This window comes from Haliotis rufescens, unplaced genomic scaffold (genome assembly GCF_023055435.1).
Source record: "Haliotis rufescens isolate VD_foot unplaced genomic scaffold, xgHalRufe1.0.p SCAF_11, whole genome shotgun sequence".
Taxonomy (NCBI): Eukaryota; Metazoa; Mollusca; class Gastropoda; order Lepetellida; family Haliotidae; genus Haliotis; species Haliotis rufescens.
In genome coordinates, this window is record NW_025963791.1 from 11,170,928 (window position 1) to 11,243,016 (window position 72,089).

The 72,089-nt window shown below is 41.5% G+C and overlaps 1 protein-coding gene across 2 annotated transcripts; it reads right to left on the reverse strand.

The window, feature by feature from the left end:
- Window positions 1–1,191: 1,191 nt before the first annotated feature.
- On the reverse strand, window positions 1,192–53,976 carry LOC124141176 (sodium/calcium exchanger 3-like). 2 transcript variants are annotated; one of them, XM_048392222.1, is made up of 12 exons: window positions 53,640–53,976; window positions 41,333–42,388; window positions 39,249–39,269; window positions 24,577–24,629; window positions 23,942–24,112; window positions 17,173–17,360; window positions 15,513–15,754; window positions 10,634–10,866; window positions 9,718–9,820; window positions 8,614–8,792; window positions 6,516–6,845; window positions 1,192–5,467 (listed from the first exon to the last, which is right to left on the reverse strand). In XM_048392222.1, the coding sequence occupies exons 2-12, from the start codon at window positions 42,015–42,017 to the stop codon at window positions 5,228–5,230; spliced, it is 2,445 nt and encodes an 814-aa protein (XP_048248179.1). In that variant the 5' UTR covers window positions 42,018–42,388; window positions 53,640–53,976; the 3' UTR covers window positions 1,192–5,227. The 2 variants fall into 2 exon arrangements, with proteins under 2 accessions (XP_048248179.1, XP_046365065.1); XM_046509109.2 differs by lacking the exon at window positions 39,249–39,269.
- Window positions 53,977–72,089: the final 18,113 nt, after the last annotated feature.

Here is a 72,089-nt window from a genome sequence, read left to right on the forward strand (position 1 = left end):
ATTCGAACCCACGGAATGCCTAAGGGAAGCCCTATTTCACCTTGGATGACAAGAACATCCGCGTCTGGAGTCATGATGGATACTCCACGTGGATGAGCGTTACGGCAAAGTAAGGTGTGAGTCAGTTTGGTTTAACGTTGCGTCAAGAAAATTGCACTTACATAGCGACGTGCATGCACGTGTGTTTGTGACTGCTTGTATTAGTCCGGACTGATACCGATTTTATAGTGCTAACCACTAAGAATGATGCCGACCAGCCCAGCGAAAGGCAAGGTAACGATATCTACCGTGTCATTTGATATGACACGGCCAGGGATCGAACCACCGATCCCCCGGTCTGCGGGAAGACGCTCTATCCACTAGACCACGTAGACGACCACGTAGACGACCATGTAGTGAATGAGGGTGGGAGGGTGGGTGCATTTGGTGTGTATATATATTGTTGAACGGTTTAATGGTCATAACAAACCATTATCGAGCCCAGATTCGACCACTGGATGAATTGAACTTCTGCATTTATACAACAACAAACTGAACAGACAGGAATATTGTTTCCGCCTGCCTTCAAAACTGCGCAGAACTCATGCTGTCATTCATAATCAGTCTCTCATATAAGAGGGGACACTGATGGCCCAGTCGTCTCAGGCGCCGCGATTCGCTGTGCAGAGTTGCGTCTCCTGGGCACACCAGAAACCTATGATTGTGGGTTCGAATCCCGGTTTGCCCCGATTATGTTTCTAGGTTTGTCAGCACCATACCCGTGCTCGTGGGTTTCACCGAAGTGGTAAACGTCTGATACCTGCATCACTTCGGGATTTCCTCCCACATTAAACTGACACGCCGCGATATAACTGGAATAATGTAAAAAGCGGCGTTATACCAGACTCACTCACTAATATGACACGAAAGATATTCTTTAATCATTTGAAAACACGAACATTGCAAACGTTATATGCACACAGCCAAGTAATTGAGTGGTCTAACCTTTTATACGTAAAAACCTTCTAAAAACCCTCCTTGAGATTTAAATATAATATTACAATGGCTTTTGTCTATAATACGATGCGTATAACAGTTCTTAGAAGCAGCTATAAAAGTCTTTTATAAAATAAGTTACCCACAGTTGTCTCCCCTGGACCTTTGACACAAACAAGTTAACTTTCTCTTTTGACAGACCACACAACATTCTCCATGTGTTAATTAAATGTTTATTATTCATATTTCATAACATAAAGTGTGCACAAATTGTAATTTGAACAGAGTGTCTTCAGAAACAGCATTGTCTCTGGGTGTAAGTTAACAAGTGACACCACGTCACGAATAAGTAAAGAGAGAGTTCTTCCATTCAAGCTGGGATAATATATTGACCAAATAACAATTAATACGAAATAAAATCGTCAACTTATGAAGGTTTATTTCAATTTCTTAATTTCATAATCTATTTAAAGAGTGTTTTGTAAACATTATAAACTTTATTATCAAGGTACTGGAATGTAGAAATTGCGATAGTTTAATATTTTCTTTAAAAGTTACTCTTTTTTCCATGTGGAATACAGTGGACTTGCATACAGAGATACCCCGTCAGTACGGAAACCCTGCTTATCAGATAAACACGGTGGGAGACGTTTATTTATTACTCGCCCGTGAAGAGATCACCCGTTTGATAAACATACAGCTGTATTACACATTGTGTAATACCAAAGCGCGTGCTTATGTACTGCGGGAAAAATATTTCACGGACAAATATTGAAGGCTCCCAACATACCTATTTCAATGACATTGCGTGTAGATATGATTGATCGCTGAGAGGAGCTTAGGTACACACGATGACCCCAGCAACCCTGTTGCAAGGCTGACGTCACATGGCATTGTTTTGCCAGTGGATCTTGCAACAAAATTCCACAAATTACGTCATAGGGCATTGTGACCTTATCTAAACCTTGTGGTGCCGTTAACCGTTCCCGAAGGCAATCGTAGCGCAACGACAGTCGTAGGTCTATGTTAAAGTATGGGAGTTCCGACAACTTTGAATAGCGCTACGACAGCTTTGTGAAACGGACCCTGAATACTAAAAGTGGGCCGTTGTATGGTAATACTATAAAATTTATACGTGTCAGTTTTTGACGTGTTTGAAGTAGGATCGCGTACGTGTCTGCCCCATTCACAAAAATCATGAACGGGAAGTAATAAATAAAATACTAAACTCGCTCCCGTGTAATACCAACTTTATTAAACTCGTGAATAGTTCTCGTATCTGACTTGCTTTCGCTCGTCAGATGCCAGAACTATTCTCTCGTTTAATAAAATAGGTATTACACGGGAGCACGTTAAGTGTTCTCTGTGTACACTTGGAGCAAAATTAAGCACCGCTTTCCTTTGGTATCGTACATTATTTTTTTATAAATACATTTGTTTTGTTTACAAAATGAAATACTCCTTTTGAAATTCAGAAACTGAAACGATCTCTTCTGACTTATCTTGTAAATGTATCATGGCAATATGTTCTTGACAACCTTTATTGCTAACTCTGCTTATTTGAATCATATACTGACCCACAATGAAAACGCATCATCATGTTTTCAAGCATCAAACATGATGTGTTTTTTAAGTCCATCTCCAAACACATCGAATGAGATTCGAACCCGAACGAGAACAGTGTTGTGTTTAATTATATCATGCCTAAATACACAGAACACCTTAATTGTGTAGGCATTTTGCCAACTAAATTTATTATATTAATAATTCGAATATGTGTTTTCAAAGTGTTTCAGTATATGATCCCGAGGCAAGGGAGGTAACTGACTATAAGAGTCCAGTTTCCCAATCAGTTAGCTCCCTTGCCTCAGGAAGACGTATTTGATATGACTTCGTATTTGTGACCGTTTAGTGAAACTTTGTACTAACATTTCACTAGTTATAGGTGGTATCAAAGACATTTATCAAAATAAGTTCGACGTCAATCGTAGATATTTCCAAAAGATACATGAAGGTTCGGAATAAATGAAAGAAAAGGAGCGGTGCTTAACATTTGTCCTGGTGTATACACATATTATTACCTAACCATGATAAAATAATCTGAAAATTTGAAAACCCGAACAATTTCATTTTGAACGGTACTGTCCGGCCAAACGGGATTCCTCATAATACATAATTTATATAACATGGTATTTGGGGTTTTGCTAACTCTTGAGAAAGACAGTATCAAGGTGCGTTTTCGACTCTCATCCCGTTGCAATGATTAGCACGAACTGTGTACTGCGTAATGCTACAGGTAAAGCCATGCGTATTATTGCATGACTTACGTGCAAAACCCCCTTTTTACTGTCTTGAACCCCCAACGTACGTCTATGCTACCCCCATACATTGAAGGGGAATACCATTGGCAATGGCAACGAAGGCAATCTGAGTAAGACGCGAGTATTGTACCATTTCAACCAAACACTTCTGTTCAAAACAAACGTCCGCTCGCGAACAAGCAGTTTTGAGCAGTAGAAAACGTTCACTGACCTCAAATAAGACACACGCATTTCGCCCACGATTATAAGTGCGTTACTAGACTCCCATTCGTGCCCTGTTCGCGAAAGAGGGGATGTTTGGTTTGAACAGTACTGTACAACCCGTCAATATTTATATCACCAACCATCAATATTTTTTTTATTGAAGCATAAACGATATATGGCTCTATAAGCACAGTCGGACTTGTTAAATATACATAAGTATTGGTGCAAAAATATTTATCAAATACTGAATAATGAAATACAATTGCAAATGTGTCATAAAAATCCATAACTATTTCATACACTGTATGTGAATCCACTTTATATACAAATGTGAATTTACGCCTCCATATTTCATCAACATTATATTGCGTTCACTAAACAACTATATTGGAAGAGATCATAAGCTATCACAGATTATTTAACACCCAGGAGATTTCTCAAATGGGAGATAACTCGTACTGGCTCAACAATCAGCAGTTTGTAATGTAAATACGGATACGACCCCTGCCACGCCCAGCTGTGGAGTTTACACACAATAAGCATCGGGGCTTAAATAACATAAGCGTACACACAAGGATTTAAAAAGAGTGTCATTACACGTTACAAAAAAATCGTTTTCGCTATTATACAACTCAACTTTTGACAGGGATGATTTTATTTTTCAATGATATACAAAACTGATTCTCATTCGTCAAGTGTTTATTTAAATAGAATCATATGGCATTATCTAATTATCCATATCAAAAATTGAGTAGTATATTATAATAGGCTGACAAGACGCATTAATATGGCACTAAGTTTTCGATCTGTATAATTTCCAAGACATCACAGACGGATACAGTGCTACAAACTGTTTCTTGCCTGCATAATTAATGGTAATAATTTCCAAAACATTATTGTAAAACACCAATAAGGCGTATGTTGATTTAGAAAATAATCTTGATTCTTAAACACGCAATAACAGTTTGTAATGTCAGGGCAAAACAATGTAGACACTTAATACCGGATAAAGACGAGGAAATTGTCTCACTAGACTAACCACATCCTCGATAATCCAGGGTATTCGTTTAGGAAGTGACGTCTACGTCTCCACATCTCCTATCATTTTCTCTCGCTCGTGTGAGTAAATTGATTGGACGGCTATTTATAGCCTCGCGTGTTTCGAATCGGTCCAGGATTTTTTTAGGAAAATAGAATGAAGATCTTATACATTTACTTGTCGAGGACAAACAACCCACTCGTGTACAAATGTCAACATATCTGAATGTCGACAAGTATCTTTGAATGTCTAAGCGACGACACCTATGAATGTCGACACGACACCTCTAAATGTCCACACGACACATGACTGTCGACATGAAACGCCCGTGTGTTGACACGTGATGATCACGCGCCGATATCAGAATAAGAAGAATGTACAATGATACCCAAAATACTAGATCATCCCCGAATATAAAACAGAAGTGATATCCAATAAGGGGATTTGTGTGACTGGGTGCACTAGTTATGTCAGCCACGCATACCCGTAAAGGGAAATAACTCCAGGGAATACATGTTAAGTAGGGTTACATTACAATTTAGAACTTTCTGAAAATATAGCTTTGAGAAACGAGGCACATATACGAAAGATAGGAAAGTGCCCCCCGTTGAAGCTAGCTTAACACGTGAATCTTAATGAACTGGCTATATTGATATGTTATGACTTCCCGGTTCTACTTTGACGTTGTTCAGATGACGTTAATGATGTTCTGTGCCTGAAGGGATGACAGCACGATGTATAACACCCACATGAGGAACACGAATATGGCACTGCCTATCTTGCCCGCCTTGGGGCCACCAAGTTCAGCCTTGCCCATGGCGGGGAGGTTTCGCCGTAGGAGAAGCACAGCGATGGCGACGACAGATGAGATGGTGTAGAGGATGACCGAGAACACGAGGGATCCTTTTGCGACTTTGAATTGTACTCCCTGAGTATAGAAGATGGTACAGTTTATATTTGAACGCGTATTGCTTGAAATGCTCATGTTTACTTCAGGGTTATAATAAAGTGGCCTTCATACAGATATAGGAGGCACGGATGGCCAAGTCGTCTAAGGCGCCGCGATTCGCTGTGCAGAGTTGCGTCCCATGGGCACGCCAGAAACCCATGATTGTGGGTTCGAATCTCGGTTCGTCCCGATTATGTTTACAGGCCAGGTGTTTCAGCACCATACACGTGCTTTTACCGAAGTAGTGAACGTCTGAGACCTGCATCACTTCGGGCTTTCCTCCCACATTATGCTGACACGCCGTGATATAACTGGAATGATGTTAAAAGCGGCGTTAATCCCAACTCTCTCACTCACTCATATAGAAATGGTTTAATCGTTCCGTGAATTTGAACATCCGGATAAGAATTGGTCTTCAGCAACCCATTATTGTCGAAAGAGGCGACTGACGGGATCGGGTGGTCAGGCTCGCTGACTTGGTTGATACATGTCATCGTATCCAAATTGATAGATGACGTTCATGATGTCAATCACTGGATTGCCTGGTCCAGATTCGATTATTTACAGACCGCCATCATATGGCTGTAATATTACTGAGTTCGGCGTTAAACAACAAACAAACAAAACATGTGTTGATCCCGACGATTACGCTGGGAACGTTGAATTAAGACTAATGGCGTTGTACAATAAACACATTTAAAAATGTGTGTCCATATAATCAATCTGGAATATTTCTTTTGTCAGTGAATTTTGTTTGTTTGTTTGTTGTTTATCGCCGCACACAGCAATACCCCAGCTCTTTGACGGCGGTCTGTAAATAATCGAATCTGGAAAAGACAATCCAGTGGTTGACATCATGAGCATCGATCTACGCAAGTGGGATACGATGACATGCATCAACCAAATCAGCGAGCCTGAGCACCCGATACTGGTAGTCGCCTCTTACGACAAGCATGGGTTGGTGTAGACCTATTCTACCCCGGATCTTCACGGGTCTCTTTCTATTCAGTTAAATCAGAAACCATACCTTAATCTGCCAGTAGATTGTTGCGATGAGCCACGGGAAACCCAGTCCCAGAAACACGTTGACGGAGTTACTGCCGTTGATGTTGCCGATGGAACTGTCTGCGAATCTCTCCATCATTGCTGCCTGGCGACTAGCGAATGTGTCGGGCATGCTTGTGCCCAGTGCTACGAACGTAATGGCGGTGATGGTTGGGGACAGACCAATCAGACATCCGAATATAGATGCAAGGTCGCTTATGAGAGCTGTCAGTAAGCCAATCATCGCCAAGGACACAAGAAAGGTTAACCAGCCTCCGCCGATAGATGGAGGAGGCACGAAAGCAAATAGAACCTGAAAGATGAACATTAAATTACATAATGGTAGATCAGGGCAGGTCAACTGGCCATGTTGGATACCCTACGTCCAGGAGCGTCTGTGTTATGATGGACTGAGTGTTTGTTTGTTTGTTTGTTTGTTCTTTAACGCCGCACTCAGCAATATTCCAGCTTTATGAGGGGCGGTCGGGTAGCCTAGTGGTTAAAGCGTTCGCTCGTCACGCCCATTTCTGCTGTCCCCCGCCGTGATATTGCTGGAATATTGCTAAAAGCGGCGTAAAACCATACTCACTCACTCACTCCAGCTATATGACGGCGGTCTGTAAATAATAGAGTCTGGACTGGACAAACCAGCGATTGACATCATGAGCATTGAACCACACAATTGGGATACGATGGCATACATCAATCAAGTCAGCGAGCCTGACCATCCGATCCTGTTAGTCGCCTCTTACGACAAGCACATTCGCCTTTTACGGCAAGCATGGGTTGCTGAAGGCCTATTCTACCCCGGATCTTCACGGGACGATGAAGTGAGTAACGAGTTGGGTTTAACGCCACCTTTAACATTATTTCAGTGATATCACGGCGTGTCAGCTTGATGTGGCAGAAAACCCCACGGAGATGAAGGTCTAGTATAAAACGTTACCGCCAGGGAATAACCAGTCTTGATTACCCGGCAAAACATGTTCCATGGGGCGTAAAAGTGAAGATTTTATGAATGGATCACTTAATCTCAGTTACGGGGGCACAGGTGGCCCAATCGTCTAAGGCGCCGCGATTCGCCGTGCAGAGTTGCGTCCCTTGGGCACGCCAGAAACCTATGATTGTGGGTTCGAATCCCGGTTCGCCCCGATTATGTTTCTAGGTTTGTCAGCACCATACCCGTGCTCGTTGGTTTCACCGAAGTGGTAAACGTCTGATACCTGCATCACTTCGGGCTTTCCTCCCGCATTAAACTGACACGCCGTGATATAACTGGAATAATGTTAAAAGCGGCGTTAAACCCAACTCACTCACTCACTCACTAATCTCAGTTACGACATCAGGTGTCATCTGTGGTGAAATGAGCGAGGGTATGATGCTGACCATCCTAAAATCAAAATCAGGGCCAATCTGGGATTCGAGCCCACGGTTTCCGTAGCACGCATCGACGCAATTCTGTCGCTTTAGACGACTGGTCCACCAAGTCCTTTTAATACGTAAGCACGTAGAAATATTATAGTTCAAATAAACAAAGTCACATACTTACTGATAGTATATGTTATTTTTACTGCGATTAAACTCTGGTGTCTCTCGGTGAAGTGACACAATTTCATTCTAAAAACATAATTTACTTTTTTTGCCGTTCCCCCTTTTTTATTCTATAAGTATATACATGCCCAATGGACGTTTTATTTCACCCTGAACTCAGCAGAATCCCAGCTATGTCACGGCGGCCTATAAATATTCGAGTCTGGACCAGACACACCAGTGGTTGATATTATGAGCAACATCCCACGCCGTCGGGGCACGGTGACACACTGTCAACCTGGCCACCCGTATTCTGGTCACCCCCGGGGTACATGCTCAAGCAAGACCAAATGCCAGGGATCAATTCAAAACTGTTATTTTACTGGTAAGATATTCGTATGCCTGCTTCAGCATCCTGCGTTACGTGGTTGGACGTTACGCCCAAACTCAACAAGCATTTAGGAAGGATCGAATACATTACATTCATCTGTAGATCGCTGGCCAGATACCCTTGAAGCTTAAGGGACCTTTTTATTTCGAGTATAGCTCACCTTCCAAAAGAATGTGGTGAAGTGCATGATATAGGACAACGCGCTGGCGTTTTCGACGTCGCCGCCATTGACGTTCATGGCGTCATGGAACTGGTCTCCCCACGTGGCGGTGTCGATCTTTAACCCCTGTAGGTTATGCTCAGTCTTCTCCTGGATGCGAGACACCATGGCGCTGAACTCTGAAGGTCAATAGAATCATGGCTACAGTGGGGTTAACGGATGGTGTATGCTATCTTTACAGATTCCAGTTGCCCCGACTCACGAAGACAGTCATATTTACAGGTCGGGTAACTTCGACCATGACTGGTTCTTGACCGTAGTCCATTAATTTGAATGTGCATTCAGTACACTTTACGCCGCTTTGAGCAATATTCCAGCTTAATCACGACGAAAGATACCAAGAATGGGCTTCACACATGGTACCCATGTGGGGAATCGAACTCGCACCTTCGTAGTGACAAGCGCAAGCAATAACCCCATCATCCAAAAGTATAGTTTTTGAAGAAAATGGAAACAAAATCCTTCCACTAAGTTTCGAAACGTTATATTAACTAAAATTAATTGTTTTTGTTGTTCCTTCGGTACATCTCAATGATGATGATATCAGGATCACATTTCGCACCAGCCATAAGGCAGCCATAAGACTTAACAGGACAAAGTTTGGTTGTAAACCTCATGGTTAGTTGGACCAAATAGATTTGTTATCGCGGCAAGTAATTATCATTGTGTTCAAGTGAAATTTCAGTTTTTGTTTGTTCCGCGTCCTGACTCCAATACTCCTGCCTTTTCCATTAAACCCAAAACCAAAGACTAATAATTTCAAAGAATTTGGTTCAGAAGGGGCTCCATATATCAGTAACTTTAGCAAAAGGTGGGTAGTATGTTTCAGAACCGTTTCATGTAACGCAGTTAAAATAAAGACATTTTGACAACAATTGACCACCGCCACAGGATAGTCCAGGGCATCGTTCCACAAATTAAGGATCTTAACGCCGAGGCGATCGTGACTCCCATACTTTACTCCCACACAGACTTATGACAATCGTATCTATTAAAGTTCACTGTGTGGAACAGGGCCCTCGTCACAATGAGGTCTGGCCTTACCTTCGTCGTTGATGATGGTGACAATAGCCCGGGATATCTTCCCGACTTCAGCGCCCCCTGTCGGGGAGGACAAATCAACCTGGAAGTTAGGTTCATGGGAGTTCTGGAAGCAAATGTACAATGTCACTCATGGCATCAACCTCCAGAAGATCATACAGAGGTTGATATAAGGGTAAGTGTGATTTAGCACTATTCCTATAATATAACCACTTGCGAAACTAAGCAATAGCGATGTACTGTGTTGATACAAGACGACGATGCAGTCGGTTCTTTATAGAAGAAACTGTAGAGTGGAGGACACACCCATGTCAAAATGATGTCCAATACAATTCCCTAGTGTTCCCATTGTCCCATATGTTCCCGTGTTTGTTCATGTTAACAATTGACTTGCCTTTGCATGTGTTTGTGACGGGTGCCACGGGTGGGGCACCATTTCGCGAACACCTGGTATCATGACTATTTGATAGTGATTCATTAAAACATGCTGAAGTTAAAGTCGAATGAAATAGTTATTCTTAAGATTATTGAAAGGATTTGTCTTGTTTATTAATAACAATATCAACCTTATTCCCCAACCTAGGGGAAGGAACTCTACTCATTGTTAACTGAATATTATATCCAGACGTAAGAACAGTACTTATATTTCACATGAAGCATTGTAGAGAGTGACGTACGCGCTACGGTGATGTTACGTATTACTTCCTGATGATAAACAGTGAATGTGATGCTTGTTGTTACTTTAAGTGACCTCGACTTTAGAGAAGAAAAAATGAAAAAGAACTTTCCTGTCGCTCTGGGTCTAACTTGAATTTGTTTTGTTGACAGCAGTTAATAGCCTCGTCGGGAAGCAGAAAGATTTATCTTAAAATAAAAATATGTTCCCCCATTTCGGATTTTCTTTGCGGTGGTCACTTGCCTTTATTCCGAATATGTCGAGTGTGACGACCTTGCTGGTTTCGCCATGCTTGAAGCGGATCTTGTCCTCGCCGCCCTGATATTCCAGGCCGCTCTTGGCACTAAGGTCCTTGGTCTTCCACGTCACAGCCACTTCGCCATCAGCGCCGTTTACCCTCTTCACCACCACCTGGGCTTGGCCGCATCCCTCCTTCACAATGTAACTCGGCTTAGAAAACTCAAACTTCCCAGGCTCTGTAAAAATAATAATAATAATGATAATGATAATGATAATGATAATAATAATAATAACGTTGATGATGATGATGATGATGATGATGATGATGATGATGATGATGATGATGATGATGATGATGACCCATTCGCTGCTGGGAGAACAAACCCATATTTAGAACAAATTCACTTCCCTAAGGCGAAACTACATAATATTATTTTATATCCTGTGTTTCATCTTGGGGCAGTCACCCATCCACCGACTCTTCGACACCAGTGTTGTTAAACTCATACTGAATCAGCAGGACTTGGGAGAGAAGGGAAGGAGGGAGGGGGAAGGATGCTAGCAATCACAGCAGCCAGGGCTTCATCAGCAAACGCTATGACGAAAAGGCTACCGACCATTAAGAGGCGTAGTACAGTTCGAATTGGACACTACACAAAAACTTATTCAACTATAAGAAAACTATATCTTAACTGCTTACAGAAATTGAAACCACTTGCTGATAACATTTTAATTATATTTAAAAACTATCATGATGAATATCTTTTGCCATATAGCCTGATCTAAAATGGTTATTGTCCATTTCGAGCTGTTTTATTTGTCAAAAAGGCGTACATGTATCATCCATTGTATATTAATTGTAACAGTCTTGGGAAATAAACAAAAAACAACAACAAAAATAAAATAGTTCTTCATTGTTTGCACTGTGCCTTTATATTATACATATCCAGTAGATGCACTTGTATTTTTACAGGATAATATCATAACCAGAGGTATTCTTTGCGAGCAATACTTAAGCCAGAACAGAACAGAACAGAACTTTATTACGCCCAAGGCTACAAAAAGTAGCATGTTGAGGTTTAACAGGAGATGTGACGTATAATAGTGATGGCAGCTATAATAGTTATTTAAATGTAGCCATTACTATTTTACAATACTTTGATAATTTTTTCAAGAAGATATTATTTTTACAATGAAACACATGTTGAAGTTTAAACATAGATGGATGTACAATAAGAGTCTTTGGTATGTATAATTGTCACACTTCTTTAAAATATTCACATTTAAAAATATAATGATATTCATCCGCAATGTCTTGGCTTTTACAAACAGTACACTTTCTATCTAATAAAGGGGTGTGATTCCATCTTCCACATTCAATCGGTAAATAATGGCAAGAAGTTCTGAAAAGTAGTAGAGGTATGTACACTCGTACATGTTTGGTATTATATCCAGGTGGGCGTGGCTAATCCGGATTATCATTAGTCAGAGCCGGATTATCGGTTTCGCTGGTTTATGCTGCATACAGAACTCAAAACAGGGAGATATGAATTACATATAGGTTAGTGTTTTGACCACAATACGCCATAGCGTTGTTACGTGATTGTTTAAAGAATAAACGTCTCTTGGGGTTCTATTTACGGAGGCAACGCTGGCCAGTATTCTAAGATATAGCTTCTCAAAACATACTTCGACTATTCTCAGAAGCACCAATGTTTGCGACATGTTTGCGACACAAACCACATCTTAGAATATAGTTACAGAGAATCACTATTTGTCTCCCTGTTGCTGCTTATCTGTAAGTAAATATTGCTTGAAACGTCAATATTCTACAAATTGTATGTAAATATGACTGTTTGAATACTTGTGGTTGCTAACCCTCCAGTTGTATTTACCTCGCTGTAACTGATCGGCACAGCGGAAACACTTTAGATCTCGATTTTCATGATAAATCGATGTTCAAGCTGAAAACGTTGGACAGACTTGATATTCACCTAAGCATTGAAAATGTGTTTTATCGATTTTGAAAAGTGGTTGTTTAAAGAGATAAAACCCATATGTACATTGCCATTAGACAAACATACACATATATAATATATGTTATAAAAAAAAACATTGTTGTTTCGCACGTGAAGCTCCTTTGCCTGGCAACTTTTAACAACGCGCGTCATTCATGTGTTTGTCAAGGTAGTTGAGTGAGTGAGTTGGTTTAACGCCGCTTTTAACACTATTACAGTTATATCACGGCGTGTCAGCTTAATGTGGGAGGAAAGCCCGAAGTGATGCAGGTCTCACACGTTTACCACTTTGGTGAAACCCACGAGCACGGGTATGGTGCTGACAAACCTAGAAACATAATCGGGGCGAACCGGGATTCGAACCCACAATCATAGGTTTCTGGCGAGCCCAAGGGACGCAACTCTGCACAGCGAATCGCGGCGCCTTAGACGACTGGGCCACCCGTGCCCCCGTTTGTCAAGGTAGGGGCCATTTACAGCACATACAGTGAATGTTTTTATCAGAACTTATTATTTGAGGATTATCGTACTTTGTCTTAACTATTCTGTGTTTGTTCAAGATTGAAGAAGTTTTCTGAATGATTTAAAAATTGATGGGGAAAGGCCATTTAAAAAATTAACTTGTGATGAGAAACTAAACATTTAGGCGTGACGCGAGAAGCAATACATTACCAATTGTATCGTATAAAGTTTATATGCTGATTTGAAAATAATTGGGTTTTTAACTGATATATGACTTTCCCTCTCAATATCATTTTCCAAATTACATCTGTTGTTTTGGTTTACGGAAATACAGAGCCCTCGTTACTTAGTAACCGCATCTGTCGTATGAACAGAAATTAAGACAGTATTAAGCAATCCATCCATTTGAGAGACAGTGTAACCAGAGACGCTGAGTGAAATTATTGATCATGTAAATATTTGAATCAAATAAAAAATCGAGGGAAAGTGTTCCCGGGATTCGATCCCATATTCCTGCTGAAAATCAGCGAACATGACATACCACTCAAATCCACTCATACAGTCATTAGCCTTGTTCGTGATTATACAGAAGCATTATATAACGCATTCAACTGCTTCCATGTATGTAAAGAGGACTGACTATCTACTTGGAATGGCGACGCCCGTATTGATATATTCTAATTGACACTTTATCCTCCATCGATTAAATGCTTGTGATAGTTGTGGGTCGCAACGTCTTGTTCTTCTGTGGGGCGGTGGGGTAGCCTCGTGGTTAAAGCGTTCGCTCGTCACGCCGAGGACCCGGGTTTTTTTCCCACATGGGTACAATGTGTAAAGCCCATTTCTGGTGTCCCCCGCCGTGATATTGCTGGAATATTGCTAAAAGCGGCGTAAAACCATACACACTCACTCACTATTGTTTTTGTGTGCTATGAATGTTGGTTAAAGCAGATCAGCGCGCCATTTCAAAATTGAGTAATAACCAGTGACTGATTGCATGAGCACATGGGTGACACGATTAGTCGAACTAACGATGCATCGCAGATGTCGATGTCCATATGCTAATTCATCGATGATCAATTATATTACGCACAACACTATCGACGGTTGATATACTTGTAAAAATGTAAGAATGAGCTAGTGAATGAGTAAGTGAGTTGAGGTTAATTGCCGCACACGCCGCACTGAACAGTATTCCAGTTATATCACGGCGTGTCAGGTTAATGTGGAGGAAAGCCCGAAGTGATGAAGGTCTCAGACGTTTGTAACTTTGGGGAAATTCACGAGCACGATCGCAGCTTCCGGGGGTGCTTAAGGGGCGCAACTCTGCACAACGCATGTGTGCGTGTGTGTGTTGTTGTTATTATTGTTTGTATCCGGCTGTTTGTATCGCCTTCAAGCCTTCAATTATTATCATATTACGTCATTAAGTATGACGCCGACCTTCCGCTCTCCGGATACCATCCCGAGGCAAGTGTGTCCACTAGTCTATATCAAAGTAGGCTCGTGTTTTCTGACACTTAAAGTAGGCTTTGATATAGGATTTGGATACTTGTCTCGGGCATTTGCTCTGCGGGCAAACGCTCTACCCGCTGCAACACGGAAGCAATCTGCCTCGTGATAAACAAGAATATCAATACAGAAAAAGAAGCTGAAAGTAAATTAGAGAGTTGGATAGTTGCGGTTGCTGACCCTTCACTTGTACTTATCTCGCTATTCCTTGACGGGAAAGCGGAAACATTCAAGGACTGACTGCTCAATGTCTAAAAGACACGTGAAGATCCGGGTCTTAAATAATTAAATGGCAATATATGCTTCCTGTTGAATATATATGAAACTTTTATATAGAGGGTTGCACTATCGAAGATCTATATTTTTTCTGATTCTTTGAAATATAAAAACATGTCGTGTAACGGCCATACAACCACTTTTGCATAATGTTTACAAAATGCGTATAAAGATTTATTTAAGTCAAAAGCATAAAGGAAAAGAAAATTAACAGGTGATCATCAAAGTGTTCACAACCAGTTCCTCAAGTTTGTCCTACAGGTGAAGATCCGGGGTAGAATAAGTCTTCAGCAACCCATGCTTGCTGGAAAAGTTAACTATGCTTGTCGTAAGAGGCGACTAACGGGATCGGGTGGGCAGGCTTTTAGCGGGTGGTGGACCGCCGTCATATAGCGGGATTACTATATAGCGTTAAACAACAAACAAACAAACAAACAAACAAACCAAGACCAAGTTTGTCTTAGCATAAAAAATACAGTTTTGATTGAATCTTATTTTAAGCCGCTGCAAACATTAGTTCACCTGTATCAGGGCGGTCTGTAAATAATCTAGCCAGACCTATGCAAATTAGTTTTTGATGGCCACTGCGTCAGTATCTATGATCATTCACCTACCGTCATCGTTGACGATGGTGACCTGGTTGATGGAGACCTTCCCCAAGATGACCTCGTCACCTTTGACCTGCTCGGGTTCAAGGAAAAGCTTGACAAAGAAGAACTCGTCCGGTTCCCAGACATCGTCATCCACAATCTCCACATACACGTCCTTGAGACACTCCTTGGGCCCAAAGGTCAGTTTCTGTTTGATTGGCTTGTAGTCGCTTCCCGCCTCCGCCGACCCGTCTATTGTCTCCACGCTGTGGAAGTAATGCAACGCCACATCAACAAGATCACCTTGCTACAATTATCCGTCAAAACAAATGAAATTGACATGGTGCCTATAAATACTTCAGTGCAACTGTTTCGATTTCGCTCTTTGTCAGCCTGTCTTGATGTCAAGTGATTAAGGGAGATTATTGCAGCTTTCTTCCAGCATTATCACGACATTGGACTCGAAGAATGATTCTCTCCCTTTCTCTCGTCTCATCTCTCTTCTTCTTGAATCAAGTTGATATCACGTGATGTAGGTTATAACAGCTTTAAAGGGCGGTGGGGTAGCCTAGTGGTTAAAGCGTTCGCCGAAGATCCGGGTTCGATTTCCAACACGGGTACAATGTTGAAGCTCATTTCTGGTGTCCTTCGCCGTGATATTGCTGGAATATTGCTAAAAGCGGCGTAAAACCACACTCACTCACTCTAACAGCTTTTAGCAATATCCAAGTATTGCCACGGCATTGGACAATAGGTGAGGTGAGGTGAAATTGGGTTTAACGTCGCGTCCAAGATTATTGCACTAATATAGCGACGTGCATGTACGTGTGTGTGTTTGTGTGGCTGCTTGTATTAGTCCGGACTGATGCCGATTTATAGTGCTAGCTCACTGAGATACCATGCCGCAGTTTAACATGAACACCCCACTCAGACACAATATACTGACTCCGAGCCGACCAGTCCTTGTTTTAGCCCCTTAATGCCGAGCGCCAGACAGGGTAACAACAAGTACCATCTTTTAACGTCTTTTGGTATGACGCGGTCGGGGATCGAACCCCGGGCGGACGCTCTACCACTAGACCACGGAGGCTGTTCATTGGACAATAAGAATGTTCTTCACATATAGTACCTACAATGTAAGTAGGTTATTCGATAAACGTTTTAAACACGAGGCTTTTCGTCACAGTCGAGTAATTAATGATATCAATATTAAGCCAATAATTACTTCCTGTAAGCGAATCGCTTTATGGGTCGAACATATGTCATCTGATTATTACAGCGAGGAACTGGACAATGTGTAGTCCGTACAGCCAAGTGGTATTGACGTGCAGACGCCAAGTGTCGTGTCATATATCCACTCCGACAACTGCCGATTCCCCCGGAGAGTTTCGCGTGTCCTCGACACATTCAACGCCTGCTATTTCTACTTCTCCTGCAGCAAATACAACAGCTACTACACCTGCTGCAACTGTAAACCTGCGCCACCTTCTACACCTACTGCACCCAGACAAACTACATCTTCAACGCCTACCACACATGCGACACCTACTCCGCCTGCTGCAAATTCGACACCAAGTGCACCTGCTGCAACTAATATACCTACTGCATATACGACAACTACTACATTTGCTGCAGTCACTACAGCTGCGACACATGCTCCACCTGCTGCAGCTACGACACCTACCCGACTGTGATGGAGCTCTCCACGTCTCCAGACCGCCTCACGCCGAGCCTGACATGACCTTCGTTCTCAAGGACGGCACAGCTCGCGGCCGTGAACTCAATCACGGCCTTTTTCCCAGACTCAGAAATATCAAGGCTGCTTTTCCGGATCCCGGCGTTTCCGTTCTCGTAAACAACGTTTTCGTATAACTGGAATAAATCATTTAAGAATACAGAATGGATAGATACATGTAAATGTTTAATGTGTTTCACTTAATTATTAGAATGCCTAAAGGTTTTAGCCATTAGACTAAATATTATTAAGTAATTGAAAATGGTTTTACATCACAGTAGACTATTATTATGCCAGGATTAGAAGCCGAGAAAATTAAAAAAATGACATTATAGATTTTCGGTTTTGCTTAATCCTATCCTCCTGTGTGTTTGAAAACTAAACATCCAAATTTTGGAATTCGTTATCATAACATAAATGGGCAGATTTTTCAATTTGTAAAATAACTCAAATATTATAGAGTTTTGTAAATTGCCTAAATGAAAATTTCAGTCATTTTCCACACTTATTGTAATATATATAATAATACATACATTTATACAATTAAACAAAAAACGTCATCTATGCAGCTTCATAAAACAGACGTGATTTGTCACCTGTATAATTCTCCCTCAGTTAAAATACCCTAATTTCATTAATTCCGGAGATCGAACAATATCATACATGCATGCATGCACACAAATACATTCTTTGAGGCATATTCTCATCAACACGAACATCGCACCAGAGGGGTCAATGGTGGTAATATGCACATGCATGAACTAATCACGGATACAATGAAGCGTTAATATGATGCTACATGATGAATCATACGTGGTGGGAATATAGAGCATCTAGTCAGTTTATAGATGAAGGGCATATCAAATCAGTATTGACATATTGCAATGCCACGTTGCAGTCGGACAACAGCATAAAGTGCAGGTGTAACACAGTTGACAGGTTTCATGTCCAATAAATGATAGTTTTATTGTTGAATAGCGTGCTCATGTAGAATTTCTTGTCAGAAAACGTGTTGTCTAATGGGCCAACAGTGTACCGAAAAGTGCTACAAGGTACTTGGAAGAACTGACAATACAAAGCAATCGCTGGGTTTGTATTGCAAATATAATAAAATCTGAATATTTGTGTGGTTTGTTTGTGTTTTTTTTCTAAAAGATTTGTTATTGAAAAGATGAGATGAGGTGGGGTGAATTGGGGTTTAAGGTCGGTTTAGGATTATTGTAATTATATTGAGTGATGTGCATGCACTTATGTGTGTGTTGCTGCTTGTTCTAGTCCGGTTTAATAGTGTCAGCCCACTGAGATACCATGCTGCAGTTTAACATGGATACCCGACTTAGACACAGTATACTGACTCAGAGCCGACCAGTCCTTGATTTAGCCACTTAATGCCGAGCGCCAGCAGGGTAACAACAAGTACCATCTTATAACGTCTTTCGGTACGACGCGGTCCGGGGTCGAACCCCAGACCTTCGCTTTCCGCGCGGACGTTTTATCCACTACACCTCATAGGCGGTCTACATGAGAAGAAATGGGTATCAGAAAAGAAAACGAAACTGAAAGTAAATAAGGGAGGTGGATACTTGCGGCTGCTGACCCTTCAGTTGTATTTACCTCTCTACACATGGACGGGAAAGCGGAAACATTCAAGGACTCTGTTTTCAGACTAATCAATGTCGAACCTCGACAGACAGACAGACGCTGTATCCACTTGGCCTTGAATGCGGTCCTATTGTATTGTGATGGTATTTGTCCTTTGATCGCCGTCGATGTATTGATACAACTAATAATGATTCGTGAGAATATCTGGGCCTAAAGGATTTGCCATTGATGTCATTGTGAGACTTGTCTCCCGTGAACAGGTGCTGCTTGAGTTCCCACAAGGGAGATTGGGATACCTTGGGTGGCCCAGTAGTCCAAGGCCCATCATTAGATATGCCGATGTTCAGGCTAACCGGAATCCTTTGGTCGTTGGTTCGAATCCCAGATTTTATCTGGTTATGATTCTTGGTTTTTCAGCACCATACCCGTGCTGGTTGGTTTTGCCAATGTTGTAATTATAAACCGCTACACCACTGTGGACTTTCTACCCCTGACACACCCTGATATTTCGGAAATTCTGTTCAGAAAGCAGCGTTAAACCAAACTGATTTACTCTGAAAAAAACATTCCTTCTTAAACTCACCATATTAAAGTTGCAACATCAAATATTGCATGGGTTTCATTTAGTATATGGCTCATGTTCATCTACTAAAGTCTTATGTTCATAAATGCTTGCCAGTGTTCGCAGATGAAGTATACCCTTCAACTAGTGACTTGTTCTCGGCTGTCCATGCGCTGCTAGACCTTTACGATAGTAATGATAGATTCCTGTAACGACTGTTTTAGTCGACACTCGTCATTCATATGTCCTCTATTGTCCTCAAATGTATATATTGGTATTTGCTTTCTGACGTGGAAACAGATTAAATTGTCATATGTATAATTAAACTCCATTAAAACCTTACTTTTCCTATCTTTAACGTGGGCGTGGGTGTTATCAGATGTGGGAAACATATATCATATAACGTTTCAGTATTGGCCCTAATGTATACCACTCAAACTAAGTAAAATAACACCCGATTGTTTCATGACTATGAATGATCAATGAACATATTGGATCTTACTCTTCCCTTGAGTAGTATATAAATATGCTTTAATCATTAATCAGTTTTCAGTTTGAACTGTTTCGTACGAAATTGAAGAACAGTCTGTCCTTTCAACAGACGCCTGAGACTGCCCATTAGATATTATTAGATATTTTGGAGAAAACAAAATAATTTGTTCCAGAAAATATTGAACAAAAGTTACATCAACAAAAACATGATTCCTGTGAATGCTGGATGTCATGAAATGTTTGCTGTGAATAAAAATAAACATCTCCCTTCAATTAAAACAATTGTATGTATTGAAGAAGCGATCGAAAAAATAAACGTCGGTCCTTCCACGAGTTTTGTTTTCACAGACTTGGAAACCTGGCATCCTCCGTCGCCCACCGCGGCCTGTGCGATGTCATGTACGGACAAGACTGTGTGTTAAGTACAGTCAGTATTGTTCTATTGTAGCAGCGTGTCAGTTCGTGCCATCATTAGGATATATGATTTTTCATACTGTCATACATTCGTTGGCCCTATTGTTACCCGTACCACACAAAGTCATTTCTGCAATACAGCGTCTCTATCCATTATGTATGCATTACGTCAAGCTCTGAATGACATTGATATTGTGTTTGTTAGGTGTTGCTGCAGAAAGTCACTTATTGTAGACATTTAATTCCACATTGAAAATCAATCCACAGTGTTGTTGAAATCGATACGTGATGCGTTCGGCGTGGGGGAGTGAAGAAGTATTACTATGTTAAAAAGTTGACAACGTGTGGAACACAAATGCGTGGCACGTCTGATAAAGTGGATCTAAAGAAATACGCATCCGGCTTTTCTCTTTCATCCAAAGGGTTTGTAATCACTATGGTAACATAGTCCTTCGTAAGAAGGTACGCCTATTTGTTTAATATAAACCTATATTGGTATTATACATTCTTATATTTACTGTTAAGTCACAAGGTGGATGGTTACGACGGGAAATATCAATATCCAAGACAATGAACCTTCTTTTAGCGGAGATGGACAAAGGGCGGTGACGCAAGGGCGTGAGTCCTTCTTGGAATGCTTTTCTTGGAGTGCTTTGTTCATACCAAATGAATATTCCAGTACGTGATAGAGAAACTACAAGACTCACAACAAAGGATAGTAATGGGCCGTTCTGGTTAGCGATTGAGACCCCTAACATTAAAACGTCAACGCCATAAATAACCAGTCTCGATTATCTGCCGAAGCAGATTCCATTGGGGTTAAAATGCCAAATAGTGGTGAAATATTTTTGGTGAAAAACACGTTTGGGTGTCTCTGGGCATGTTTTTTTGGGGTTTTTTCAGTCACATTCGATTTCAATTTCTTCGGCTGAAGGAGCCAATGAATTTCTTTTGGTCTCACAACATCGTATTGTACAGAACATCTAGCACCTCGAGCTCTAACGAACAACTTCATTATTTTTGCAAACCCTGAGTCAAATTCATGTTTTTCAGTACTCTCAGGTACAGATGATTTTTTTTCAAACAAATTCCTGCTGATTTAAATGAAAGAAAATCATTGGGCAACTTCGTAAAAACATGATTCGAGTTAGAAACATCTAATCATATTAGACTGAGGTTCGACCGTCATTTGCTTCGAGATCACAGGCTTCGACACAGGCGGATTAAGGTAAACATTTTAAATGCTGCTTCTACCTTTTTATTGACTTTGATAGTAAAGGGTTCGTCATTGATTGATTACGGATTAAAAATTTAACTCAATTTAATTTAAATTTGGATAGGTTAAACAAATTAACAAATTAACTTAATTTAAATTTAGATAGGTGAAAGAAGAAACAGTACACTTAGAACTCGAACTAGGGACTTAGATGTTTCGTCCTCAGAGACAAAGTAGTGTTGGAAGGAGTGAGGAACAACATGAACAATATGAATAATTTTCGATGCAAAAATAAGAGAAAAGGCAAACTGTACTGACGGATATGGCAAATTGAATAACAGTTTACACTGTTGAGGCCAGTCCATCATATATACACATGCACAAAAGTTAAGCGCCACCCACCATATTTGTGAGCTGTTACTTTTGGCACTTAATGATGACTATTATAACGAGATGTACGATTGTTATGAGCCGTATATGTAAACCTCATGTGATGCAAAAGCTGTCCCAAAGCAAGTTTATCTTGTGTTCCAAAAGAATATGAGCAGAAAGGAATTTTACCGAAGACCAGAAATTGAAGGATTAGAAAACATTGAAAAACTTTTTTGTCATGTAACTGTCATGATATCATCAGACCATATCAGGTGTCACAAAGACACCCTAGGAAGTGCAGAGTCTATTGCAAGACAGAAATGTCAGTAACGTGTGTATGATCCACGGACATTGAGCACAGCTTCAACCCTAAGCCTCATACTCATTACAAGTCGTTGAATGCTTCTCTGAGGCAAACGGATCCATTCTTCATGAAGTGCGGCTTCAAGTCCATCGAGATTTTGAACTGGGGGATCACGATGTCTGATTTTCCGGCCAAGAATGTCCGAGAGATGCTCAATCGGATTAAGATATGGACTACAGGCCGGCCAAGGAAGAGTGGCAATAGCTTCTTGACGCAAATAAGCCAAAACTGCCCGAGATCTGTGTGGTCTAGCATTGTCGTCCATGTAAACAGGTCTTGTCTGAAGAGGAAGGTTGTCAAAATGAGGGACTACCACTGGACGAAGAACGGCATCTTGGTATTGTTGGCCATTCAGGTTTCCACGAATTGTCACCAGCGGAAGTTTGCAGCCGAAGGAAACACAACCCCATATCATGACGGACCCCCCGCCACATGCTAAGGTCTTCTGGATGTTCCTTGGTGCAAAACGAGTGTTACGTTGCCTCCAAACACGTATTCGACCATCAACAGTTCGTAGCAGCATTCGACACTCGTCAAACCAATGGATCCTTCTCCAGTTGGCCAAGTTCCATCGACTACGGGCACGACACCATATCAGACGATTTCGCATGTGCCTCTCAGTCAGTTGAGGACGTTTTACTGGTCTTCTGGCGTTATAACCAGCGACGCCTTACGGTCATCGTCGAGAGTCTCTGATGGGTAATCCACTGCAGTCTTAAACCTGTTGAAGTGGCAAATGGATTTCGTCTGACTATCCTGAAAAGACGTCTATCCTCTCTGTTAGAGGTTGTTTCTTGGCCTACCAGACCTATGCCTGTCATTGACATCATTGGTTTGACCATGTTTGACAATCAAACGAGTGATAACACTGTGATGACGACCCATTTGTCTTGCAATGGCCCTGCATGACATGCCAGCATTTTTCATGCATATCACTTGCCATCTTTCAGCGTTCGTTAACTTTCTCCTCACCATGGCTGATTTTCAACCTCTATTGGAAGGGTAATCTCACACAGGAGCAAAATGCAACCACGTGTCTGAAACTTGAATTTCACTATTTATAGGGTAGGGGAACTGCAGCAACACGTAAAGCACGCTTTCCTTGTGGTATCTGGACAAATTTGGGTTCATGAAACTATGGAAGCCTAATTCAGTCATACATCATCATATTTCGTATTTCTGATTCCCACACGTGAAATCAAGAGACTATGAATATGGTGGCGCTTAACTTTTGTGCATGTGTATATTTCCGTCTTTAAACATCTCTTCAAGGTCAATAATAGAAAAAAATTCTTTCGCTGTAGGTTTTTTTAAAACAGTTCTTCACTGGGCATGTTGGTGTTCTGTCTTGTGTAAAACAATGTTCTGCCCCTCCTCTCAGAGAAAAAAACACTGCATGTCACGAAGCAGTAAAAGAAATATGTTCTGTCTCAGCAGTGAAGACTGACTTTCGGCTATAGCTTGTATTGTTGGGGTTGACGTTATGGGTGACGTTGTCTACAAGGCCACTAGCCTGGTATTTGGCACAATCGTTTAGCTTTGGTGCCAGTGTCCCCACGACTTGGGGTGTAAGGTTCCGACAATATACTCACATCTTTGATGGATTTGTTGACTGGGGGCGTGAGGTTGTAGCAATATACGCACACCTTTGATGGCCTTGTTGACTGGGGGTGTGAGGTTGTGACAATATACTCACATCTTTGATGGCCTTGTTGACTGGGGGTGTAAGTTTGTGACCGCCGGTGATGACTCGGGTGGCGTTCACTCTGTACCACGCCGAATTGTGAGTCTGGCGTTCAGCAATCCTTGCTGCTGCGATCTGAGCAGCCGCATCCAGCGACATCTTCCTGTCACCTCGTCCGCACTCCTTAAGGGACAGAACATGTGCCATCAACCCATCACTCAGAACACTGTTGAGACTACAAATTTACAATCACCTACGTTCCTGTTAATGTATGTTCATATATATTTTTGAACGTTTATGAATGTTCATGAATGTTCATAAAATTTATTTTCATCTATCTTCTGTATCTTCATCTAAACTGCCGGGCAAAAGATACAATTGAAAACTGGATTCGACCAAAATGTTACAAACATTATCAAATCAGTACTGGGCTGAAAACGGTTCGAAACAATACTATGATCCATCATCGGATAACCATTTTTTGTTTGTTTCATTTTAGCAACCACCAAACATGGTTGTATACTTTCTTTTGTGCGGATTATGATCTTTAATGTTCATAAATGTTCTTGTATATTCGTCAATGATCCCTTGTGTTTCTAAATGTTTCATTTCCTGTTTCCGCTCGAGCAGAGAAAACGAAGACCTACCCTGGCGACTTCAATGATGTCCGCCGTTCCATCTTGCTGCTGTCCGCTCAGATCTAAAACAATCATCCAAGACATGAAATAAATGAATATAAATGAAATATATGTACTCATTAAACAACATGTTCAGGTCAGGTGAAATATTTTGTCAAACAAACACTGACATCTTGTCCCAAGATCTGTATACAAGACGTGAAATGTCCCAGAGGTATTCATACTCATAACTTTTTACTTGAATAAAGAGAGTGAAAACTACACGAGGGCGGCAAATTGTAAGACTTAGTAATTATTATTAGGCACACATTATGACATGGAATTAAGACTGTGGAGAAACTTGATATTATTCGGTACTTGTTCCTACAAGAGATGTCGTTTAAGAATAGTTTCAATCAATACATCCGGGCGACAGGGATTTATCCCTATTCAAGCCAGGATTCAGGTATAATTCAGCGGGAGTCGCGGCATGAACATGGGGGGTGGGGGGGGGGGGGGGGGGGGGGGGCATACTGGCACAAACTGAGACGCTTCACTTGACGTCAAATGATATGATATTAACGACGTCATATCATTGCACATTCACAGAAGCATGACACTTGACATGACATTGACACTTTGAATTTTGCCAGTAATGTTAACATGTAATCTACAATTTTCATTAGGTTTAATGATGGAAACAGCATTCGTTGTTGTATAAAAATATTTGCGATCAGTCACATGCAAGAGTGCAATGATGTGTTGTAATATCGTGTATTGGGATCCGCCAACCACTTCTATGAATAATGCATTGCGGATAATGTCAATTTATCTGTTGGTACTTAATGATTCAGAATGATGGCAGTGTCAATAATCAACACTCGGTAATGGCGATTAGCAAGTGACGGTGTTTGTGTTGATGTACAACGTCACGCCACGCCACGCCACGCCACGCCACGCCACGCCACGACACGACACGCCACGTCATGCCAAACATATCCCTCCCTGGCACTTGGGATTAAGGTGATAACTGGTCGGTGTGGAGTCGGTATACTGTGTCTGATTTGGGCATCCATGTAAAAATGCGGCCACACACAGAGAGGTGAGGTGAGGTGAAATTGGGTTTAACGCCGCGTCCAAGATTATTGCACTTATACAGCGATGTGCATGTACGTGTTTGTGTTTGTGTGGCTGCTTGTATTAGTCCAGACTGACGCCGATTTATAGTGCTAGCTCACTGAGATACCATGCCGCAGTTTAACATGACTACCCCACTCAGACACAGTACACTGACTCCGAGCCGACAAGTCCTTGTTTTAGCCCCTTAATGCCGAGCGCCAGACAGGGTAACAACAAGTACCATCTTTCAACGTCTTTTGGTATGACGCGGCCGGGGATCAAACCCCGAACCTTCCGCTCTCCGGGCGGACGTTCTACCACTAGTTCAAGGAGGCGGTCCACACAGAGAGACGTGGCAGAGTACAATAATGTTGAACGCGACGTTAAACTCCATTTCACCTTATCTCATCTTCGATCATGGGTAGATATAAACCCCGAGGACAACAGGAAGTATATGTTATATAAGTTTGTAAGTGACTGACACAAAATCCAGACTTGAAACCCTTCTTGTCTCGGACCACATGGGTGAATAATCCAATAGGTATTCATATATTTGTCTCCCGTGAAGATCCGGGTTACAAATAGTCTTTAGCAACCCATGCTTGCCATAAGAGGAAACAAACGTAATTGGTTGAGGCATGTCATCGTATCCCAATTGCCTAGATCGATGCTCATGTCCATCACTGAGATATATAGTCCAGACCGACATCAGAAAGCTGGTATATTGCTGAGTGCGGCATTAAACAACAAACAACAAACATCATTCCATCATGAGTCGCTTTACCTGAGGTCGATTATTACACATTTTCAATCATACGATGCGGTTTTTGACAAAAGAATGTTTTGTCAAGTGGAGCTGTTTTTGAAATTTGAGAAAATAGGGAAGCGATGTTCATTAGAGAACCTTCACGAACCTTCTCGACGATTCTTATTCATGAACAGACAATAACCGGTATATTCTCCTAAGTTCATTTCAACTCTTGGCTTGGATTAACACGGCACTACATTATACACGAGGCTTAAATATGTTGAAAAGTCTGATTTAGAAGTAAATTTGTAATATTTGAACGTGAACATGTATCTAATCCAAGCTAAATTTCGTAGATGTAGATTACGTCAGTACAGTAAACATATGGTAAAATTCACTTGGGTCAAAGATTGCGGAGTTCTGATTTTCTCTTGAGGTTGGTAAACCGTCCAAGAAAGAAACCATTGGAAAAGATCTGATAATTCCCGTACCAATATATCAAAACTTTTAACTTGAACATTTGACATTTATTCGATGACATACCTATATTTTCATCCTTGTTGCAATTTCAATAACTGTAAACCTTTCCTTTCCTGAAACGGTTGTCGTAAATTCCTCTTCGGTTGAAACTATTGAGGTTTAATATGGAACCTGGTGGAAAGACATTTTTCTTATGGGACAATGACGTGGCTATATCTGTCATTACATCTTTGTATCTTTGTACAAATATGGATCGTGTTTCATCTGATTAGCTTTCATAACATTAATATATAATGCAAGCTCTTGCACACGCTGAAAGTAAATGTCTTGGTACGGTTACATTATGTGCTGTCATACAAATTCAATCAATTCACTCATGTTACAGCTTATGCATTACTTGACCCTAGTAATGAGGTTTTTTTAAAGATAAAGCAGATATGTGGTAAAACCATCCAAGAACAATATAAAACAATATTTGAAGCTATTAATGAGGGACAAATTGTAACAAATAGATCAAACGTTCCCTATTCATCCATTGAATCAAGTCATTGTGGCTTCAATCAACACGTTTGTCAAAGGGTATATCACACCAAATTGAGAACACATATTAAGATACTGTGATTAATGGGCGGTGCATGGTAAATTTATCCCCGCAGATAAATATCCGGCTACTGATTACATAATCGCGTACAAAATGATTGAATTGTGTTTGATTACACAGGTCATATTTCCGCTTGATAATCCAGATATTTAATCATATCGTATTGAAAGAGATGTGGATTTTGTATAATGATTTCATCACAATTAATTCTTGTGGCGTCTATTATCTCTTTGCAAACTACTGTAATCCCCGGGCTATTATATCAGGCAACACCGGTTCCCTGGTATCGATCACCTGTCAAACGTCAAAGCTTGGTCAAATATCACCTGATTCCTGGGGCATATGTCAACTACGTCAAAGGCATGGTGGTGTGTGTGGGTGGGTGTGGGGGGGGGGGGGGGGGGGGGGGGGGGGGGTGGGGGGTATTCTACCCAGAGGCAAGTAGGAGTATTTTACCTACACTATTAAAAAACGGTCAGATTGGTTTGCCTTGTGAGGTAAGGAGGGTAGTTGACTGGTGGCGTATAAAGAAAGATGGCCGCTAACGTGTTATACCAGGTGTGTGATTTCTGACCTTCAACTTCATCGGCGGCCTTGACTTACTCCCGTTAATGATTACAAGTGATCTAGAACAATGGCTTGCCTTATTCCACACTCTATTAAGAGGGGGTCATGCCGGTCTTTTGCTCAATGAGTTTAGTGAGTGAGTGAGTTTGGTTTAACGCCGCTTTTAACAGTATTCCAGTTATATCACGGCGTGTCAGCTTAATGTGGGAGGAAAGCCCGAAGTGATGCGAGTCTCAGACGTTTACCACTTCGGTGAAACCCACGGGCACGGGTATGGTGCTGACAAACCTAGAAACATAATCGGGGCGAACCGGGATTCGAACCCACAATCATAGGTTTCTGGCGTGCCCAAGGGGACGCAAACTCTGCACAGCGAATCGCGGCGCCTTAGACGACTGGGCCACCCGTGCCCCCTCAATGAGTTTAGATTTACACGCTGTAATTATTACCCTAATCAGACACAGACTTTGTCTCGCACTAATATCGCAAGAACAGTAACTATACATCACTGAATTGAGTTGGCAGACTCATATTTTTTTATTGCCAGATCACCCTGAGCCTTGTTTCCATTTAACAATGTGATGGCGACGCCCATTTCTGGGGTTCCCCGCCGGAATATTGCAGGAATATTGCTAAAATTGGCGTAAAACCCCAACTCACTCACTCCCATGAGGTGAGGTTAGGGGAAATGGGGTTTAACGTCGCGTCCAAGATAATTGCACTTATATAGCAACATGTGGCTGCTTGTACTAGTCCGGACTGATGCCGATTAATAGTGCTAGGGCCACTGACAGCCATGCCGCAGTTTAACATAAATACTCCACTCAGACACAGTAAACTCGGAGCTGACCAGTCCTTGTTTTAGCCCATTAATGTCGAGCGCCAGACAGGGTAACAACAAGTACCATCTTTAAAAGTATTTTGGTATGACGCGGCCGGGAATCGAACCACGGACCTTTCACCCTCCTGGCGGACCCTCTCTCATTAGACCACAGAGGCGGTCTTAACAAAAGAGAAACATGACCATCGAAAAGTGTACATTTCAACATGACGTACAGTCAATTAACTTAAGTCAAATTAAGATAATATTCTAGAGATTATTTGCTCCACGTGATCTTGAGATTATGGTGTGTTCTGCTATACTAAACAGGCTCTGTTTCAATGAATGCTCGGAATGTCTCTCGCCGTACCCGAGATAAGCGCTGCCTTGTCAAACCCACCCAGAACTTTTCGGAGAATGTGAAGAGGGTTTGCGTGATCTTGGCACAGTCAGGCTGGTTAGGCTCATCATCAGCGCGGGGGCCCTTGCCCCCTCTACGCTCAGCCCAGACAGCGAATGGGACTTCTCCCAGGAAGCGCTGCCTAGTCGGAACCCACCCAGAACTTTTCGAGAAAGTAAAGACTGTTAGAAGGGCTGTATTCCTCGTTGCAAACCCCGGGTACTCTCACAATGTGAGTCAACAGATTGGGAGGTACCAAACCTAAGGCACCGAGAACAATGGGAAGTCGGAACTTGGCACTTTGGATGTAAGCGTGACATTTCGAACGCGAGGTCTGCATATTTGCCATGTTTTTCCTGAATTTCGTCAATCAGATTGGTGTCATAAGGGACAGAAAATTCAATTATATTAATGATTTCATTGGCTTTATCAAAAAGGACATGATCAGGTTTGTTGGCCTGGATACGTCTGAGGCTGTATACGGGCCTATTCAAAAGGATTTTGTATTATCATTTCCATGACTGCCCTCTACATATTCCGGGTCGTACCAATGGATGGACCTGTGTCAAAACCACAAGCATGACGAAGACGGTAATAAAATGATCGAGTCACTCCATTATGTCGCTTAAGATACTGTGTTTGTGCTAAAACTGGGTATCAACTGACAATGTGTTGGTCAGTCTTATTAAATTCATTACATAATCTACATTTCATATTTACATTTTGATGCAAAATCACACATTGACGGTTCCGAGTTGGAAGTGACTGGTCCTGAGCAGCAAACAGAAAGCTTCTGTTTCACTTTTCAGGCCAGGCGACCTCATCCAAGCGAAGGACTCTGGAGGGTTGCTGACCTTCTCAACACACTGCACATAAACTCGATGCAGTGGTCGTTCAGATAGCCTCTCCTTGAAAGCCTGGGCCGATTTGGCATGGCACTTCGCTTGGGTTGATACTCATTTATGTACCGTCCAGCAGTATAGAACCATCAACATAATCAACACTGACAATGAGATTATGTCCCACATCCTTGCTCGTTTACGAAAACTGTGGAATGCCTTGTTTTCATCATGAGTCTTGACATGCTTCACAAGAGGATCATCAGACAAATAAATGTATGCAAAAGTGCACAAAACAATTCTATCATGAAGAGCCCCAACGTTAATCAAACCACGCCCTCCCATAATGATTGGTAAATATAAGCGATTGAGGGAAGAGCGAGGGTGGTGGGATCTATTGTCTGCCATGATTCTTCATGTGAGGGTGTCAATGCCCTAAATCTTTTGTTTCGTCCAATCAACAACACCAAAAGAATATGAAAGGACGGACACAGCATAAGTATTTGTGGCTTTGACTTTATTGCGAGCGTTCGGCTCTGAACTCCAGCTTTTCTTATGTCTACATTTGTACTCTGCCCGAAGTTTTTCCTTGATATGGGCATTCTGGAGTTTGTCCCTAATCTGCAACCCTAAGTACGTGTAGACCAGACCTTCCACGAGATGGCCAATAACTCCAAGTAAACTGACTGATCCTCCCTCTTCTACCTTGCCACGTTTCAGATGAAAATTGTTGCATTTATCGAGTCATTTATCTATTATTAGAAAAGGATTCGACAAGGGGGATCTGTTTTTTTAGTGTAGATCCTCCACTGGCAATTAGTTCAAGGTCATCCATGTAAAGGAGGTGAGTAAGGGGTGTTGGTGATCTGTGCTTAGGAGGTCCCGGGTGATAACCTTCCTTTTTGCTGAGCAAAAAGCTTAAAGGATTTATTATTATTATTATTTATTTATTTTTTATTTATTTTTTTAAATTATTTTTTTTATTTATTTATTTTTTTAAATTATTATTACAGACATGCATCTTGATAAATAGCACTAATGGCGGCATATAGCACCATTAAGTCACTCGCTCAAATTGAATCTGATAATTGTTCAACCAGTGCCGATAATGACGCCTTGATTCATAGAAACAGAAACACAAACACTTTCACGCGAAGTAGGTGTCCAGTATGTTATCCAATGAGGGTCCGAGTAAGCAATGCAGGTAATGATAATACATATAGCTCGATAAATAAACGATTTGCTCGCCTTCCAAGCTCCCTGCTTCCATGATTGGAGAATAAGTGTGCAGTTATTGTCGATGCCCATGTGTATATGGAGGAGAGTGTCACTGGCGCTGGTTACCTTGTTTATCACGGTGGTTATGCCCCAGCTAATGGCCATACGATAGTTTAATATGATTACCAAGCAAAAGAGCTGATTGGAGACGCCGAAACCCGTATATCACTTAATGAATCACTGATTGTCATCCAGTCGATATCATGGTCTAGGATTTCCAGTCGCCGAACAAACAGTCAACAAATAATCAAGGAAATGGGATTACAAAGGCACACCTGAATTACCTGCCTGTATTGTCATATACTTAACAAACAAAGTTAGGGATCAGAACTATTTGTGGAGATATTTTTATGAAATTATGCAACGTCGTTTCTCGAGCAAACGTTAATTCTACCACAGTGTGTGTGGCAGTGGGAAACGTTTAATGGGCCTCCCTGGTCGGTTTCTTGTTGTTGCAAGAATGAAATATATTGATTTATGAACCGCAGCGACACAATCTGTAAACTTGCCCCGTCATATAACTTGAATAGTGCTGGGAACGTCGTTAAACAAGAAACAAAAAGTCTCCCTTGTCCAGTCACGCGTAACACTTGCCCTTGTGTATTTATGATATACGAGTAACCTTGAAAGAACATGTACGTAATACAATCAGGCCAGTTATCAGCAGAATTGTCTGACCACAGTGAGTGAGTTTGGTTTAACGCCGCTTTTAACGTTATGGCGCTGACGAACCTAGAAACATAATCGGGGCGAACCGGGTCGAACCCAAAATCACAGGTTTCTGGCGTGCCCAGGGGACGCAACTCTGCACAGCGAATCGCGGCGCCTTAGACGACTGGGCCACCCGTGCCCCCATCTGACCACAGCCTAGCCCAATGCTCGTACTACATCGGTGCCTTGGGGTATTGTAATTCTATGACAAATGGAACCACACTCACGAATCACTGTACAGTTACAATAATGACACCAGGTGTTCGCGAAACGAACAAGGGTTGACTGTCCTACACAAAAATGAAGGACACACATACGAATCACTGTGCAGTTTCAATGAGGACACCGGGTGCCCCGTCGTACCGGAAGCAGCCGTTGGAAGTCACTATTTCACTGTGACGTGAGCGTTAAACCCCTTTTCACCTCACCTCACCTCACCTTATCTCACCTCATCTCATCTCACCTCACCTGACCTCACCTTACCAGACACCACCTCACCTCACTTCACCTCACCACACCACACCACACCACACCACACCACACCACACCAAGCCAAGCCAAGCCAAGCCAAGCCAAGCCAAGACGTTAACTCGATACTCAATAGGCCACACAACAGTAACACACTATAACAATGGATCTCTAGTACCCCAACAGTAGGCTGTTTATGGGCCACAGGAAGCTTACACCGTCCGGAAACATTACTAGTGTAGGGTATATATGCGATTGTGCTGATCAGGTACTAAGCTCCACCGTAATAGAGCTGTGCCTGACAACTCCCGTTAGGTCTCTACATCTCCCAACTGTATTGATGGTGGAATGGTGTACATGTAGTCACGGCAGCCTGCCTCAAGTAGGTGTGATTGATGGTGTGAGAGTGTAAGAGTGTTGTAACATGCGGACTTGGGGTTACGGCATTATTGGCCCCGAATCAATAACCCAGTGACTCTGGCATGTCCCTGAACCTTGCACGAGTATCAATGGTGACATTATACTTCTCCTGGGTTACGCTGACTGTGTATTCCTGGTGGCATTGTGTCGTGATTGATCTAAATTGAATGGCAGATAACACACTACAGTGATATCTCGACAACCTTTACGTACTTAGAGAACAGAAAAGCTAATGGTTAATGGCTCCAAGAACGATCATACAGAGCGAAAAACACATAGAACTAGCACTGGGTGTCAGTATGACATTATTCGAAACACCAAAGACACAAGAATTGTAAAGTGTCCTCTTACTAAGACAAGTAACGGGTACTGGGGTGTATTATGATTCGACACACCCAAAAAGCCAAAAGGATGTGGAGACCGCATCTTCCTCGAATCCCCACATGGAGACAAGTAAGGGGTACTGGTGATGTATTATGATTCGACATACCCAAAGAGGCACACGAATCGGGTCTGGAGACTGCATCTTCCTCGAATCCCCACATGGAGACAAGTGTGAGATACTGGGTGCTTGATGTTGTTCCAAAACCCCAGGGGAAGACATACATGGGATATTGGGGTATTGGGTACGTAATTAATTGCCGGACATCAACAAAGGGAAACCAGTACTGGATGTCGGGAATCCTGTAACGCCCCAATCCCCTCAGAATAAAACAATAGAGAACACGGGACTTGCCGCGGAATCTCCACGGCTTACAGTCAATATCAAGTGTTAATGATCGATCTGTGTCTGGTTTGGGTTGGAACAAAGATTGCCAATGAAAAAGCAACAGCTACTTCTTTATTAAACAAATGTCAATTTGAAAATGGCATTGAATTAAGGAAACATAATATGCCTTCAACAAAATTCGAGAAAACTACTGATCATAACAACTGTCCTCCACTAGCAAGGCAACAGTCACAAGTGGCCATTACTGCGTTGAAATGTAATCTGACAAAGACGCCGTTATCCGGTAAATACAATACCTGGCTTCCTCAGACATATTATTATGATTGACGTCCGTCATTAACCCCCCCCCCCCCCCCCCCCCCCCATTCATTAAAGTGTTGTGTGGCGTTTAACGACTGGGTGAATTACAACAGTTCGTCGTAATGAGAAACACGTGCGTTGATGTTAAAACATTTTCAGCAAAATGAGAGTCATAAAGACGAAGAACAAGGTCTGGGAAAACACAGCTCGCTTGAGGTTAGGTCACACTGTGCTTCTGGAGGCGATGTAGTGATTTTCGTCTTCAATGAGTATTGTTGATGTGGGCCTTGTATAGAATATCAATTATCACTCGATGGACGTAACTCTCGTATAATTGAATCATGGCGAGGTCAACCAGGGGGAAACAGGGTTGATATCCCAGAAATATACAGTTAAACTCTATTAATAGGGTACAGTCTCCAGTGAAATTGTTCGGATTAAAAATCTCTGGTTTCAAGGAATATTTGTTTACAGAGTGATCATCAGGGATGTTCCTTTAATCCATTATCCCAAACCGGCTTCCATCGGGGATATGGCTTGTGTGAAATTCAATACCAATGCCATCTGAAAACGATCGGCTATTTCCGGTTACGGAAGGGGCGAGGTTTGCCGAAAGAATCGCAATGCTTTGCAGGCCATTGTCATCGGTAACCATGACGTCACAATCAAATGACATCACTAATCTCTCCTGTGCTTTTTCACTCAAAACACTGGTTATTACTGTTTACGAATTGAAAAAGTTGGAAGAATCATTTTGAAGAATCACTTGGATATTAAAATATAAACGTTCCGATAAACGTTCAAAACACCTCGGGAAGTCTTGGAATTTTAAACTTTTGTAGAACTGTTCATATATTTGCAATAGACACTCGGGTGAGATTCTCAGTATGATTACACATAACTAGCGGGGTCTGGATAAACGAGGTTTTACTTTTCGCAAATCTGAAAACAGATAATGTTTGACGACATATTAAACCATAAACGTTTTAGTAATTTTCGTATTCTCTCAGATATATAGTCATAGATATTCCAACAACCCAAGTAAAAGACACAGTATACCGAACCTGTACTCTTAGTAAAATACAATTATAGACTCTGTTTAAGAAATAAACGACGAATGGGGGTTGTTTATCGTACAATAAAACAATGCAGGGAGAATAAATCATCTCTTATATGCATCATTGTTTAAGCCCTTCTAAGAATGTCTATAAAATGTACAAGCTTCAATTACATATACCCGTATTAAATAATGATGACTCCCTGAATAGAATCCGACCTTGGAAATGTCGGACAAGTCCATTTTATGTACAGGGGTGTAAGTATGGTATTCTCACAAGTGCGTTCACCTGCGTTGCCCAGCTACATCTATGGGGGACAACTCACTAGACACTTCACTCTCCTAAAAAAATGACCCGTGAAGATCCGGGGTAGAATAGGTCTTCAGCAACCCATGCTTGCCGTAAAAGACGCCTATGCTTGCCGTAAGAGGCGACTAATGGGATCGGGTGGTCAGGCTCGCTGACTTGGTTGAAGCATGTCATCGATCCCAATTGCGTGGATCGATGCTCATGATATCAATTACTGGATTGTCTGGTCCAGACTCGACCGCCGTCATATCGCTGGAATATTGCTGAGTGCGGCGTTAAACAACAAACAATCAATCAAACACTCTAAAAAATAACGTCATCAATTTGCGACCGCACGTTCGAATCTCCAGAAACGACGTCATGATAGAAGAATGTTTTATCGTGAAATAAACCACGTTGCGTTCTTCATTGTCCTTTGCGATTAATCGCGGAGCTATCACATATATGAGGTTAATACCTGTTTTTATCTCCTCACAGGGAATGGCCCTAAGTCAATATTGTTTAACTGAGTCCATAAAAAACAGGTATTTACCTCATATAAAGTCTATAATTGCTTTATTATACAATAATGAGACAAAAGCAGATTTAACATATCCATATCCAAACGTTGGGAGGTTCCAATATACGGAGACATCTCACTGGCTTAGGTTTGTAGAATACCATTTTCGGGTAATCGGGTAATACCCATTCTATTTTAAGTAGCTCACGTCAGTACCATAAATTATCATACCTGACTTAGAGTCGAAAGACACGTGACCACTCCTTGGCTAATAAATATAGCGGAAAAGTTCCATACATGAACAAACATGTAGGTTTACATATACTTAAGTTACATTACAGGGAGGCTGAACTACCAAGCTGATGTCACAAAAAGCACAAATAGCTGTTAATATTTCATACAACAGTTTATAAGATATTAATTACAAAATGCATCATGTTATCATCAGAATGAGGTGAGGTGAAATTGGGTTTAACGTCGCGTCCAAGATTATTGCACTTATATAGCGACGTGCATGCACGTGTATGTGTGTGTGTGTGGCTGCTTGTACTAGTCCGGACTGATGCCGATTTATAGTGCTAGCTCACTGAGATACCATGCCGCAGTTTAACATGAATACCCCACTCAGACACAGTATACTGACTCCGAGCCGACCAGTCCTTGTTTTAGCCCCTTAATGCCGAGCGCCAGACAGGGTAACAACAAGTACAATCTTTTAACGTCTTTTTGTATGACGCGGCCCGGGATCGAACCCTGGACCTTCCGCTCTCTGGGCGGACGCTCTACCACTAGACCACGGAGGCGGTCTCATCAGAATGAAAACAACACGCAGCGTAAGCAACGTGGGGAATTGAAGAACGTGGGGTTTCTCTTGGGGAAGGAAAGAGACGGGCGGAGAGAGCGGTTGAGGGATGGTCAGAATAAAGTCGGGTTAGTAAGGGTGGAGGTCGAGGCATATTAAGGGTTGCGGGAAACACATGCATTCGGATCATGTTACAGCCTTGCGCAATGACTCCGGCAATAAAAATGAAATATTCTGCGGAATTCGCTTAAAAGTATTTAAATACAGTTTTTCCCTTGTTCTGATTTAGCGTCATCTGGTCATATTATTGTATTGATAAATGTTAACAAGTTCGAAATTCAGACATTTGATATTTGGCATTTATGAATTGTTAATATTTTTCTCTGTATGGTTATAAGAAGATATAGTCAGATTTTAATATGCACTGCCGGGCAAAAGAAAGTATGCACTTGAAAACTCACGCTTGACTCATTATTGTGCACTGTGAGAGGGTGAGTATTGCTTTACGCCGCTTTTAGCATTATTCCAGCATTAACACAGCGGGGGACCAAAAATGGGCTTCACACATTATACCCATGTGGGGAATCGAACCCGGGTCTTTAGCGTGACGAGCGAACACTTTAACCACCAGGCTACACCAACGCCCCCGTGCACTGTGAACTGGCAAGCCCCGTGTTCTTTGTGACGTCATGTGCACGTCATCTGTTGTGAGCGACATATTGATAGGACGCATGTTATATTGCCCATGAGTGAGTGAGTGAGTGAGTGAGTTTGGTTTTACGCCGCTTTTAGCAATATTCCAGCAATATCACGGCGGGGGACACCAGAAATGGGCTTCACACATTGTACCCATGTCGGGATTCGAACCCGGGTCTTCGGCGTGACGAGCGAACGCTTTAACCACTAGGCTACCCGACCGCCCCATATTGCCCATGATACCCGTATCAAATATATCTCAATCGAAAAACAATATCTTGTTTGATTCATGTTCAGCTACCATCAAGCATGAATGTATGTATACCTTCTATTGCCCGGCAGTTTATATAAAACGTCAACGCCAGAGAATAACCATTATCAGCCGGACCATATTACATAGCGGTGACAATTATATGAATGGATCATCGAAAATTATTTATGACAAATCTGTTCACGAATGGGGTTCTGTCCATTGTATGCCTGTTCCTGGCTTGCTAAATTAATACATAATCATTATGACGGGGGGCACGGGGGGCCCAGTCGTCTAAGGCGCCGCGATTCGCTTTGCAGAGTTGCGTCCCTTGGGCACGCCAGAAACCTATGATTGTGGGTTCGAATCCCGGTTCGCCCTGATTATGTTTCTAGGTTTGTCAGCACCATACCCGTGCTCGTGGGTTTCACCGAAGTGATACACGTCAGAGACATGCATCACTTCGGGCTTTCCTCCCACATTAAGCTGACACACCGCGATATAACTGGAATACTGTTAAAAGCGGCGTTAAACCCAACTCACGCACACGCACGCATAATCATTATGACACTACACAAACCTGTCCCAGAAGCTAAAATTGACATTTTACCATTTCTGAACAAACAACCAAATACGGTAAAAGAGAGCATGATATGCGCCTGCGCGTGTTTCCATCCGGGCACTGAGAAGCATACAAGGTTATTCAATCTTTGCCAAAAAATACAACGGCTGACGGTACACTACATACCAAGAAGCCAACATATTAGTGTTTATATTGCATACGTGACAATAACGTATTACTTAGCAATAACAATAAGCTGAATATGTGAGTCTACACTCTGGAAAGAAAATATTATGCATATGTCAGCATAACGTCTTATGAAAGCTACCTGTCGAGATCCAGGGTGGAATAGATCTTCAGCAACCCATGCTTATCACAAAAAGGCGACTATGCTTGTTGTAAGCGACGACTAACGGGATCGGGTTGTCAGCCCCGCTGACATGGTTGATGCATGTCATCGTATCCCAATTGCGTCGATAGATGCTCATGATGTAAGTCACTGGATGTTTTGGTCAGGACTCGATTGTTTACAGACCGCCGTCATATAGCTGGAATAGTGCTGGATCCGGCGTTAAAAAACAAACAAACAAATGTTATGAAAGCTGGACGGTGGGGTAGTCCAGTGGTTAAACTATTCTCTCGCCAGGCCTAAGGCCCAGGTTCGAAGCCCGAGGTGAAGCCCATTTCTTGTGTACGGTGCAGTGATATTGATGGTATGTTACTTAAAGCATCATCAACAACAACTCACCCACGCTTATGATAAACTATCATTAAAAAAGTATTTGGTGGTCTAAATATTGAAACAAAACATTTCACGATTTACGCAAATCAAACCCAGGTGCGCGAGCACTTTACACTAAGTTACGTGGTGTGCACAGCTATATGAGTGTACCATCTCATCTAGTGTTTGCACAGAGACAATTTACTTCTAACTACGATATCAACGTGAGCGTCATCGACAAGCACAAACTTCATGTTGCTAAGGACGCCTGTGACGGTAAACTACTGCTCCCAACAACACGACCACAGCAACACAACGACTTACCATACATCCGAGGGTAAGCAGCTATAATAAATAAACACAGGAGCTCATACGCATCGCTGAAAACAGAAACCATTGTTTTCCCCATCTTCATCGCCATCCATTCCCAATCAATCCACCTCTTCATCCCTGACTGGGGAACTTTCAAGTTAAGCCATGTGAGGAAGGACATGCTACTTGTTGGGCAGTTAAAGGGGGCGACATTTTACCATGGAAATTCAAGTAGTGTCGACTGAAACTTGTATTTGTTAATGTACTTCAAAGAATATCTCTGGGATGGTGATCTAGTGCTTCATCCTAAGGATACCTGTCTGTGTATTCTACGCATTAACTTTAAGCCATAATACATTAGTAACCTATTCTTTGTTTAATTTCAGTTTTGAAACAACCAAAATAAAATTATCATCCAAAGAAATATTTAAAAGGATTCCGACGAACAGGTTTCTATCAGTTATTTAGATATTTTGCCGTCTTGTTGTCGTTACTGTATTCAGCATTGGTATTTAATATATAAAGCTCAAACAGGTTCGTCAAATCCATTTATGAAAGCAAAGAAATCCATTATTAAAAAGTATTGTTTCAGAGCAAAAAAGTTTCGAAAACGAAATTAATCATTTGTAATGATAATTGAATATATTTTGTTAAGGTCAACGACCTAAATCCATGTTCAGTTGTCCTTAACCTTGATGCGTTCTTTAAAACTACCTCCACCCTCAACCTGCTTCACGTATATGTTTTAAATACCTCGTCAATTTTGTCCCTGACCAAGTTAAATCTGAAACGTTTTCTCTTGTCCTTACACTATCTAGTCTAATCTCTACCTCGCACACTATCTAGTCCTATCCTATCTATCCTCTGCACTATCCTTACACTATCCAGTCTAATCTCTACCTCGCACACTAACTCGTCCTATCATATCTATCCTCTACACTATCCTTACACTATTCAGTCTAATCTCTACATCGCACACTATCCCGTCCTATCATATCTATCCTCTACACTATCCTTACACTATCCAGTCTAATCTCTACCTTGCACACTATCTAGTCCTATCCTATCTATCTATACAGTATCCTTACAATATCCAGTCTAATCTGTACCTCGCACACTATCTAGTCCTATCCTATCTATCCTATACATTATCCTTACACTATCCAATCTAATCAGTATCTCAAACTTGTTCTTTACTTGTTATTTGTCTGATCTCTCCCTGCAACCATGATGGATTTTTATTGCCTAGACATCTCAACATCTAACCTTGTCTGTTGATCGTACCTATAACGATGTTTATGTGTACTAAGGTCTCATTCTTACGATTGGCGTATACATAGGCTCAAAAGTAGGACGTGTGGTCGTCCAAACGCTAAGATGTTGGTTTTTTTGTGGAACGTAACCCTGATACAAATGTCTTTCGTCTTTGTCTAATTATTGGCCCCAGGGCGTTTCAGCGACAAGACTGTTACTGGGCTGTAGCCCTGGTACGAAAAAAAGATCTTAGTGGTACTACTGTCAAACGTCTATACAGTCAAATCCCGTTAATCCGACATTGTTGGTTGCATATGATTATGTCGGATTAACGAGTATGTCGGATAAACGAAATTAAGTAGTATCAACGTTCGTGATCGAAAATCAACAACTACAGATAGATAACGATACAAACACGTAATAAAAAATATAAATGAAATATTCATATTGTTATGTTACATTGTTAACAGAATATGATTAACGAGACTGATTAATGAGTGATTTCGATAATTCGTTGCAAATTAGGTGTGTCGGAGTCGGAGTGCGAGACTGTCGGATTAACGGGTCTAAATAGCACTGATTTAATCGGTTCCCATCATTAGTGTCGGATAAAGCCGATTGTCGGATTAACGAGTGTCGGATTAACGAGTGTCGGATTAACGAGACTTGACTGTATATAAGTATGAGACATACGGTCACGTTAGCTTTATGGAACGGGTCTCCATTGAAACTCGTCGTACTCATGTATTAGTGTGTTTCTTACATAGCCGCCGCCGTGATAATGCTGGAATATTGCTAAAAGCGGCGTAAAACCAAACTCACTCACTCACTCACTCACTTACCTAGCCCGATCTCAACCTCGGAGGCTGTCCTGTTGCTCTTGCAACAGCATCCTTTATCCGTAACGTAGGCGATGATAATGAGCGCAGGGAAGAAGAGGAAGGTGACGACAGCCTCCCATAGGTCCACTACTTCCGGCGAACTCAGCAACAGCACGATAAGTAGCCAGATGTAGGCAAACATGGATGAGAACGAAGTGATGGCGAACACTTTGATGTTCTTAATCCTTCTCACCTCCCCTTTAGGAATCGAAACGATGCACACAGCAGTGATGACCAACAGATTGAATGCTGCGGAACCCACAATCGTTCCCGGACCCAGTTCACCGGATTTAAAACCTTTTCCTGTTATTTCTATAACTGACAGAAGGATCTCTGGTGCACTGGTCCCGAAAGCTAGTAAGCTGAGATTGGCCACAGTATCATTCCAGACCTTGACCTCTATGTCCTTGAACTTGTCCTTGTCTTCCGAGTCGGGGATCTTGATGACCCTTGTCTTGCTGGTGATGCGCTCAATGCCACACATGAACGTGTCGGAGATGATGGCGACGCCCAAAAAACACCAGATCATAGCCAAAAAGTACAGAAATGCCCTAGCTCCAATAGACCAGGTATATTCACTGATCATGGGTAGCATCAAGCCTACTTTAGAACACGTATAAACGTCAAGATCAATTGTAGCATTCATCTTGGACTTTGTATGGATTCCAGATATATCCCAATATATCAATTGTTCATCTATCTACAAACAACGCAGTTTTCAGCGTTAAACCATGTTCTTATTTCTTGCAGAGAAATCTTTGCAGGTCACTCACTGTTCCTCAGGGACTCTGCCTTTTCGTTTGACAAATGTATCCTCCACAAGCATTAAAGAGATGTTGGTATGGTAAAGGTATTTCATAATCCATTGCACTGTAACCTTGTAGTCCCATGCATGGAGCTTTCCATCACTGTCGGGATAGCCAGTCAAGCACAACACACAACATGGGGCACAACAGGGGGATCTCAGGCAGAAAGAGGCTTCAAAGTGCACAACATGGTCTTCGTTGTCGGGCTCATCTGCGCGTGAAAACAGAAAGCAATCGATTAATTGTTTTTAAACCATTTACACGGAATCTTCACAGCTAATTCTACTGGAACGATGGACAAACGTTCTGGTGTCATTGGTTGAATGAACCTAAAGACAACACAGACACTCAAATATACCCGAGTTACCTTAACCGATGTCGAACCAATACTAAATATTACACAAATGCATATACCATAGTATTAAAATCAAAACCCAAACGGTCGGCCTTTTTCTAACTGTAACGGAACTGGCAACTGGATCGATGCCTAGTCCTACCATCCATATAACACGGGTGGGATATCCAGACGGGTAGTACCATGAAACCCAGTGACGGAAAGGGCGAATGCTTACCTGACGCGGCTGTATGCTATTGATCGAATCAATTGATAACCCGTTTCCCGAGTATTTATTATTTATATTTCTAAATGATGCTGTCTGTTGTGATGAGGACAAAACATGGATGTCAGACCTCCCTCCATATGCAGACGCCCACATCCAATGTGCTTGTCGCATGACAAAACACAACCAATACTTTACGTATACCACTTTAACTTAATCAACAAATATTCATTGTATCGATCAGTTCTATTCAAGAGAAGCATTCATGTCTATCTGTATATTATCAAAGGGAAGGTCTTCTAAGGTAAAGGTGTTTTGGGGCAAGCAAAACATACGCATTCTCTTCAGCATCCTACTCATGTTAAAGCTGTTTTAACCCAAGTGAGTATGGTTTTACGCCGCTTTTAGCATTATCCCAGCAATTTGTCGGCGGGGGCACCAGAAATTGGCATCACCTATTGTACCAATGTAGGGAATCCAACCCGGGTCTACGGCGTGAAGAGCGAACGCGAAACCCATCACACTCATGGAGAGGTGTATGCATTGATCCATTAAGTGTGGTATCTCACAACTCTACTTGATCATGGAATGTAAAGGATTCAGTTTGAAATAAAACGCATCATTTAGCCCCAGCTACGATGGTTATGACGTTCAATCTGCCTATACATCTCATACATTGCTATAACCTACATATCAAGTATCATTTAGTCATTCCATTATTGCAGGGTGTTTATCTTCAAACCGACAATTTCCACGACGGCAACAATTCTACGTATAAAATTTCCACTTATGACGTTGAGGAGCGTTAAGAAGCTTTATTCAAGAACTGGTTGTCCATCACTGTCCATACAATTAACGATAACACCGTTGAGGTTGACAAACTTAAATTTACCCTGTATTTCCGATGTATCATGACGCGATAGGAGTGAGTGAGTGAGTATGGTTTTACGCCGCTTTTAGCAATATTCCAGCAATATCACGGCGGGGGACACCAGAAATGGGCTTCACACATTGTACCCATGTCGGGAATCGAACCCGGGTCTTCGGCGTGGCGAGCGAACGCTTTAACCACTAGGCTACCCGACCGCCCCGACGCGATAGGAGGAAAGTGACGTAGTCAGTTGACTTCACTTTGGTGACACCCACGCGCACGGGCATGGTACTGACAAAATATGGTTTACTATCGGGAGAGTCTTGGATTTTAGCACAGAATCAGCGGATTCTGTCACGGATCAGGGAGACAACTTAGTTACGGGTCCTGAGACACTCGTGCCCCTGTTTGAATAGTCAGTCAGTCAGTCAGTGTGTGTGTGTGTGTGTGTGTGTGTGTGTGTGTGTGTGTGTGTGTGTGTGTGTGTGTGTGTGTGTGTGTGTGTGTGTGTGTGTGTGTGTGTGTGTGTGTGTGTGTGTGTGATTGTACTAGTTCGGACATAAGCCGATTTTATAGTGCAAGCCAAATGACATACCATGCCGCAGTTGAACATGGATACCCAACTCAGACACAGTATAGTGACTCCAAGCCGATCAGTCCTTGTTTTAGCCCCTTAATGCCGAGCGCCAGGCAGGGTAACAACAAGTACCATCTTTAAACATCTTTTGGTGTGACCCGGCTAGGGATCGAACCGCGGACCTTCCGCTTTCCGGGCAGACGCTCTACCACTAGACATCTTCCCGAGGCAATAGAGTTGACTGACTTTAAAAGTCCAGTTTCCACCCTTGCCGAACTAGGCTGGTATTATGGAGTTACATTTTGGCTGGACTAACGAGTCTATGCATAGTCCAATCAAAATCGCGCAACGAAATCGAAATCCGGTCCGTAAACTGTCCTGCAGATTTCGGTCGATTGCAGGATTTACAAAGCATGTTCACCGCCAACTCGTTGTTAACAGATATTTTCCAAACCTTTTCATTTTTAATCAAGGTGCTCGCGTGATTTTATGCGCTTCGCGATGTAAGATCCATTTTATCACAATGTAGATCTTTATTATCGATCACATCGTCTTGACTGGGCGTCGCCATTTTGTTTGAAACAAATTAATGCAAGTGATGGTAATCTGATTGGTCCATAGGAGAGGCTTAGAAGGTACATAAGTCATAATAAACACTGGTGGCGCTATGATCGGGCCCATGAATTCCAGCCTAGTTCGGCAAGGGTGGAAACTGGACTTTTATAGTCAGTTAACTCTCTTGCCTCGGGAAGATGAGCACTAGACCACGGAGGCGGTCTTGAAAGATATGTATCTGAATGGACATGTTCATATGATCCCCAATAAAATATTGTTTTTAATCAGCTTCTCAATAAAACTCCACTTTATTTGGCAAGACATGGCTCTCGTAAGTTTGTTAGATATCCTTTGTTCGAGGTAGATACGTTATTTTATAGTCGGTCACCCTTGTCAGCGACAGTTGAGGTATCACTGATCCGTTGTCATGTTGATTGTTACATTATTCATGGGTGCATGACAATTGAAGTTATTATCCCAATGCCACATGACACCATAAATGGACGCCAGCATTGTTGAGGTTGACGCCGGTTAAAACAGTATTTCAGTCATATCTGGGCGTGTAAGCTTGATGTTGAATTGTTTGGGGGTTTTTCGTTGCTTTACGCCGCACTCAGCAATATTCCAGCTATGTGACGGCGGTCTGTAAATAATCTGGACCAGACAACCCATTGATATCATGAGCATCGATGCTCGCAATTGGGATACAATGACATACATCAACCAAGTCAGCGAGCCTGTCCACCCGATCACGTTAGTCGCCTCTTACGACAAGCATAGTCGCCTTTAACGGCAAGCATTGGTTGCTGAAGACGTATTCTACCCTGGGTCGCTTGATGTTGGAGGAAAGCTTAACATGACTCAGGTCGTAGACGATAACCACGTTGTGGCGTTGGGGTTGGAGTCCACTCTAAAGTCTACCCCTAAAATACACAAACGCGATATGATTTTACTTTAACAACCAAACCAACATGTTACGATGGTAGGCAATGGTTTTACATTTTATATTGGGTTGATCACGCCTAGAACACCCCAGAACACAACAACCCCCACGCCACTAGATCTGCCACTGGCCTCCCTAACAAAATCAGGGGCGTGTGGGTAAAGCGTTCGCTCGTCACGCTGAAGACCCGGGTTCGATTCCCCACATGGACACAAAGTGTGAAGCCCATTTCTGGTGTCCCCCGCCATGATATTGCTGGAATATTGCTAAAAGCGGCGTAAAACCATACTAACTCGCTCACCTAACAAAAACAAGCAAAAAGGGTCCAAATTCCAATGCGACAATGTCCCTTCCAGGCTTCCATACACAGGCGCTGTTCTGGTGTTCACAGACATGTACAATCAGTGAGTCTCTGGAATGTGACCCGGCCACGTCATACCAAACGACGTTAAAAGATGGAACTTGTTGTTACCCTGTCTGGCGCTCGGCATTAAGGGGCTAAAACAAGGACTGGTCGGCTCGGAGTCAGTATACTGTGTCTGAGTGGGGTTCAACTGCGGCATGGTATTTCAGTGAGCTAGCACTATAAATCGGCATCAGTCCGGACTAGTACAAGCAGCCACACAAACACACACACGTACATGTACATCGCTATATAAGTGCAATAATCTTGGACGCGACGTTGAACCCCATTTCACCTCACCTCACCTCACCTGGGATGTGAACCCACAAATCATCGAAACTAAGGGAGGTAACTATGTACACAGTGCCGGCCTCAGATCACGAGGCTGACCCACTGAAAAATGAGTACAATGTTTGTTGTATATGGTACGTACATTGAAACTAGGTTCGTGGCTTCTCGGTGCCAATACGTGTTGTATAATTGATGAAGTCGTCGTCAAAACGTTGAGTTTCTCTAATGACTAATTCAACGCGGGCAATTACACTCAAACCCATTTCAGTGGGTAGTTCCCGTAGGTACATTACAGATAATTGAAATACACAATCCTGCCATTACAGGCAACACTATATCAAGTAGAATATTGTGAATATTTTCAAGTATAAGTACGTTTTTAATGTGTTTCAACATATTCAAGCCTACATGTCCATCCGTATCAGGTATGTTAACCCTCAGTGCTTAGATCTGCCGTTCAGGATAATTTCATGCTTTTGTTATCTGATTCATGATGATTTTTTATTTGGTTTTGGTTTGAATGCTACAAAATATTTAATGCCGATTGTCTTGAGGTCTTACAAATGTTTTCTTTCAATGTAATTCCTGGATCACAGATTGAATTGGCTGATATTCACTGCAAGTGGGGTTATATTGGGATTTCCAAACCCAAAAAAATCTGTTTTTCGTTCCACATGGATGAGTAATTTGTATAAAGCATGCAGATAATCTAAAATCCCGATTATATGCAGACTAGCAACTGTGCAAAGTCTAGTCAGTTAAGGTTTAGTTTATTTTGTTGTTTAACGCCGCAGTCAGCAATATTCCAGCTATAAGACGGGGCCTGTAAATAATCGATTCTAGACCAGTCAATCCAATGATTGATGTCATGAGTATCGATCCACGCAATTGAGATACGGTGACATGCATCAACCAAGTCAGCGAGCTTAAGCACCCGAACCCGTTAGTCGCCTCTTACGACAAGCATAGTCGCCTCTTACGGCCAGCATGGGCTGCTGAAGGCCTATTCTATCCTGGATCTTCACGGAGTCTATCATTAAGGTAAATGAGGTGAAATTAAATGGGGCTTAACGTCGCGTTCAAGATTGTTGCACTTATATAGTTGATTGTACTAGTCTGGTCTATCCGATTTATAGTGCAAGCCCAATGAGATACTAGCCGCGGTTTAACACGAAAACCCCAAATCAGACACTGTATACTGACTCCAAGCCGACCAGTCCTTGTTTTGGCCCACTAATGCCGAGTGCCAGGCAGGGTAACAACAAGCACCATCTTTCAACGTCTTTTGGTATCACGCGGCCGGGGATCGAACCCCGGACCTTCCACTCTCCGGGCGCTCTACCACTAGACCACGGAGGCGGTCTTAACGAACTAGAAGCCTATGTTCATGTTTGAATTCCGAGAAAGCTGCCGACATTATTTCTCTAAAACATGGTTAAACGCTGACATAGAGAACACTAGCCTCGAAATTGATGGTTTCGGAACGCCTTTCAGAAATGATAGAGACGTCAACCTTACAGGAAAATCTATCGGAAATGTTGTGTGTTTATATGTAAACTAGAAGTGGTGTAAGCACGTTATAACGAGGGACATGCGCCGAAGATGTGGAGTTCCGGTTTGTTTCATTACGGCCCTTCTGTCTTCAAGAAAATTCGGACAGATATTTGTCAGTGTTGTGTATGCGCCTAACAATAACAGGGCTTCTGGCGTCATTCATAAACATGTGGATAAAGTTGATGACATTTCTGCTAATGCACCAATATTTATGCTTGGGGATTTTAATGACTGCAGACTCAAGAAAACATTGCCTAACTACATTTAATATCTTACATGCCCGACACGGAAAGATAGGACGATTGACCTGTGTCACGGCAACGTCAAGGACGCTTTCAAATCTTACGCCAAAGCTTCTTTGGAGCATCTGATCACAAGTCAGTCTTTTTAACCCCTTCCTACAACAAAAGTTGAAAGCCGACAAACAAACATTTAAATCGGTGAAAACGTAAACACCACATTCTCTTGATCAATCGAAAGGATGCTTTGATTGTACATCTAGGGGTGTGTTCGAGAATTCTAGTCCGGAGCTGGTTGATGTTTTGTGTTGACTTATTGTGCCTTCAAACACTATCAAGATCTTTCCGAACAATAAGCCTTGGATAACAAAAGAACTTACGTCAGTACCAAATGAAAAGAAAAGAGAAAATTTGAAGGTTAAATCTGTTCTGAAAGAAATATCGGAAAAATGTAAACTTCAATACAAGTCAAAAATAGAAAGTAAGACAGTTTGCTGATTGTAATCTTCGTCTGGCTTGGAAGGGCGTTAAGACAATACTTGGAACAGAGGAGAAATGAGCAGAAATAAGTGTTGCAGATAACTAGAACTTTGCCAAAGAGTTGAATATGTTCTACGCTCGTTGAGACACTACAGACTTCAGTAAAGGAAAAGACTTGTTCAGAAATGCTTTATCGGATTGCGAAACGCTAGAAGTAACTACCTGTGATGAGCTACAGTCATTTTCTAAAATAAATGTCCGCAAAGCTACAGGTACTGATAATCTTTGCGGTATAGTGTTGAAAGATGTCGTGATCAACTCTGTCATATTTTCAACAACAAAAATTCTATCGATATGATATTTCTTTACTTTGGGGGACACCCAATGTTATTCCTGTTCCAAAAATTCCAAATCCTTTTGTTAATAATGATTACCGACCCGTTGCTTTGGCATCCATACCTATGAAATGCCTCGAACGTATTTTTAACAATGTACTTATTAGACAGACAGAATATTTACTTGACCCACGTCAGTTTGCCTACAGGGCCGGGAGAGGAGTAGAGGATGCCACTCTTACACTGTTAAACAATGTCTACAAATATCTTGAAACTTCCAATTCATTTGTACGAATCTTGTTTGTTGACGTCTCCTCTGCTTTTAATACCATACAGCCTCATCTGCTTATGCAAAAATCATCTAACATGTCTGTTAATTCAACAATCATTAAATGGATAGAATCTTTTCTTGTAAACAGACCACAGTTTGTGACTGGAAATGGTAATAAATCATTTGTGACCTTTAGATCTACGGGTGTCCCCGCAGGGTTGTGTGCTCTCTCCTGTTTTATTTTTTTTATACACACATGACTGTATCAGTAATTTTAACAATTGTTGAACCGTCAAGTTCGCAGATGACGTAGGGCTGGCCGGATTCATAAAACAATCTGAAATTGATTATCGCTCCCAAATTTCAAAATTCGTCCAATAGTGCAAGATTCATTCTCTATGTTAAAAAGGCAAAGGATATTATTATTGATTTCAGAGAAGCCCGAAATTCTGCCTGTTGTTATTGATAACGAAAACATTGAATTGGTTGAACAATATAGTATCTCGGCACCATTATTGATTCAAACTTTGGAATGCTAACACGGAAAATATTTATAAAGGTCTCACTGCGTCTTAGGTATTTTAAACTGGTTTGGGAGCCTGTCTGTTCAAGATAAATGTAAAATACATAAAAAATTTAAATACAGCAACCCCATCTCAGGTACCCAAATTCAAGACATCGACGACATTTATGAGCAGCAAATTATCATTAAAGTTTAATCTTGTTGTGATATAAATACACATATTTTAAAATGCTATTCATTATCGCCACTGTGATAGCGTTCAATTTTGTACATGTTTTTACTCGTTGTTATATTAGTGTACTATTTCCTTATGTACATATTTTCTTTTTCATATTTTAGTGCTTATCAACTGTGCAATATGAATTCCCCTTGGTATAATAAAGACTTATCTTATCGTTATGTAAGGTTAAGGATGTGTTAATATTACATTCTGAATACCAAATATATGGATCTACACTGATAAGTAACTACCGATTATATCGATGAAGACATGTAGAGATTATATGTAAATATCGACACTATTCAGTACAAAAAATAAATATGCTTGAAGACTTAATACAGATAAATAAATATCCATATTATAAACGCTGATGATCTGGATTAAATATCGTGGCTATGTATAGGTCAGACCACGAGGACCCAGTGTCTAATCGTTGGAATTGTTTATTAAACCACGAGGCGCGCAACCACTTACACCATGTCCAACATTTTAGCACCTAAAAAGCTTAAAAAACATTGTTTTGTTAAAGGTGTTTTGAAAGATATTCGGGAACTCTTTGCTCATCTCAGCGAACACTGTGTGAGTCGGCCCTGCGTGATGCACGTGAAATATGTTCCCCGAGCCTTTCGCACGTGCACCTCGCACTTTGCCGATTTTGGTTATGAAATGCATGTCCCGGGGCAAGTATACAGTTCATTGTGGACCAACTCGAGCATATTTATCAATCACTTAAATATTACATGCCCATGTTGATGGGCCTATTATGAGCAAACATAGCCCTGATCAAGATAATAGTAATTTCTTTTCTATCTGTTCGTTTCGTTGAACGGAGAGCTACCAAATCACAAGTACTGTACAAATACCAGAATGCCGAGAGTAACATACATACAAATTGCATAAAACACATTTCGCAGTTCATTAACGGATAAGCAAAAAGTCCTGATGTAAATAAATATCTATATGCTAATTTCATACAATTATTCCATGTCGCCGTGGCAGAAGACGACATTCGTTAGCCCTCCGAACGGACTTCGCGGGTTCGAATCCCGCTGGAGACGAACGATTTTCATGAAATTGTTCTATCATCAAGACAAATGATAGGGGGAAAAAGGTCCGTCATCGCCAACTGATGTTTAACTAACCGTTATCTGGGTACCGTTGTTGAAAACAACCTTAGCGCTTATACTGGCGTAAGTCTATGTTTAGGTATGGTAGTTACGATCACCTTAGCGCTAAGATCGCTTTGCAGAACCGCACCTGTTCAGACACAGCTGGCACGCGTAACCTTTGCACAGATTGACGTGAATTAGACAAAGGCTTTAATGGGGGTGCGTGGCGATTAAACGGTGGTCGACGCGTATGCTGTGTGTCTGGTCAGTGGACCGAAGATATAGAAAGGGAAATAATAATCAATGGCAGCTGTAGGTATACTGCAAGGCTCTTTCAATCCATAATGCTTATGGACACAATAAAGGTATATGGCTAATGTTGAAATCAGAGCTTAAGTACGAGATTACCACGCATTCTAGTTTTATGTTCCGATCAATCACAGCGCTAGGAGCATTACCATTTGTAACAAACACCCTGATAGTATGTGGGATGTAAACAACATATATCTGCTTCTATAATGGGTAAATCTTTAATTGATAGAGAATAAGACAATTTTATTTCCGAGATGAATCTGGACGGCTGTATATGTTTATATTGCCGTGGCTGACTTGTCATGCAAATTGTGTGAACGACAGGAGTACCAGTTGAGCATGATTACCCTTTTCGCGAACAATTCGTGTCATCACTGATTTGTATAGATCCATTCATAGAATTTTCACTGCTATTTTGCATTTAACGTCCAACTGAATCTGTATCGGTGGATAATCGAGGCTGGTTATTCGCTGGCCTTGACGTTTTATATTTACCCTTGATACCTTTATAAACAGTAAGCGGATAAGATCAGGGGAACACTCACACTATATCTGTGTTCCTATGGTCTCTGTTCCGTTGCTATCCTGTTTGGAAGGACTATTTATCATGATCTCCATTTGAAGGGGAAACATCCGATTTTTAAATTAATTTTCACGGATGGGTATTTTGTCCTCATCTTCTCGAACAATTTGAAAAAAAATCTTTTTTTGTTTTGTGTTTTTGTAGACGTAATAACTTTTCAGTGATACTTTAATACAATGGGTTCTATGCATATTCTCAATGTTTATAGCACTTTTCTTAAATGTGTTTTTCCATTGTGAACTCTACACGTGTTCAGCCAAGATTACCATGGTAACCCTGGTCCAACATCTTGCGGTTAGTCTCCTTGTTTTCCAATGGGACCAAACATCAAGAGCAATATGCTAATTCGGCAGCAAGAAACAAAAACTGGCACATACTTTTACAAGAAACGATATAAGAACAGTAGAAAGGTAGGAACTTCATCAAATTGTATGTACATCACTGTCTCTTGGCTTGTTGAAGCATCAAGCGCAGACATTGTTCTACTTCAAGTTCTTTTAACACGTGACACTACCATTTAATTGGCCTTGGGGTACTTTTATACATTTTAATATTTAAATGCGACTGTAGTGTTAGAGAGAGAACACACGTGTACTGTTGAGTTCCTAAGAGATCGTTTATATTTTAGTATCTGATCGTTAATCAAATTGCCATATAATCTTTCGTCAACTTCCGGTTTATATACGGCATTCCTTGTCAAACATTTGTTAGTAGCCGTTTCCTTATTGTTTAAATTATTGCTGGGATCTACACTGCCGAGCAAAAGAAAGTACACGCTTGAAAATTGGTTATGGCCCAAAAAATTACAAACGCTATCAAAACGTGTCTGGGCTGAAAATGGTCAGCGAAAGACTGCAAACTTAAAGTCCAAAACACAAGTGAACTATGATACCCGTATCAAATACATCACCATCGAATAACCATTTCTAATTTGTTTCATTTTAAGCCACCATCAAACAATGGATGTATACTCTCTGCCCGGCAGTGCTATACAAATATGCAATGCGTTATACAAGTAGGCCGCGTTGTGGCTTAGCTAAGAGCTCGTGCATACTCGCATGTGACTATTCTCAGAATGATTATAAGCAAAATGCATGAAGACTCCGGATGTAAGCAGTCACACACCCGAACTGATATCACAAACCGTTCTTTTTGAAACCACGTTATAAAAGGTCGGCGATATTCACCATATAAACAGCCATCGCAAAGAACAGACCAGTGTGTCCAAATCCTACTGCCAGAACTTACCCGTATCCTTTACGATGCCTCCAGTACCTTGTTTAACACAGGCCAGGTCAATTCCAAGACATAAACTGTGCCAAAGAGACATAAAACAAGCGTCCTTCCAGTACCTTGTTTAACACAGGCCAGGTCAATATCAAGAATTAACTCGCACCTAACGTACGTCAAAACAAGGACACATCCAGGACCTTCTTTAACACAGGCCACAATTCCAAGAGTTAACCTGTACCAAACAGAAACAAAACAAACGCACGATCGCAATAATACTCTTAATAGGCTATATCCCTTGACGGATTTAATCCTAACGTTGTTATCTCGTATTATTACTTCATAAATCCATAGGTAAGCAGAAATTAACACGCAACAACACGCCCCTAATCCACACACCACCTACCGTTTAGAAGTACCAGACGGCAAGACTCTCTGGATCCAGTAGTGACCCAATTAACAATCCAAGTTTCCCGTATCCATTTAGGTAGATCCGGGCTAATTCCTACGCCTGTGTTGACAAAAATTGTGTCAACTCCACGTCGGGAACCACACCGTGAGACCTCTACCGCGGTGACGTGTGACGATGACAGTGACAAGGCTGCACTGCAGCGAAAACCTCCGACCTGCTTAATCAATGACGGCGGCACCAACACACCTCTGTAGTGAAGCTTATAACTCCTGCCTCTCGTATTACCAGAGCGTCCTGAGACACAGGACGGTGGTCGGGGGTAGTGGGTTGTGGGGGTTTTGTTTACTTGCTTTGTTGCTGGGAATTATCGACATCTTTCAAGAGTATGAAACTGGTTGTTATTTTGAAGAATGCTTCCATAGTTCATTCAGTTCCATGAACCACCAGAGCGAGAGTCGCCATTTTATCGATTACGTTGGAACTGCGAAAGGAATCGATTTAAGCGCTGATTGTGACTATAAGACTGAAAGGGTTCCATTATTCAATAACGTTTAGTATCTTGTGATTGTTCGATGAAAGTTGGAGTTAAAAATGTGAATGAGGGAATATGGTTTGCCCCTAATTCAATAATATGGCTTTATCAATTTTATCATTTTATTTATCTTAACTCCTTACAGTGAAACGGCATCGCGTAATGTTTTTTAACATTGACTTTAGATGTATGTTATGCACAGAGAATAAACATATTCCCATGGTGCTAACGTGGCAACATGCATATGGCGACACACAAACCTGCGCATCATTAACTTACAGATATGCCTAGTCTGCCAATTATGTGACATAGGGGATGAATTTCACTATTTGTTCATGTTATTCGTTTGAAAGAGAGAGGGAACGGGGGCTTCATAATTACTCTAACAAATCTAAAATGTTAATAATGAATTTACTTTTTCATAGCCCAAGGTTATGACCATGAAAAACCTTTCTAGGTTGTTTAAAAAACTCAGGATAAAGTTCAAACCTGGAATTATATTTCATAAATCTTTGTACAAATCTGCAGAATTTAATTCCCTGATCCGACCGCTCGTAAGCGATATGTTTGACATTATGATATTGTTTTATGTATATGCATTTTTGTATAATCAATACTTGAATTGTACCTCTAATATCATTGCTAGCGAGCTGGGTGTAAATATAGTTCAGTTCAGTTCAGCATCTCAATTTGTTTTCAAATTGTGGTAAATGATAAACATGGCGGTAAGATAAATTCGTTGTAGGTTTATCCCTCGAGGAATACGGTTTGATTTACCAAATAGGCTCGGGGTAAAGTACCACACTGAGGGTACATCAAACCGTATTTCCCAATGGATCAGCCGATAGCATGTAAAGAACATTATATACAGGCATATAGCTCGGGTCAGTACCGTCCTGCCTATGCAAAGTTTAGATGCGGCGTCGCACCTACTGGACTGGTCACCGGGAGATAAACAACATATCCGTAGAAGAAGGCGTCTGTCCAGTCTGGACCAAGTGGAAGATGAAAAACATGTTATTATATACTGACCTTTTCATGAAGATTTACGGTAAGATTGATTGTTTGTTGTTTAACGCCGCACTCAATAATATTCCTGTCATATGATGGCGGTCTGTAAATAATCGAGTCTGGACCAGGCAATCCAGTGATTGGTATCATGAGCGTCGTTCCTCGCAATTGGGATACGATGACATGCATCAACCAAGTCAGCAAGCCTGACCACACGATCCCGTTAGTCGCCTCTTACGGCAAGCATTGGTTGCTGAAGACCTATTTTACCCTGGATCTTCACGGGTCTTACGATATGAACTTTTACAAGACGCCCAGTCTAATTGTACCGATTTTAATCTGCTGCCAGATCAAGAAAACTGTTCGGTGCTTTTTAAAGATTAGCGTTCGTCGTTACTGTGTGCCAAGACCTGTGTTAAAATCTTAAGACAACGCAGATGGACCCCATGCCAATAACCTGTTTTGGGCTGTATATTTACTATTGTAATTTATGTTTTACAGATTTAATGTTATTTTATTATCCATATTCTTGTTCAGTCCACTTTATGCCAATTATTTTGTATTGTGCACACGAAATTATCTGTGTATGTTTTTTAATGGACACAGTTTCTCATAATTCCTGTTTGGAATGGCATGTGTTTTTTTTTTATGTCAGTATATGATATACTCGAATATGGTTTTCTTAATATCTTGTAACACATGGTGAGATTCTAATAAATTGTCTGTGTGTCTGTGTGTCTGTCTGCAATATCGCGTCTGATTTACACCATTGACAGCAATTCTATTAACTGATGCAGCGCGTCTGGTTTACACCATCGACAGCAATACTATTAACGGATGCATCGCGTCTGATTTACACCATCGACAGCAATTCTATTAACTGATGCAGCGCGTCTGGTTTACACCATCGACAGCAATACTATTAACGGATGCATCGCGTCTTGTTTACACCATCGACAGCAATTCTATTAACGGATGCATCGCGTCTTGTTTACACCATCGACAGCAATTCTATTAACTGATGCATCGCGTCTGGTTTACACCAGCGACAGCAATTCTGTTTACTGATTCATCGCGTCTGGTTTACACATCGACAGCAATACTATTTACTGATGCATCGCGTCTGGTTTACACCATCGACAGCAATACTATTAACGGATGCATCGCGTCTTGTTTACACCATCGACAGCAATTCTATTTACGGATGCATCGCGTCTGGTTTACACCATCGACAGCAATTCTATTTACGGATGTATCGCGTCTTGTTTACACCATCGACAGCAATACTATTTACTGATGCATCGCGTCTGGTTTACACCATCGACAGCAATTCTATTTACTGATGCATCGCGTCTGGTTTACACCATCGACAGCAATTCTATTTACTGATGCATCGCTTCTGGTTTACACCATCGACAGCAATTCTATTTACTGATGCATTGCGTCTTGTTTACACCATCGACAGCAATTCTATTTACTGATGCATCGCGTCTGGTTTACACCATCGACAGCAATTCTATTTACTGATGCATCGCGTCTTGTTTACACCATCGACAGCAATTCTATTTACTGATGCATCGCGTCTTGTTTACACCATCGACAGCAATTCTATTTACTGATGCATCGCGTCTTGTTTACACCATCGACAGCAATTCTATTTACTGATGCATCGCGTCTGGTTTACACCATCGACATCAATTCTATTCAATGATGCATCGCGTCTGGTTTCTGGTTTCTCCCAAATCTTTCTTACATGTTCACAATCATATAACATATGGATTCTAGTCCGAGGTTGATTTGTACAGAAAGTACACATAGGAGAATCAACATATCCAATTTTATATAATTATTTGTTAATTGTAAGAATGTAGTGAATAATCAAAAACTGAAATCATCTTATAGCCTCACTTTGAGTGCATCTTTTTGCCATCATTATATGTTCTTGCCAAATCTTTTCACAAAATCTCTTATTTAGCATAGTTTCCCATTTTTCAATGCCATGAAATTAAACAAACTCCTGCGCTCATAAAGGCTTGTAAAATTCTTTGCTACCTATATTTTGGTTTAGCAGATGTGATATATTGAGTGGCATGGTTGGTCGAGGAGATATAGAATTGAAAACATTGTATTCCTTTACCTTACAAAATTGTTTGACTGCATTTACAACTCCATAATATTATATACACTTTGTTTGGACTCCATACATATGCACAAAAGCATTAATTACATAAAAGTTACCTTTGTCATCCACTAAATCCCCAATGAAGGTGACACCTCTACTTGACCAATGTTTATAAAAAAAAGTTTGGCCATTTCCTATTTGTATTCTATTATATTGATTGGTTCTATTCTATTCAATATTCTATTCATATAGATTGTCTCATAATATCTTGACCAGTTTCCAGTTTCTTTCAAGCTTCCAAAACAGCCTTCCAAAATAAATACATGGTATTTGGAGTAATAAATACATCAACAAGGGACGCATCTGCCAACCATAATCTCTCTCTATGTGGAATACAGCAAGCAACTAACTCCATTGTGAGTGATAACAATATAATCTTCTGATCCATGAAAGTTTTTGTGCTGCAATCACATCCTTTATAATTGGCATGTTAATTCCGCCATGTTTTGGGGGTTGAGACATTATTTGTCTTTTCACTTTATCCGGTTTTCCCTTCCATAAACATTTACAACATCTTTTCTGAAAAGTATCAATCACATCTTTTGGAAGGTTGAGTATTTCTCCCAATTTTTTCAAACTCTATTTTATAATCATCCTCTACAATGTTAATTTAATCAACATCAAAGTGTATTCCTAATAGCTTAAACTTTGTATTAGTCCAATCTGGATGCCAATCCTTACATAGTTTATATCGTGATTTTGAACCATTTTTGAACCAATCCAAATTAGTTTAGTTTTCTCCGCATTAACCTTAAGACCAGAAGATCTAGCAAAAAACTGCAATGTGTGCAATACAGCATAAAGGCCTTGTCTGTTCAAACCAAACTTAAAGATGTGTCATCTGCAAATTGTGACAGTAAGTGTTCAGTTTTTCCTATCTTAATTCCTTTTATTTTTGAATTATTTCTTATCATATTTGCCAACATTTCCGCAAAAAATATAAAAGTTTATGGCGACACTGGGTCACCTTGACGACAGCCTCTCAATATCTTAAAAAGCGACTCGCAAATCCATTAACTTGATTCCATGACATTAAAAAATGTTGACATCCATTTTTTAATACTTGGTCCAAATTCAAAGAATTAATGCATTAATGATGAAAATTCTATTTACCTATCAAAAGCTTTCTCGAAATCTAAAAAAACTCTTATAAATTTATTAATTCGCAATCTTCCTCGCTATACAGTTTTTGATAGAACTGTTTAGTTTCTGCTAGCAATTCGTCCTGTTATTACAGTTCCATCATTTTTATGTAATTCTTTAATATACTTATTTTAAAAAAATCGATATTCTAATTTTAAAACGTAACTACTAGGTTTTTCGCCGCGTATCCATTTCGCCTTTGATCTTATAAAAGCTCCTTCAGTCCTTAATTTATTTAATTCTTCCAATTCATTTATAATCTCATCAATATTTTCCTATAATTTCTTTCTTTTCTTCTTCAATGTTTCTTGAGTTAAATTTCAAGCTCATTGAGATCTGAAAATCTAGGCTTTTCTTCAGTCTGTTGTTTTCTCAGTTGATGAATAATAAATAGATTGTCCTCTTATGGCTAATAATAATATTTCCCATAATAATTGATCAACAATCAAATATTCCTCTTTTTCACTAGACGTCTCCTCATATTGATGTAATATGTTTTGTATTGTTTCTTTTATTTGTTCCACATAATTCTTATCTTGTATCAAAGAATTATTAAATTTCCAAAACCCTCTTCCTCTTTCCATATCTGATAAATGTATTGTCATTGAAATCAGAGAATGATCTTACATTCTTTAGAACCCCATTGGTGCTTTATTAATTGTTCCTGATCAGCTGTGAAATGTACATCCTGTAAAAAGAAGATTTGTGCCTTTTTACTTCTTAAAAATGTGAACACTTGTTTTATTTTGAATGCATTATTCAGACCTCTCCAGTTCAGAGACATAATTTTTAACTTTTCTTTTTACATCATATTGCATCGTAATTTTCATTGTGTATCATCTGGCTGCAGCATCCCCATCCCCGAGACGCCCGTCATCTGCCATTCGTATACCGACACCTTGCCCAAGTCATGGCATTTGTTCGTAATTGAACTCCGTGGGTAAAAACAATTGGCTGGATGTTATCATTATGGAACAATCTTAACATTCAAATAACTATCACTAAAACCGGATTATAACCGTACAAAACATTGATCGTCCTGAACGAAAACCGTCCACGTTTCTTAAATGACCCACGCGAAACACTTTTTAAGAATATTCATGTATGTCCCCGCGGATATTACTCAAAGATTGTTAAATTGCGACCCCTTGTTGTCGTTGTTCACTGGCGGACTAGACGATCGTCTAATCAGTGTCGGGTATGTGAGTGAGTGAGTGAGTGAGTGAGTTGGGTTTAACGCCGCTTTTAACAGTCTTCCAGTCATATCAAGGCGTGTCAGCTTAATGTGGGAGGAAAGCCCGAAGTGACGCAGGTCTTAGACGTTTACCACTTCGGTGAAACCCACGAGCACGGGTATGGTGCCGACAAACCTAGAAACATAATCGGGGCGAACCGGGATTCGAACCCATAATCATAGGTTTCTGGCGTGCCCATGGGACGCAACTCTGTACAGCGAATTACGGCGCCTCAGAAGAATGGGTCACCCGTGCCCCCGTCAGGTATGTAATTGGTATGGCACTGGTTATAATCAGATTGCCTTGGATAATCAAAACAGGATGAGGTAATTGGATGGCGCAGGTAATTTGAATGGTGGAGGGAAACGTATTGCGCTGGTGACATTGAAGGGAGTCTACATCCGGATAATTAGCAATCCTATCATGTTTCACCATTGGTCAGTTTCCGATTTGTTTGTCTGTTAACTCAAAATTGATTATGTGTATCTGTCTACTAGTTGTCTTAATTACGCGGTGAGTGAGTGAGTGAGTTAGATTTAACGCCACTTTTAACAGTATTCAAGTTATATCGCGGTGTGTCAGCTTAATGTGGGAGGAAAGCCCGAAGTGATGCAGGTCTCAGACGTTTACCACTTCGGTGAAACCCACGAGCACGGGTATGGTGCTGACAAACATAGGAACATAATCGGGGCGAACCGGAATTCGAACCCACAATCATAGGTTTCTGGCGTGCCCAAGGGACGCAAGTCTGCACAGCGAATCGCGGCGCCTTAGACGACTTGGCCACCCGTAATAATTGAAAGTTCTAACTTTAATAATACATTTTGACATTTCCGATGGGACATGAGGGGCTATTTTCATACCTCGTCCTTTCTAGGACATTTTTACATGTAAATATTTAACCTTGTTGAAATATCAATGGCTCATTTGGTTTTTTTTAAATGTTCCGGACAATTTAGAATTCTTGAAACGTTTGTCATATATGCTTCTTTGGTTGAAACTATTGAAGTTCAAAATTGGACCCATCTTCCTGAGGCAAGGGAGTTAACTGACTATACATGTCCAGTTTCCACCCTTGTAGAACTAGGTCGGAATTTCTGGACTCGATCGTAAGGCCACCAGTGGCTATTACGAGTTATGTCCCTTCTATGTCCCTCCTATTGACCAATCAGATTCTACCTCTGATGTCGCTTGCATTTATAACAAACAAAATGGCGGCGCCCAGTGAAGACGATCTGATCGATAATCAAGATATATATTGTAAAAACACGAGTCTTGCTTCGCGAAGTGTATCAAATCACGTGAGCATCTTAATTAACAACATGAAAAGATTTTGAAAGTATCTGTTGAAGCTAAGTTGTCGGTACACATGCTTTGCAAATCCTGCAATCGCCCGACCTCTGCATGGTAGTTTACCAACCGGATGTTGATTTCGTTACGCGATTTTGATTGGACTATGAATAGACTCGTTAGTCCAGCCACAATATAGCTACAAAATCCCAGCCAAGTTCGGCAAGCGTGTAAACTGGACGTTTATATGGAAATATATATCGGACCAAGTAAACTGCCAGGAAAAAGAAAGTATACACCTACGTTTGGTACTGGCTATAATGGAAGAAACAAGTATTCGATGGTGATGTATTGGACACGGGTATCATCGTTGCGTTTTGGACCTTAAGATTGCATAACGTTTGTGATGTTTTGTAATGTTTTGCAATGTTTTGTAATGTTTTGGTTGCCTTTTACAACCAGTAGACTCATTCTAAAAAGCTGTTTCTGCGGGAGTAAGAGTGAATATGGCTTCACGCCGACTTTACCAATATTCCAGCAATACCCAAAACATGGGCTTCACACATTGTACCAACTTAGGGCCTTCTATCAGCCTGACGGGCGAACGCCTTAACCACTATGCTGCCCCACAAACCAATATTTTGACTTATACCATATGTTTCCGGGTTTGTTTGGGGGGTTTTCAGGTAAACAAATGACTTGCCTTTGCATGTGTTTGGGACGGGTGCCATCAGTGGGCCAGGATATGTTCACATTATCTCTAACACCTGGTAATATCACTATTTGAGAGTTATTCATTGACATGCTCATCATTATATAGTCGGAATTGTACAATGAACTCTGCTTTTGACAGAGATTTCAAATGGCCATGGAAAAGGTTTTGTCTCGATTATTTACAATGTGTGACTCCTTGTTTTAGTGTTCAAGTGGGTGTGGCGTTGATCATGATATCGAACACTGTTTACAGGCCACCAACAGCTGGAATATTGATGACCGCGGCATAACACAACACTCACTTTTTTGACATACAATTGTCTGGACATCTGTTCGTTATGTACACATGTAACGAAACACCTGCATCTTAAGTCCAAGTACCGTTCACTGCTGGATGAACAAAGGCTGCTTCAACTTGTTTCAGTGTGGGCACTGGGGCACCGATTAACGTGTCAGCACCCTCACTGAATTCAGGACACCCAAGAGCCAGGGGACGCTTGTGACACGGACACCCACGCATACCAGTCAAGCTTTTACCAACGTGTATGTGCGTCTTCAGCCTTGGGAATATCCCTGCATTGACAAGGTGTAACCTGCCTCGGTCAATAAGACGAGGATACGTTTCCTGTCTGTCAATTCACATCGGATAATCTTATTCAATTTGGAAATGACTGGACCCCCTTATTAATGAGAAACCAGAGTCCCAGAAGCATAGTATACATCGCCTTAATCTCAACCAGAACAAAGGCCACGAAGATCATGTTTAAGTCCAAAAAGCTTTGAGGCTGTCATGTCTGTTTTTGTATGTGGGCGCGGAACAATGATGAGGAGAAATGGAAGCAACAATAATCAGTCACAAGTCAGTCACTTTAATTCATAATTCATTTAAACATATATTTCAGGAATATTTGATGTTGCAAAGAAAAAAATGGTTTGGAAAACTCACCTACCAGATCCATTCATTTCTTACCCCAATTTTAGTCTTTCGTGACTTCAAAGTATTCCAAATGTTTTATGATAGGTATGTGGGGGGGACACTTTCAACATTGATGCATCAGTGACAAGATTTATGTGCGATGCATCTTCCTATTTTGATTTTTACCATATGTTCCCGCGTTGATTTTTTCAGGCGAACAATTGACTTGCCGTTGCATGTGTTTGTGACGGGTGCCACTTTTTTAACCGACACCGACTTTTATCAGTATTTGATAGTGATTCATAAACACATGTTCCCGCTTTTAGCAGACATTTCTTATGATTGTTTGGCGCTTTTATTCTATTTCGTCTTTTGAGAAATCAACTGTAACAATTCAGAGACTTATGTGTAGTTGAACTCCATAGTTTTAGCAGCGTTGCATAATTGTGGATGGTTCTCGAGAAACTACAATCTCATTGTTAGAATAGTTGTTCATAATGTTGTAAATAAATAAAAAGCTCCCAAAACAGCATTAAAATGTTAGCCTCGTTTGAGGATTAAGCAGCGCTTGGAATGAACGTTCGATGACTACCTCAAGGTAAAGACGATGACAGAAATCCCTGTGCGTCAATAGCCACTAAATATCTTCGACGTAAGACCATCGGTAGAATGATTGGATTGACTACCTTTTGATTCTAAAACAGGAAAAATTGAAAAATTGAAAAATTAATTTAAGTCAGTCAAAACAATTCCGTGTGTCTGTTAACTCAAATTTCATGCTGCATTTCTATCAAGCAATTAATGATAGAGTATCTCAGTATCACACCTGAGTACAACGTCCACACCAAGTATGGTCATGAATACTACATTGTTGGGGAATTGCTAGTTTGTTCGTAGCGGTCAACAAAAAGATCTACACTCCTCTGGACGTCTTGTAAACGACAGTAGTATAAGCAAATATATATTGGCCCTGATTGGTCAATGACACCCTCCATACCCATGCCTTTGATGCTTCTGTTTGACTTGGAGGATTTCGTTTTATTGAACCATTAGAAGGACTTCAAGTTACAGTTCTTGTAGTTGATTCTGAGCCAGGACATTCTGAATGTGCATTTTAAGAAGTAAAATTAACGCAACTTTACGTTATTAAGCAAAATTATAAAGAAATTATGTATCACTGACTACATATTTTAAAATAGAGAATGTTCCAATATGTTGATTCCGGAAATAAAATGAGTGAGTGAGTTGGGTTTAACGCCGCTTTTAACAGTATTCAAGTTATATCACGGCGTGTCAGCTTAATGTGGGAGGAAAGCCCGAAGTGATGCAGGTCTCAGACGTTTACCACTTCGGTGAAACCAACGAGCACGGGTATGGCGCTGACAAACCTAGAAACATGATCGGGATTCGAACCTACAATCAAAGGTTTCTGGCGTACCTAAGGGACGCAACTCTGCACAGCGAATCGCGGCGCCTTAGACGACTTGGCCACCCGTGCCCCCGTAAATAAAATGAACTCGCCCATTCGGCCGTCGTTGATTCTGTTCCCGGAATCAACAGATTCTCCATCACGATTTGCTTCGCAAACACCTGGTATTGTCACCATATTTATATACTGATTCATAAACACATGTTTATTATATGGTCAGAATCGTACAATGGTTTCTGGTTTTATCAGATTTCCTGTGATTATGGAAATGGTTTAGTCGATGATGCAGCTGGATGTGTTGTAAAACTGGGCTTACAAAGCAACTAGTTTGCGCAACTCTGTGACACATGATAAATGAAAATGAATACATATGGATGATGTATGAGATGATATATGATGAATGTAAGTCTGATATGTATATAATGTACATGAAATATGATAAATGAAACTGAATGAAATGTATAAATGGATAATGTAAGATGTGTGATAAAATGGGAGTGTGAATGTGATGTTTGAATCATAATGTACATGAAATATGATAAATGAAACCATGGATGATGTATGATGTATAAAATATCAGAAGAAATGTATGAATAAAGAAAAAACACTAAATACCATTTGCTAGTGTTTGTCATTTGTCACTGTAGGCAATAGTACACTAAATTGGGCCAGTTCAACTCTGCAGAGAGGTAGCAGTGTATCACATGTAAAACCACTGAGGCATATAAATGTTTGTTTTAGACTGTAGGCATTAGTGGACCCCTCCCTTGCTGAAGTTGAGGCAGGTGTGGCAGGTTAAACAACAAACGCCATCTATCACTATCACACACCCAACTCTCACCGTGCATCAATAATACGGCAGTAATACTGCGGGGATAAAACAAAGGTGTGTGTAATGTATCTGACAGCAAAGGGTTTTTAAAAGCCAAGAGACGGGCCCTCAAGGGAGCTCTACCGGTTTATCTGGAATCCTCATTCAAAATAACTAAATGCAGCAAAGAATGTTTCGGTGATCGTGGCACAGTCAGGCTGGTTAGACTCATCATCAGCTCAGGACCCTTGCCCCCTTTACACGCAGCCCAGACAGCGAATGGGACTTCTCCCAGGAAGCGCTGCCTTGTCAAACCCACCCAGAACTTTTCGGAGAATGTGAAGACTTCCCAACACTGCAACCTTCTGCATTACCCAGATTGCCAGAAGGGCTGTATTCCTGGTGGCAAACCTAAGACAACATTAGACACGGGGAAGTAGTAGTAGTAGTAGTAGTAGTAGTAGTAGTAGTAGTAGTAGTAGTAGTAGTAGTAGTAGTTGTAGTAGTAGTAGTGGTGGTGGTGGTGGTGGTGGTGGTGGTGGTAGTAGTAGTAGTAGTAGTAGTAGTAGTAGTAGTAGTAGTAGTAGTAGTAGTAGTAGTAGTAGTTGTTGTTGTTTTATCGTTAGTATTATTGCAGCTCAGGTGTACACCAGTAATATCATTTTACCAAAAAGTGTCGATATCTCTGCGTTCACTCTCTAAGTGCATGAGCACAAGTAGTTAATCGCAGCATTTACTCTAACCAGCCAGATAGCAGATAACACGTTCATACCTGGGCCCTGATTAGCAGGCGCTGAGGCTTGGGAGACCTGAATTATTTGTTTCGTAATATGGAACCATCAGACAGTACAAGAAGGCAAAGCCAAGCTGTCACTGGGCCCGCCAGGAACCGCGGAAGTGTCTGAATGATTGCATGTGGTCCCCGACGATGCCATGTATAGATGAGGGTCAAGATGACATACGATTCAGGGATTCTGCTATTCTTGCACAATACATCATGTGGTTTTCAGGCGGGTTTTTAAAAAATGAATTACCTTTTTTATCAGCAGACCAAAAATTTTATAAATGTGGAATACGATTTAAGTTTTTTCTTGGTAACCTATGTGACCAATAGAAACAATTCAGAAAGTGAAAAAAGTGCTGTCATATTTTGCAGAAATTAACACACTAAGTGTTTGGAATCTATTGAATGTATACATCATTGGAATTCTGAATGATGCAAAAAAAAGTGCACTATTCACGTGATAATACGACTGCCTGTAAATAATCAAGTCTGAACCAGTGGTTGAAAGGATGAACAACAATCGGCTCAGTCTTGGTACGAATGCACGCAAAGTCAGCAAGAGGTCGACTATCTTATTCCGGAATTTCCGAGTGAGTGAGTGAGTGAGTGAGTGAGTGAGTGAGTGAGTGAGCGAGCGAGTGAGTAGCATTCACAGTGAAGCAAATATTTCCAAACAACATAAACTCGTTTAGACATTCAACAAACAAAATTAAATAAGCATACGCATTATCCATGAATAAATCGTACGTGGAAACCTATCAGATGGAAAAGGCAAATACAAAATGATAATGCCTGCGACATGATATGCGATGAAACATTTACGAGACTCATTCTTCAAATATGAAAACCAATTCCAAAGGTTAATATGATTTCCAGGTCCATGAAAAAAGAATTCATGCACATTTTCAAGTCATAATGTTTTCGGGTTCACTTAATAATACCTTGTATAATGGATTCAATGTAACATTCATGTCTCATATTCAGGACATCAAGTGTGGATAAGTAGGCGCGCACAACCTTTTGAAAGGTTGTATGGGGAGGCGAGATGAAAAGATATTTAAGCTGGAAATACTGAAAGATAATCAGATATCCCAAACACCGAAAAGATGTTCCAAACTGTCTTGCAAACGTCCCAGCAGACCGTGGCTTTTTAACTGCTTTGGTGTGTGAATAAGTGAGTTTAACGCCGCTTGTAACAGTATTCCAGTTATATCATGGCGTGTCAGCTTAATGTGGGAGGAAAGCCCGAAATTATGCAGGTCTCGGACGTTTACCACTTTGGTGAAACCCAAGATCATGGGTATAGTGCTGACAAACCTAGAAATATAATCGGCTCGAGCCGGGATTCGAACCCTCGATTATAAGTTTCTGGAGTGTCCGAGGTCCACCACTGCACAAGGAATTGCGGCGCCTTCGACGATTGGGCCACCCGTGCCCCAACTCCTTTGATGAAGAGATGTATATGTGTGGGGATTATGCGTAATGTTTAGTAAAAGCTTCATGATAACGCTTTAAAGTTCATTTTCTTATGTGAAATTGAATTCAACAGAAGCCACGGCGAGATGTTAGAAGCGCGTTACGGCGCTTATAGCAATTCCAGCAATATCACGCAGGGGGACACCAGACATATGTTGGGAATAGACACCGTTCCTCAGGTCCGGGTTAGGCTTGGTCCCTATCAGCCTATGCAGGTCGTAAGAGGTGACTAAATCGGTAACCCATGGGGATTCCGGGTTAGGCTTGGTCCCTATCAGCCACTGCTGGTCGTAAGAGGTGACTAAATCGGTAACCCATGGGGATTCCGGGTTAGGCTTGATCCCTATCAGCCTATGCAGGTCGTAAGAGGTGACTAAATCGGTAACCCATGGAGATTCCGGGTTAGGCTTGGTCCCTATCAGCCTATGCTCATCGTAAGAGGTGACTAAATCGGTAACCCATGGGGATTCCGGGTTAGACTTGATCCCTATCAGCCTATGCAGGTCGTAAGAGGTGACTAAATCGGTAACCCATGGGGATTCCGGGTTAGGCTTGGTCCCTATCAGCCACTGATGGTCGTAAGAGGTGACTAAATCGGTAACCCATGGGGATTCCGGGTTAGACTTGATCCCTATCAGCCTATGCAGGTCGTAAGAGGTGACTAAATCGGTAACCCATGGAGATTCCGGGTTAGGCTTGGTCCCTATCAGCCTATGCTCATCGTAAGAGGTGACTAAATCGGTAACCCATGGGGATTCCGGGTTAGACTTGATCCCTATCAGCCTATGCAGGTCGTAAGAGGTGACTAAATCGGTAACCCATGGGGATTCCGGGTTAGGCTTGGTCCCTATCAGCCACTGCTGGTCGTAAGAGGTGACTAAATCGGTAACCCATGGGGATTCCGGGTTAGACTTGATCCCTATCAGCCTATGCTGGTCGTAAGAGGTGACTAAATCGGTTACCCATGGGGATTCCGGGTTAGGCTTGATCCCTATCAGCCACTGCTGGTCGTAAGAGGTGACTAAATCGGTAACCCATGGGGATTCCGGGTTAGACTTGATCCCTATCAGCCTATGCTGGTCGTAAGAGGTGACTAAATCGGTTACCCATGGGGATTCCGGGTTAGGCTTGGTCCCTATCAGCCACTGCTGGTCGTAAGAGGTGACTTAATCGGTAACCCATGGGGATTCCGGGTTAGACTAAGTCCATAGCAACCTCTGCTGGTCGTAAAAGGTGACTAAATTTGATGAATCGAAAGGTTTGGTTGGTCGTTCCTTCAGTCCCCAATGAGGAAAACTGAAATTGACTAATCGAAAGTTTTCTCGTGGCCCCTGTACATGGGCTAGTTGGACCTGGCAAACCAGTGGCTGCTCTGCGTCCCAAGATCACAGGGTGAAACATACTGACACATAGATAGTCAAGTCAGAGAGCCCGAGACACGTGAAGATCCGGGGTAGAATAGGTCTTCAGCAACCCATGCTTGCCGTAACAGGCGACTATGCTTGTCGTGAGAGGCGACTAACGGAATCGGGTGGTCAGGCTCACTGACTTGGTTGATGCATGTTATCGTATCCCAATTGCGAAGATCGATGCTCATGATATCAATCACTGGATTGTCTGGTCCAGACTCGATTATTTCCAAACTGCCGTCATATAACTGGACCAATACGTGTGGTGTTAAACAACAAACAAACAAACGAAACCCCGACCACCAGGCTATAATGACTGGTTATGCAACTGTGGTAGTTATGCGCTGTGTGATGATATACACTGACACAGACCAAGGTTACGTAGACGCATATTCCGTGACTGGGACAGTTCTACAGAGACACAATCCACGAGGGCGGATCCAGCATTTATAAAAAGCAGGGGGTTCAAAATCTCAAAATCCTCTCTCAGTCTCTTTTACTGCCTACAACATACTGCATTTGGATTTCCCCCTCTGGATCCGCCTCTGGTCCTGCATCCATAGTTTCAGCATCTGTCGATTTCTGTATTGCGACTTTCTAATTCTACCAAAGAAAAACGGAAATTTTCCTTAATTTGTTATCCAAACTGACAAGTTGTCACCCTGGCGACACATTCCAACATTGAGCTATAGTCGTCATGCGTCCTCCCGGTTAAAATAGTGTAAGATTTGCTGTCGTGTTAGTCCCGGAACTGCTGATATTTGCCAGGTGACCATTGTTGCTGCAGTAATGTGCCGATCAATGCTCGGCATGTTGGTGTTTTTGGTATTTGAGATCCGTCTTTAGATAAAACATCCTATAGGGAACTGTCGACAGGCGGTTTTTGTTTCAACATGATTGACAGAGACACACTAAATAGATAAGACACTGACCTTAGGAACTTAAATATACATCGATTTTCATATTTGCTCTTCAATGGACACGGGGCAGGGAATGGACGTGAAAGCTAGAGAACGGGTGCCGAGTTTGTATACGGACGTCTTGCTCTTGGTATTCAGTATCAACGTTTAGCTGTATGTTTTTATACATCATATCATTTCACATCCAATCTCATTAAAATCAGATCTTAGTTCTCGCTGCGGTAGCGAGAACAGAGGTCTGATTTTAATGAGATTGTTTCACATCATATTTTATTTAATTTTTGTGTACATGAACGTCAGGCAGTGATTACTCAATATCTACATGGACGTCTAGCAGTGGTCATATAGCATCTACATGATCGCCTGGCAGTAGTTATGAAAGATCAACATCTAGGGTGTCTAGCAGTTGCTATTTAAGTGACTGGTTTTACGCCGCTTTTAGCAATTTTCCAGTAATATCACGGCGGGGACACCAGAAATGGGCTTCACACATTGTACCCATGTGGGGAATCGAACTCGGGTCTTCAGTGTGACGAGCGACCGCTTTAACCACCAGGCTTCCCAACCGCACCTGGCTATTTAAGAGGTGTCAAGCAGTAGTTATGAACGATCTACATGGGTGTCAAGCAGTGGCTATGTAAGACCTATACGGGTGTCTAACAGTGAGTGTGAGTGAGTGAGCTTGGTTTTACGCCGCTTTTAGCAATATTCCAGCAATATCACGGCGGGGGACACCAGAAATGGGCTTCACACATAGTACCCATGTCGGGAATCGAACCCGGGTCTTCGGCGTGACGAGCGAACGCTTTAACCACTAGGCTACCCGACCGCCCCTGGGTGTCTAACAGTGGCTATTTAAGACCTACACGGATGTCAAGCAGTAACATGAACTTCTAGCAGTGGTTACTAAATATTTGTATGCACGTCTAACAGTGGCTAGTTAAGATCTTCATAAATGTTTTATTTAGCAATTGTTATTGAAAAACCCTGACGATATAGCAGTGGTTATTAAAGATCAAGATGACCCACAGCTGACCCTAGAAATAATCGGGCAGTTTTGCAGCACGACTCCTGATTCACGGTTCATCAGCCATGGCACTAGAATCATTCCACGAACACAAGCCATCTCCAACAACAATGACATCTCCCGAAATCAATACAATCAATCAATTTCGTCTAATCCCCCAATGTAAACTCATACCATGGCGACTGTTGCCGCGTCAAGTGAATTGCTGTGTTTGTTGTGACAATAGATAGGATAAAAAGTATTCACCTGACATTTCTTTTAAGAAGAAAACATCGGTCCAGTGACGTCAGATCATGCGTCTCAATGTCTCAAAGGGGGTCATCGTGGAATTTGGTATGGTTGTAGGTCTGACTGTCTGGGGTAATATATCTCAATCTCCTATATATCCCCATATGCCAATTTATGTGTGATTGGGATGTGTAAGATGAGTATTCGTGAAATGATTGCGTGTGTATAATTGTGCGAACACTGAGCTTCGTATTTGCTTCAGTGTGTCAATACCATATATATACTGAACCGCAAAAGAAACGTCACCCCAAGTAACATTGTATGAAAAGTTGTCATTTAAATATTTGGGTAATATCTGTCAATGTTTCTAAAATTAAACATTACCTTGTCCGGAAAAATGAAATTTGATTATAAAAAAAACAAAGCAGATGACAATAAAATCGATCGCCCAAACGCACCACGGCAACGGCCATGTTAACCCGATGCAAGTGGCTTCCGTGCAAATTGAAATGCACATACGTTCCCCCATTTCTTGCCCTATAGAAATCCACCCAGATCGGAAGACATTCATTCGTTATTGAATTGCAACCACATGCAAAGATTGACAAGAAATCAGCGACACCAAGCCCTTGGACGATTGCAAGCAGGACAAACCGTCCGGCAAGTAGCCAATGCATTTCAGGTCCACGTAAGGACCATATACAGGCTCCAGCAACGGTACCAGACCACCAACACTACAGATGACCGACCATGTAGTGGAAGACCAAGGGTCATCACCCGACGTCAGGATCGTCATTTTTGTGCGGCAGCATCTTCAAGATCGCTTTGTTACTGCTGCGGAAACTGTTCGATAGACCATGGGGACACACCAGCGACACATTAGTGCGGACACCATGCGTCGACGACACATCCACTGTCACAGGCCACACCGAGAACCCATTCTGACACTACGTCATCGCCGGGACCGTCTTCAGTGGGCAACACAGCACCAGCATTGGCATCACCAGGAGTCGAGAAGAGTCCTCTTCTCAGACGAGAACCGTTACTGTATCTCAACAGCAGATGGCTGAGAGAGAGTCTGGCGACGCCGTGGGAAACGTTATTCGGATGTCTGTGTTGTTGAGTGAGACTCATGGTGTGGGGTGGAATTGGTTTTGCACAGAGGGTCGGCCCTGTGGTCTTCCAGAACATCGGTCCAGGGAGAGGCAATGGTGTCACAGTAGCTCGGTACATTGATCAAGTCTTGAGACCTCATCTGGCACGTCGCTGCAACCACAAGTTTCAGCATGATAACGCCCGTGCCCACACTGCGAGAGCAAGATACTTCCTCCAGCAGA

Coding starts and splice junctions, on each gene's coding strand:
- LOC124141176 (XM_048392222.1), bottom strand. CDS start 42,017: ATGAATGCTACAATTGATCTTGACGTTTATACGTGTTCTAAAGTAGGC. Junction 24,630..39,248: donor TGCTTACCCTCGGATGTATG/GTAAGTCGTTGT, acceptor TGATTGTTTTAG/ATCTGAGCGGACAGCAGCAA. Junction 24,113..24,576: donor ACATCATTGAAGTCGCCAGG/GTAGGTCTTCGT, acceptor CTGTCCCTTAAG/GAGTGCGGACGAGGTGACAG.